This window comes from Oncorhynchus keta, chromosome 32 (genome assembly GCF_023373465.1).
Source record: "Oncorhynchus keta strain PuntledgeMale-10-30-2019 chromosome 32, Oket_V2, whole genome shotgun sequence".
NCBI lineage: Eukaryota > Metazoa > Chordata > Actinopteri > Salmoniformes > Salmonidae > Oncorhynchus > Oncorhynchus keta.
The window spans coordinates 28524231-28594736 of NC_068452.1; the positions used below are offsets into that span (position 1 = coordinate 28524231).

At 44.5% G+C, this 70506-nt stretch overlaps 3 protein-coding genes across 11 annotated transcripts; 2 read left to right on the top strand and 1 right to left on the bottom strand.

Moving 5' to 3' along the window:
* Positions 1 to 1805: 1805 nt before the first annotated feature.
* LOC118364653 (serine/threonine-protein kinase N1-like) lies at positions 1806 to 42804 on the top strand. 2 transcript variants are annotated; one of them, XM_052491258.1, is made up of 23 exons: positions 1806 to 2565; positions 26616 to 26737; positions 26857 to 27038; positions 27215 to 27357; positions 27578 to 27698; positions 30281 to 30426; positions 30579 to 30792; positions 32276 to 32467; positions 32569 to 32678; positions 32878 to 33021; positions 35772 to 35847; positions 36426 to 36558; positions 36674 to 36761; positions 37517 to 37602; positions 37933 to 38005; positions 38104 to 38195; positions 38755 to 38931; positions 39256 to 39318; positions 39432 to 39508; positions 39773 to 39915; positions 41011 to 41118; positions 41367 to 41447; positions 41692 to 42804. In XM_052491258.1, the coding sequence occupies exons 1-23, from the start codon at positions 2542 to 2544 to the stop codon at positions 41893 to 41895; spliced, it is 2799 nt and encodes a 932-aa protein (XP_052347218.1). In that variant the 5' UTR covers positions 1806 to 2541; the 3' UTR covers positions 41896 to 42804. The 2 variants fall into 2 exon arrangements, with proteins under 2 accessions (XP_052347218.1, XP_052347217.1); XM_052491257.1 differs by lacking the exon at positions 1806 to 2565 and adding an exon at positions 22510 to 22841.
* An 8453-nt stretch (positions 42805 to 51257) lies between these two features.
* Positions 51258 to 62769, top strand: LOC118364654 (transforming growth factor beta receptor type 3). 5 transcript variants are annotated; one of them, XR_008088680.1, is made up of 18 exons: positions 51258 to 51708; positions 53437 to 53549; positions 54485 to 54654; positions 54748 to 54885; positions 55145 to 55319; positions 55422 to 55587; positions 55740 to 55884; positions 56270 to 56462; positions 56665 to 56837; positions 57033 to 57188; positions 58004 to 58078; positions 58231 to 58416; positions 58809 to 59348; positions 59474 to 59552; positions 59677 to 59736; positions 60643 to 60744; positions 61165 to 61298; positions 61448 to 62769. XR_008088680.1 is itself a non-coding variant. In XM_052491260.1 (18 exons), the coding sequence occupies exons 2-17, from the start codon at positions 53486 to 53488 to the stop codon at positions 61245 to 61247; spliced, it is 2505 nt and encodes an 834-aa protein (XP_052347220.1). In that variant the 5' UTR covers positions 51258 to 51708; positions 53437 to 53485; the 3' UTR covers positions 61248 to 61261; positions 61448 to 62769. The 5 variants fall into 5 exon arrangements, 4 of the variants coding, with proteins under 4 accessions (XP_052347220.1, XP_052347219.1, XP_052347222.1 ...); XM_052491260.1 differs by having other exon boundaries at positions 61165 to 61261; XM_052491259.1 differs by having other exon boundaries at positions 61165 to 62769.
* Positions 62770 to 62802: 33 nt separating this feature from the next.
* On the bottom strand, positions 62803 to 67516 carry LOC127914509 (zinc finger protein Gfi-1b-like). Of its 4 annotated transcripts, none has more exons than XM_052491265.1 (6): positions 65965 to 66705; positions 65429 to 65781; positions 65050 to 65222; positions 64554 to 64697; positions 64276 to 64441; positions 62803 to 63800 (listed from the first exon to the last, which is right to left on the bottom strand). In XM_052491265.1, exons 2-6 carry the CDS (start codon positions 65730 to 65732, stop codon positions 63595 to 63597), a joined length of 993 nt encoding a protein of 330 aa, XP_052347225.1. In that variant the 5' UTR covers positions 65733 to 65781; positions 65965 to 66705; the 3' UTR covers positions 62803 to 63594. The 4 variants fall into 4 exon arrangements, with proteins under 4 accessions (XP_052347225.1, XP_052347226.1, XP_052347224.1 ...); XM_052491266.1 differs by lacking the exon at positions 65965 to 66705 and adding an exon at positions 67445 to 67516 and having other exon boundaries at positions 63096 to 63800; XM_052491264.1 differs by lacking the exon at positions 65965 to 66705 and adding an exon at positions 66730 to 66750 and having other exon boundaries at positions 63096 to 63800.
* Positions 67517 to 70506: the final 2990 nt, after the last annotated feature.

The window sequence follows — 70506 nt, forward strand, 5'->3', positions numbered from 1 at the left end:
ATTTTCCCTTATGATGTGAAATGTGAATCTAATTATAATCCGCATAATAATTCACATTTCCTGTTGCCGCAGGATTATTTTCTCAAATGAAGATCCTACATCTGTATAGACATGACTGTCCATCATCAAACATGTATAGTTCAAATAATCACCAGAGGCATACTATTAAGTACATTATAGGCCTAATCAGAGTTTGGAAAATCTAATATTATTTTCCACCTCAGTCATCGACTCTTGATCAATTTTGCTAAAAGGATTTGATTATTAAACTGTTGCTATTTAAGGTGGTTTATATTTGACTAGTGTTTGTAGACTGTGATAGGCCTACTGTATAGTAATTTACTATTTAAGATATTTTTAGGCTTGTGTCTGATACATGTATCATTGTTAAGTACGTTAATATAACCATTTAGAAATAAAATGACTTTCAACTAGCTCTTTCTATTTTTTGCTATTTTGTAACTGGGTTGGCAATGGCAACAAGCACATTGAAATGCTGACAGCATAACCTACTGTGAAAGACCGATGCCGTGTTGTGCTTCTTGTCTAGACAGAGGGTTTTCCTCCACTGAAGTAGGCTATATGTGATCGGTTGCCTCTCACAATGTACCATGTTCAGGTTTCCTCATACTAGAAGTAACATAGTAAACGGAACACTTAAATTAGGGAAAGGGGGATACCTAGTCAATTGTACAACTGAATGCCTTCAACTGAAATGTGTCTTCTGTATTTAACCCAACCTCTGAATCAGAGAGGTGCGGGGGGCTGCCTTAATCGACATCCACGTCTTCAGCGCCCGGGGAACAGTGGGTTAACTGCCTTACTCGGGCAGAACAACAGATTTTGCCATTGTCGGCTCTGGGATTCGATCCAGCAACCTTTTGGTTACTGGCCCAACGCTCTAACCACTAGGCTAAAAGTATGATATGTTACATTTGGTATGGTTATATAAGACCGAAGGGTACTAAAGGCAACAATAAAAGGAAGGTGGATCGGTGGGTGTATAATGCAAATGTCTAGCAATCCAAAGGTTGTGAATTCAAATCTCATCACAGACAACTGTAGCATTTTAGCAACTTTGCAACTACTTACTACTTTGCAACTACTTTGTCCTTTAACCTAACTCCTAACCTTAACCCCTAGCCTAGCTAATGTTAGCATTTGCCACCTAGATAACTTTAGTGACAACAAATTGGAATTTGTAACATATCATACATATTTAAAATTTGTAACATATTGGCCAAATTGCAATTCGTAACATAACATACGAATGGTAATTCGTAGCATATCATACGAAATGATAGTAATTTGAGTCACTGATTTTCGTTTACTATGTTACGTCTACCCCTGATTCTAGGTTGCAACCTTTCAGAGACGAAATGTCATGTAGTTTGAGCTACAGTTTGGCCAGCTAACCACTAGGCTTCGCTAGTCTCATTCAGTGATGGCCAGAGTCGGACAAAGATTCGCTTAGCCTAAGCCTACCCTGTACAATATTAAATTCATACCATTAAGTCTTTCTCAATCCATTTAGTTCCATTACAACAAATGAACAATGAATTGTAAGGTAAGCAGACTCGGCCAATATGAATAAGGCGATATCACCGATAAGTCGTTTTTAGATTTGCCAAGTGGTGAAGGAGGGATCGCTCTATGAAATTACTAAAGGCACAAAATTGTGATTTATCGCCAACAAGTTTATTGCAATTATAGTGATCACATGACCAATACGACGCGCGCCCCTCACTTGCGCTCAGCTACCCTCACTGGTTAGTTGCCCCCACGAGCAACGAGCATCAGACCGTTTTTAGACTGTTGATTGACGACCAAGCACGCACAAAAGAGCTCTCAGCAAGGGAGGAGTGGCGTAGGATAGCATTAATTTTTCTCACAGTAACAAAATGTCAGGCATTTTTTTTGTGGTTTATAGATATTTCGCCTGGATTTAAGTAGGCTACGTAAGCGGGAGGCTATGTTATGTAGACATAACGGTTCTTGTTCATAAACCGATTATAGGCTTGACGATGCAATGCGTGGAAATAATAGCCTAATAATAATGTAGATTTTCGAGAGTGAGTGAACAATTGAATTATGTCCATTTAGTATTATTTCTGTAGCTGTCATGTTCTCCAATTACATGGGGTAGAATGTCAGATGAACCAGTCAACGTCAGCGTTCAAACTACACAACATAGTTGAAAGGTGGACACGGTGATACGTAACTTCTTGCTCTTTTGGAACATGGACAAAAAGAAGAGAATGAGAGGCCTACAATGTTTATTTTTGTCGATGCTCTCGCTCACCTGGGCAGCGACAGGCGCCCGTTAACTCTCCGTACAGTTCACTGTCGTTTTAAAGTGCTGAGGGTATTCGCCAATGTTGGCCTGCTCTTTGACTGCAAATAACTCCAAACGGACAGGAACTGATTTGATGGTGTCGTAGATCACTAAAATGATTTGATAATCAAGAATTCATCAGCTACATTGAAGAAGAATTTGTCATCCCACCGCTGTGGTAGCCTGTGTGATACGCAAGACACCAGATGGCTAACAACGACTCGATGCAAGTAAGTTTTCCAAGTTAGCATTGGACGTTTTTTTTTTATTGATTTAACATATTATATTAGCCTGTGTTTGTCCTATTCGAAGAGATGCGTGCATGTCATATTTGTAGACTATTTCTTCTAATTGGGTTCGTGGTGACGTCTTTGCACGACAGGGACTGATGGTGGACAGGTACTCTACTAGTACATCGGGCCAAAGTTAGACAGCCCACTATAACCGACTGAGCCTGTCGTCCACACCCACACCATCACCTTGAAACGTTAGGTCTGTGTTTTCTGTCCCCCATGTTTGCAATGGTCTAACAGGGCATAATAATGGCAGGTGCTTATTGTTTGTGTTACCAAAGCAGTCTACACCTGCACAAATATGTCCGACAAAAGTAATGACGTATTGATGATGTGTAGACCAACAAATACTGTACACACATATATTTACTTGTTATACCTCACTGGCCATATGGAAGAGACCTGTATGGAGCATTAGAGGGCTGTTTCTTGTGGTACATAGTTGTTCCACTCAGGTGAGTTACAGTGGAGGGTGTCCGAGTCAAGGACCTAATTAAACAGGTCATGTTACCTTATGCTGCTTACACAGGTGTCATCTCAGTTCAGGAAACTGCATAGGAGGGAATTGTTACAAATTAGAGGCCATGTTGAACTCAAGCCAGAACCCAACACATTAATATCTGTCTGCAGCAGCCTTGCAGGTAACCCACCGAGTTTGGTTCAGACCAAAGTCAGTGGTCCAGTACAAAGTTCAAATAATAAGAAATAAAACTACACATTCTATTTTAAGTTAGTGTATTACATGTAATCGACTTTCAGTGTACAGATGTGGTCAAATATACATGTTTACACAGGCAGCCCAATTCTGACATTTTTCCACAAATTGTTCTTTTGACCAATCACTTCAGATCTTTTCATATCAACTCGTTTTCAGACCTGATCTGATTGGTCAAACAACTAATTAATGACCAAAATATCAAAATTGGGCTGCCTGTGTAGATGCAGCCTCTTTTCTTCTAAAATAAGTTGAAATAGAAAAAAACTTTAGAGATACCTTCCTGCAATTTCAGAAATGTTGCCATGGGGTGCAGAGAAAATGTTGCAGTTTTAAAGCAAGTTTGCATGCATTTTTGACATTTTGCCATGGAGAGGAGAGAACATTTGGCAATTTTCTAACAAATTTCCTGCAATTCTACTAATTTGCCTTGGGGCGGAGGGGAAAATTTGCAGTTTTACAGCTCATTTCTTGATATTCAATTGTTTTTTGCAATAGGGTGGAAGGACATTTTGCAGTTTTAAAGCTAATATCCTGCAATTCTGCACATTTTTCATGACTTATACCATGTTGATATGATATCTGAGTGAGAGTGACTAATAAAATCAATGGGGTCCCCCAGGAGGTCAGGGCCCCTGGGCACGTGCCCTTTGTGCCTGGTCTATAATTTGACCATGATTACTACAAGTTTAGATAGCTGGCTAGACATGGGCTAATTGAGTGACCGTCAGTGATTGACATAACAAGAGAAACTACTGATGCACAACAATATTTCTAAATTGCACCATGTGAATTCTACTATTCTAACTCTCAACAATAAGCTGAATTCCCTATCGGCTGGAGGCCCTAAGCGACCAATTATGTTGCTTATGCCCAGGGCGGGCCAGTGTAACATCATTTAAAGTCTGACCTACTGAACACTGGGTCCGGAAGTAGCCTAAGCCTATATCACTAGGTGTCAGTGTCAGGTAAGCATCCGGTATCAAGGACACATGTAGGCTACATGTAAGTTCCTTCAAGTGGTGCCACTGTCAGATTTCTTCCCCGAGGAATTTTCGTTTGTTTTCGTTTGTCAATCATTTGTTTCAAATGTACTCAATAAAATGGCATGTACATAATAATGCTTATGACTATAAAATTGGGTGTGGCCTCTTGACTGACGTAAAGTTAGTGTTTCCATGAAAGAGAAGGTTTCCTGATTCCTGGAATGCTAGCACTGTGACTGTGGGCAACACACATCAGAGGAGGGTAACAGGGCCTAAATGTTCGTTGTTCATGTTTTGTAATTCTCTTGTTCTACCTCTAGGCCTAGGTTCTTCACTCTTCTTTTTCAGTTATGTTTTGCTCGTTTTGCAATGAGAGAGAAAATATTGCTTTGGATGGAAAAGATAAATGCATTGACTTTGTGGAAATAATAATAGGCCCTGCAGGACTTTCATATCTTTCAGGGATCTTTACTGCCCTTTCAGCTTATTTATACACACCCAGCGCACACAGGCATTTCAATGGGGTTTAATGTATCCAGAAAACAATCCCCAATTTCTGTTTTTACACTGGTCAAAAATATTAACGCAACATTCAACAATTTGAAAGATTTGACTGAGTTACAGTTCATACAAGGAAATCAGTCAATTGGGGGAAAAAATGCATTAGGCCCTAATCTATGGATTTCACATGACTGGCAATACATACATCTGTTGGTCACAGATACCTTTAAAAAAAGTAGGGGCGTGGATCAGAAAACCAGTAAGTATCTGGTGTGACCACCATTTGCCCCATGCAGCGCGACACATTTCATTGGCATTGAGTTGATCAGGCTGTTGATTGTGGCCTGTGGAATGTTGTCCCACTCCTCTTCAATGGCTGTGGGAAGTGGCTGGATATTGGCGGGAACTGGAAAACGCTGTTGCAAACATGCTCAATGGGTGACATGTCTGGTGAGTATGCAGGCCATAGAAGAACTGTGACATTTTAAGCTTCCAGGAATTGTGTACAGATCCTTGCGACATGAGGTGATTGCGGCAGATGAATGGCACAACAATGAGACTCTGGATCTCGTCACGGTGTGTCTGTGCATTCAAATTGTCATCGATAAAATGCAATTGTGTTCATTGTCCGTAGCTTATGCCTGCCCATACCATAACCCCACTGCCACCATGGGGAACTCAGTTCACAACGTTGAAATCAGCAAACCGCTCCCACACAACGTCATGTCTGCCATCTGCCCGGTACAGTTGAAACCGGGATTCATCTGTGAAGAGCACACTTTTCCAGCGTGCCAGTGGCCATAAAAAGATGACAATTTGCCCGTGTTACGATGCTGAACTGCAATCAGGTCAAGACCCTGGTGAGGACGACAAGTACGCAGATGAGCTTCCCTGAGATGTTTTCTAACAGTTTGTGCAGAAATTCTTCGGTTGTGCAAACCCACAGTTTCATCAGCTGTCCTGGTGGCTGGTCTCAGATGATCCCGCAGGTGAAGAAGCCGGATGTGGAGGTCCTGGGCTGGCGCGGTTACACGTGGTCTACGGTTGTGAGGCAGGTTGAATGTACTGCCAAATTATCTAAAACAACATTGGAGGCGGCATATGGTAGAAAAATTAACATTAAATTATCTGGCAACAGCTCTGGTGGACATTCCTGCAGTCGACATGCCAATTGCATGCTCCCTCAAAACTGGAGACATCTGTGGTATTGTGTTGTGTGACAAAACTGCACATTTGTAATGATCATGCTGTTTAATTAGCTTCTTGATAAGTCGAACCTGTCAGATGGATGGATTATCTTGGCGAAGGAGAAATGCTCACTAACCAGGACGTTAACAAATTAGTGCACAAAATTTGAGAGAAATAAGCTTTTTGTGCGCATGGAACATTTGTGGGATCTTTTATTTCAGCTCATGAAACATGGGACCAACACTTCACATGTTGCATTTATATTTTTGTTCAGTGTAGATTTTAGCATGGATAAGAATGTTATCTCCAGGAGCAGTAGATTGGCTACACATAGATACTGAAAGATTGCTGATTGAGATCAAGCAGGCACGTTGGCAATGATCGACGTCCCTGTCGGAGCAGACCTATACTCTGCATAGTGATTGGGCTTGATTGTTCTATTTCCCCTCAATACCTCAACAAGGCTTTACTGGAGGGCAGAATGTTTTTTTTGGAAGGGATGGGGGTCACAAATGAGCAGAGCTACAGCACATTACTCAGTCCTTATAAGACCTCTCCCTTTCTTTCAGTCCATAAGACTGATCTCACTCTTTCTCTTTCCCTCAGTTTCCCCCTCTCACACATTATCCATATTATCCAGTGCATATAGCAGGGCTTAGTCCATCAGGGTGTATTGGTCCCCCCACTTAGTCGTTCTCTCTCTCTCTCTCTCTCTCTCTCTCTCTCTCTCTCTCTCTCTCTCTCTCTCTCTCTCTCTCTCTCTCTCTCTCTCTCTCTCTCTCTAGTCGTCCTCCGTCTCTCTCTCTCTCTCTCTCTCTTAGTCTCTCTCTCTCTCTCTCTCTCTCTCTCTCTCTCTCTCTCCTCTCTCTCTCTCTCTCTCTCTCTCTCTCTCTCTCTCTCTCTCTCTCTCTCTCTCTCTCTCTCTCTCTCTCTCTCTCTCTCTCTCTCTCTCTCTCTCTCTCTCTCTCTCTCTCTCTCTCTCTCTCTCTCATGTATTGATTTGATGTTTGTTTATTTGCTTACTCCCTGCTCCCCAGACAGCTTCACTGAGTGTAAAGCAGGAATCCCCCTGGGTATTTGGGTCTTGTGCAATGAAACCAACCACCCTTATAGACTTACATTGCAGCCATCCTCTCATGCATTTTTTATATATTTTGGTTTTCTGCTGTCCTTATCAATGCTCAAGAAGATCTCTGTGAACTCTCTGTGAGGTTGCAGCCAGCTGGTCATTATGTATGTTCAATGATTCTCTGCCTTTTTTTTGCTTTTTACCAAATGGCTTTTTATTGATCGCGCAGGAGAGTGGAAACATTTCCTCTGTCAGTACATTTCTTTAATGGCATCAAAGACGTCCTCCACACTCAGGCCGACTAAGCCCCAGACACCTGTTGCGCTGTATATTAAGAAGAGAAGGTTCTTCTTTAGACGGGCTCCTCATCACGCAAACAAAAACTGTTTTGTCTCCAGCTGTCGTTGCTGATAGCTCCATTGATAATAGGATTAGGAGAACCTGGACATTTCTGTCCTGACCCACTCCCATGGTGGCATTACACCCAAAACCCACCCTCACCCCCAGTCCCAGCCCTTCACTCCAGTATTAAACTGGCTCTTTGGAAATATATCCTATCCTCCCTTAGACCTGGCTGCACTCTGCCCAGCTGTAGAGATGGAGTGCACAATTTTTTTCTGAATCAAAATCGGGCTTAGGTGGTGGGCGTGGTCAATGGCACGATCTCCGACTGAACATTTTAGAGGCTCTCTTGACTGCAGAGACATCATTTTGTCATGGGGTGGAGAGCCATTTTTACCAGTTTAAAGCGAGTTTCCTGCATTTCTTCACATTTTGTCATGGCGTATGCTGTGTTCCTAGGCTATCTGAGTGACTCAAACATTATAACAAAATCAATGGGGGCCCAATGCCATGACATTTTAGGAAATTCCAACTGTCTAGTTTTTCATTTAGATTATTGTTAGTTCTCAAAGATGACCTTATTTAAGATATATAGGTCCATTATCTTTTTTACAGACATTATATCTGGTTTTAGTCATTGAATTTTACACTGAAAATGTTTTACCATCCCGAAAAGTATTATTTTGTATAAATACTGAACAAAAATATAAACGCAACATTCAACAATTTCAACGATTTTACTGAGTTACAGTTCATATAAGGATATCAGACCATTTAAATAAATTCATCAGCCCCTAATCTATGTATTTCACATGACTGGGCAAGGGCGCATGACTGGGCAGACATGCATGGGCCTGGGAGGGCATAGGCCCACCCACTGGGGAGCCAGGCCCAGCCAAGCAGAATTTGTTTTCTCCCACAAAAGGGCTTTATTACAGACAGAAATACTCTTCATTTTCATCAGCTATTCAGGTGGCTGGTCTCAGACGAACCCGCAGTTGAAGAAGCCGGATGTGCAGGTCCTGGGCTGGCGTGGCTACACTTTGTCAGCGGTTGTGAGGACGGTTGGACGTACTGCCAAATTCTTTAAAACGATGTTGGAGGCGGCTTATGGTAGAGAATTAAACATTAAATTCTCTGGCAACCTCTCTGGTGGACATTCCTGCAGTCAGCATGCCAATTGCATGCTCCCTTAAAACTTCAGACATCTGTGGCATTGTGCAACAAAACTTCACATTTTAGATTGGCCTTTTATTGTCCCTAGCCCAAGGTGCACCTGTGTAAAAATCATGCTATTAAATCAGCTTCTTGATATGTCACATCTGTCAGGTGGATAGATTATCTTGGAAAATGAGAAATGCTCATTAACAGGGTTGTTAACAAATTTGTGAATAGAATTTGAGAGAAATAAGCTTTGTGTGCGTATGCAACATTTCTGGGATCTTTTATTTCAGCTCATGAAACATGGGACCAACACTTTACATGTTGCGTTTATATTTTTGTTCAGTATATATATATATATACTTTGACTGTTTGGACTTAGGCGGTCCATTAAAAAAACCCTGAAGTGGTTATGTTAAGCTAGTATACATGATCCCAACCCATGTCCCCATGGGCATTTCACAAAGCCAAACCTACCTTGCCCATCCAGTCAGTCTTAACAAGAGCTGTTCCTTTGTCAGTCCAGCTATAGTTCTGCTCTGTTCTGCCATGCTGGCTAAATGCCCACTGGCTTGCCTCACGGGATTAGTTATGATTACTGCCAACCCACCCTGATCATGGATGGATCATGAAAGACTGTCCTCCACGGTGGCATGGGGCAGCCAGACCTGTTGTTTGTGACTATACTGCTCAGTGGAGTTGTGATGGATGTTGTGTAAATTATTGTGAGTGACGTTTTGAGGCCTGGGGTCTCATGGGCTTGTGGTGGTGTTATAGGATTGAGGATTTTTTATATTTTTTACTTCACCTTTATTTAACCAGGTAGGCAAGTTGAGAACAAGTTCTCATTTACATTTGCGACCTGGCCAAGATAAAGCAAAGCAGTTCGCCACATACAACAACACAGAGTTACACATGGAGTAAAACAAACATACAGTCATGTGGAATGTGTTACAACAAAGAAATGCCTGAAACAATGTTATGTGGGGGCACCATATTTTACTCCAATTGGCCAAGCATAATCACCATTTTAGAGTGAGTAGGAAATGAGGTTGCTGATTGGAGTCGTGAAGGAGCCAATGTTTTATCTCTGTATAAATGGGTAGTAATCAGTGTCTTTGTAATCACAGTCAGAGACAGCATTCTGACTGACTGGCCCAGCTGTGGTGCTGAAATCGCAAACGGATAGCTTTCATAATTCAGTAATACTTTATTTTAGTAAATACAAGGTCAAAGATATTGCTTTTTGACTTACCTTGGAAGTTTTCCATGGGTCATGGGGCACTACCAAACTACAAAAATGCTTCCATTATTTGGGTACAGCTGCCACAGGCTGTTACAGATCAACCCCAAATAATGTCGCTAAAGGACTTTGTTTGAATTTAGTTGATTTTGACATTCAATACTTAAAGATGGAATCTGCAGTAGGGGGAAACAGCGCCCCTGGCTGCCCCACCACCGTTGTTATTGATTTTGTTTGCGAACTGAGGAGAGTTGCCCAGCATGGTAAAACATGCAGTACATATTGTGCTCTTCTGGGAAAACAGTTTGCAGGAATGTCTTTGTTGTTGTAATATCGCAAACGGAGGTGGCTGCTTCACTATTAAGGAGTCCAGCTTTAAGTGGAAGCTATGCTGAGCAGCATTGTTTTGGTGTGCTCTTTAGCTGGGAGAGAGGCACCATTTTCAGGTGTGAAGGTGAGACATTCCCCAGTGCTGTGACCACTGGGACCTGTGAGCAAGTCAGTCTGTTCTAGGAAGATAAGATCAAGGCCAGGCATTGCCCATGCAGTGACCTGATTGTGGTTACCCAGGGTAATGGTGATGAGGTAGCCTCCCAGTGAGGTCATGTGATAGCGTCTGCTCTGTGGGAATGGTGTAGGGGTGTAAGAGGAGGACAGACGCGGTGCTTGATGGGTGCAGCGACGGTCCTGCCATACCAACAGTGGGCTGTCTGTTCTGTCTGCCCAGGGGCCATTAATGTGAGCCGAGGAAAAACGTCTATTATCAGTCTCGGTCTAAAAGTAGAGAGAGAGAGAGACGTGACCTGGCTGTAAAAACAACAGAAGAGCACAAGACCAACTGTAACTCTCATAATTCTCTTAAAACACAGACTTTCAGACTGGGTCAGGTAGAAATGCAGTAGTCCTTTTCACATGCCTTGAAACATGGTGCTTAGAATAAGTCACTGCCTGGAGAGACAGAGAGAGAGAGAAAGTAGAGAGAGGTGAAATACATGAAAGATGGAGGGGAGGGTACCGTAAATGACTGTTTGGTTGTGAGTTAGAGTCCTAATTGAGCTGACGTTGCAACGTCATCTTGATAATTGCTGTGATTTCCCATCGTTGGTATGGCAGTTGTAACCACCCTCCAGCTCTCCTTCCTGCTGCTCCTGTGGGGTCTCAACCACACTATAGCTCTGTATAAGTCGGTCTACTCCTTCACTTATTTTAGCTCCTTAATTGTACCCCACCCTGCATTAAACACGCTAGGGGAACTTAGGGTATTTGGAAGTGGTGTTCCTGTTCCCACTGTTGACTAGGCATCCGTCTTAGTGTACTGCGAGTAAGGAATGATGCACTTTGCTATACTTGACTGTTTTATTGTTTGAACACACAACAGTACTGTGCTCATTAGTCAGTTGGGAACATTAGTCAACAACATACAGCTACACATATTGGTGCTGTCTTTGCCTTCCTGTTTGCGGACGCCTGCCGTTATCGTCAACAGAACTAAAGATGGATAATCATCAGCTTTATAGGACGTGCTCTTATCCCCTCTGCCATAATCATTTTTAATCTGCTCTCGGTTTCTATTAAAATCTGTTTCCAATTCATTCTTTTTTCAGAGCTTTCGGTGCAGTGTGCAGCGTCTTTCCCTGACCCCTCTAGGCGAGGAAGCTGTAGCATTAAGCGCCTATAAAGCATGTCAGTGAAGCCCTTATCGGTGGAGTCAGGAGCCAGGCAGAGAGACAGGGAGATGACTGAGGGCTGGATATAGAGAGAACCAATACTGTTGCTGCTCAGACCTTAGACCAACAAAGTGTTCAAAGAAGATTTGCCACAACACAAAAATCTAAGTAGATCTTAGCGCTGCATTGCTTCTCAAACATAGATTTTGAGTTATTTCCGTGGTATTCGGGCGCAGTCACAGGCAGACGCCCTGAGTGGGGCATTAGTCACGGCTGAGCTGTGGCAGATTTGAATCGGTCTGCTGGAAAATCACTCCCTTCTCTGTTTTTTTTTCATGCACCACTGTCCTGAGGCTGTGTTTGTGGAGTGGAGTTCACAGTCTAACACAGCATGGCTCTCAGTCAGTCATTCAGACCTCCTTTCTCTCTCTCTCTCTCTCTCTCTCTCTCTCTCTCTCTCTCTCTCTCTCGCACTTGCTCTCTCTTTCTCTCTCTTTCTCTCTCCATCTCTCTCTCCCTACCCCCCACTGGGCCTTAGTGAGTGGGAGGATGTAGCTATCGACCCTGGACAGGCTCGCTGCGGAAATCCCCACGCCAGACCATCTGAGTCAGAGCCAGGAGTCACACAGCTTGGAGCCCCAATTTCCCTGGAGTCAAAGCACAGAGACATACACAACCCCATGGGCCAGGAGTTTCTCTCTGTCTCGGTGTCTCTCTGTCTCTGTGTCTCTTGCTGCCTGTCTCTGTCTCTGTCTCTGTGTCTCTCGCTCTCTGTCTCTGTCTCTCACTCTCTGTCTATGTCTTTGTCTCTGTGTCTCTCACTCTCTGTCTCTGTCTCTCTTGCTTCCTGTCTCTGTCTCTATGTCTCTCGCTCTGTTTATGTCTCTGTGTCTCTTGCTTCCTGTCTCTGTCTCTCACTCTCTGTCTCTGTCTCTGTCTCTGTGTCTTTCACCATGTTCTAAGCTGCTGACAATATAAGATCAAAGGAATGGCATCAGTTAACATGGCCGTGGATCTATCGTCCCATAAAGAACCTCAGTAATTCTCCCTCTGCTCTGTGTCATGACCATATTCAGGATGACTGTTGTAGGTCACCAACTGTGTTTGCAATGTGCTGCTTTGTGCAGGTGGGTTCAGTAGAGCATTGATAACAAAGTAGTCTACTTTAATAAATGATTCCCTGGTAACATCAGAATTCTCCATCCACTGCTCTACATGAGTGGGACACAGAGAGACACATTTGTACTTCCCTTTGGATGTTGTTTGGAAATGCAGTCTTCAACCCTCTGAGGCCTGAACACAGAGACTGATTGTGGTGGTGCTCACAATGGACAGAGTCAGCAACACAAACACATTTGCATTTATTGAAGTCTCTTGAGAAGATGGACCCCTCCACAATGCTGCTTTTCATGGGGATAGACTCTTCCCCAGCTGTTGACCCGGCACTCCTGGCATACACACACACACACAGTCTTGTACAACTAACCTTGTGGGGACACAAAATTCAATCCCATTCAAAATCCTATTTTCCCTAACCTCTAACTCTTACTCTAACCTTAACCCTAACCTTAACCCCAAAACCTAACCTTAACCATAACTCTAAACCTAACCCTAGCTCTTAACCCTAAACCTAATTGTAACCCTCACACTAATTGTAACCTCAACACTAAACCCCATAGAAATAGCACTTGACCTAGTGGGGACTAACAAAATGTCCCCAGTTGGTTAGCATTTTGTTCGTTTACTATACTTGTAGGGACTTCTGGTCCCCATAAGTATAGTTAAACATGCCCACACTTACACACACATAATCCCGCCATACTTACAGGTTAAAGTTGACTATTTATTGACTTTATTGAGTTTGGACATCCTCTATTATACAGTATTATAAATACAAAGCACACAGAAAAATTCCAAAATATAAAAAGTTCAAAGTTCAATTTGCTGATTTGGAGGCTTAATTATACAATCTCACCTAAACCTTCCAATCAAATCAACTGAAATGTTATTAGTCACATGCGCCGAATAGAACTGCTTACTTACGAGTCCCTAACCAACAATGCAGTAAAAAAATACAATACGGATAAGAATAAGAAATAAAATAACAAGTAATTAAAGAGCAGTAGTAAAATAACAATAGCGAGACTATATACAGGGTGTCCTGGTACGGTAATGTGCAGGGGCACCGGTTAGTTGAGGTAATATGTACATGTAGGTAGAGTTATTAAAGTGACTATGCATAGATGATAACAACAGAGAGTAGCAGAGGTGTAAAAGAGGGGGGCAATGCAAATAGTCTGGATAGACATTTGATTTGATGTACAGGAGTCTTATGGCTTGGGGGTAGAAGCCTCTTGGACCTAGACTTGGTGCTCCGGAAACAATTGCCGTGCTGTAGCAAAGAGAACAGTCTATGACTAGGGTGGCTGGAGTCTTGGACAATTTCTTAGGGCAACTTTCCACTGGTATATGGTATTGTAGGATTAGGAGGCCACTGGGCCACGCCCTTTCATAAATACAGTGCACTAGCATAGCCTTTCTGTACACTACAGCAATGACACCCCTCTAACTGTTTTGTACACTGTGCTCCAACTCCGCCACTGGGAGCGTTGATTCTCCACCCTCAGCCTCACTACTCTCTACGTTTCCACTGACATGGACTTCCATGCTGTTGTATTCACAACTCTTCAGTTGGTGTGTATATTCATTATCTGAGTGGTAGCTCTCTTAATGTGATGTGTTTGTCTGCTGTTAACAGTGGTTAAGCAGCACATCAAGGGGAGGAGGGAGGAGGGAGGAGGGGAGTGAGTGGTAATTGGAATTCACTGTTGCTCCCCACCAGGCCCTCTTAACCCAAATCCCAGCCACTGCATGCCTGCTGCCTGCTGAATGGGGCTGTGTGGAGATGAGAGGATGTGAGGGGAATTCAGACAACCTCACATATCTCTCCTGTTTCCCTGGATCCTTTCGTTCTCTGTCTCTCTCTGTCTCTCTCTCTCTCTCTCTCTCTCTCTCTCTCTCTCTCTCTCTCTCTCTCGCTCCCTCATTCTGTCACTGTCTGGGTCTCTAGATGACGCTCCCTCATTCAATCACTGTCTGGGTCTCTAGATGACGCTCCCTCATTCTGTCTCTGTCTGGGTCTCTAGAGGACGCTCCCTCATTCTGTCTATGTTTGGGTCTCTAGATGACGCTCCCTCATTCTGTCACTGTCTGGGTCTCTAGATGACGCTCCCTCATTCTGTCACTGTCTGGGTCTCTAGATGACGCTCCCTCATTCTGTCACTGTCTGGGTCTCTAGATGACGCTCCCTCATTCTGTCACTGTCTGGGTCTCTAGATGACGCTCCCTCATTCTGTCTCTGTCTGGGTCTCTAGATGACTCTCCCTCATTCTGTCTCTGTCTGGGTCTCCAGATGACGCTCCCTCATTCTGTCACTGTCTGGGTCTCTAGATGACGCTCCCTCATTCTGTCACTGTCTGGGTCTCTAGATGACGCTCCCTCATTCTGTCTCTGTCTGGGTCTCTAGATGACGCTCCCTCATTCTGTCACTGTCTGGGTCTCTAGATGACGCTCCCTCATTCTGTCACTGTCTGGGTCTCTAGATGACGCTCCCTCATTCTGTCACTGTCTGGGTCTCTAGATGACGCTCCCTCATTCTGTCCCTGTCTGGGTCTCCAGATGACGCTCCCTCATTCTGTCACTGTCTGGGTCTCTAGATGACGCTCCCTCATTCTGTCACTGTCTGGGTCTCTAGATGACGCTCCCTCATTCTGTCTCTGTCTGGGTCTCTAGATGACGCTCCCTCATTCTGTCTCTGTCTGGGTCTCTAGATGACGCTCCCTCATTCTGTCACTGTCTGGGTCTCTAGATGACGCTCCCTCATTCTGTCACTGTCTGGGTCTCTAGATGACGCTCCCTCATTCTGTCTCTGTCTGGGTCTCTAGATGACGCTCCCTCATTCTGTCACTGTGGGTCTCTAGATGACGCTCCCTCATTCTGTCTCTGTCTGGGTCTCTAGATGACGCTCCCTCATTCTGTCCCTGTCTGGGTCTCCAGATGACGCTCCCTCATTCTGTCACTGTCTGGGTCTCTAGATGACGCTCCCTCATTCTGTCACTGTCTGGGTCTCTAGATGACGCTCCCTCATTCTGTCTCTGTCTGGGTCTCTAGATGACGCTCCCTCATTCTGTCTCTGTCTGGGTCTCTAGATGACGCTCCCTCATTCTGTCACTGTCTGGGTCTCTAGATGACGCTCCCTCATTCTGTCACTGTCTGGGTCTCTAGATGACGCTCCCTCATTCTGTCTCTGTCTGGGTCTCTAGATGACGCTCCCTCATTCTGTCTCTGTCTGGGTCTCTAGATGACGCTCCCTCATTCTGTCTCTGTCTGGGTCTCTAGATGACGCTCCCTCATTCTGTCACTGTGGGTCTCTAGATGACGCTCCCTCATTCTGTCTCTGTCTGGGTCTCTAGATGACGCTCCCTCATTCTGTCACTGTCTGGGTCTCTAGATGACTCTCCCTCATTCTGTCTCTGTCTGGGTCTCTAGATGATGCTCCCTCATTCTGTCACTGTCTGGGTCTCTGGATGACGCTCCCTCATTCTGTCACTGTCTGGGTCTCTAGATGACGCTCCCTCATTCTGTCTCTGTCTGGGTCTCTAGATGACGCTCCCTCATTCTGTCACTGTCTGGGTCTCTAGATGACGCTCCCTCATTCTGTCTCTGTCTGGGTCTCTAGATGACGCTCCCTCATTCTGTCTCTGTCTGGGTCTCTAGATGACGCTCCCACATTCTGTCACTGTCTGGGTCTCTAGATGACGCTCCCTCATTCTGTCTCTGTCTGGGTCTCTCGATGACGCTCCCTCATTCTGTCTCTGTCTGGGTCTCTAGATGACGCTCCCACATTCTGTCTCTGTCTGGGTCTCTAGATGACGCTCCCTCATTCTGTCACTGTCTGGGTCTCTAGATGACGCTCCCTCATTCTGTCTCTGTCTGGGTCTCTAGATGACGCTCCCTCGTTCTGTCACTGTCTGTGTCTCTAGATGACGCTCCCTCATTCTGTCTCTGTCTGGGTCTCTGGATGACGCTCCCTCATTCTGTCTCTGTCTGGGTCTCTAGATGACGCTCCCTCATTCTGTCACTGTCTGGGTCTCTAGATGACGCTCCCTCATTCTGTCACTGTCTGGGTCTCTAGATGACGCTCCCTCATTCTGTCTCTGTCTGGGTCTCTAGATGACGCTCCCTCATTCTGTCTCTGTCTGGGTCTCTAGATGACGCTCCCTCATTCTGTCACTGTCTGGGTCTCTAGATGACGCTCCCTCATTCTGTCTCTGTCTGGGTCTCTAGATGACGCTCCCTCATTCTGTCACTGTCTGGGTCTCTAGATGACGCTCCCTCATTCTGTCTCTGTCTGGGTCTCTAGATGACGCTCCCTCATTCTGTCTCTGTCTGGGTCTCTAGATGACGCTCCCTCATTCGGTCTCTGTCTGGGTCTCTAGATGACGCTCCCTCATTCTGTCACTGTCTGGGTCTCTAGATGACGCTCCCTCATTCTGTCTCTGTCTGGGTCTCTAGATGACGCTCCCACATTCTGTCTCTGTCTGGGTCTTGTGATTACACGACAGAGTGTAGTCACTAGCCATGAAATTGATGGATAATAGTGATATTGAGAGAGTTCTGTCCTGTTTTAAACACTCGTTCTCTCCTCACCTTTACTTTCTCGCTATCTCTTTCACTTCGTTTTTTAGGAACTTGTGGTGATGTTCATGAGTGCCAATGTTCTCTGCTGACCCCAGAGGTCATTGTTTCTCATCCTCTGACACTTATAGCACAACACCATGTTCATTCTCTCTCCCTCAGGGGCAATCACTATGACCCTTGTGGCACACCTCTCTGTGCTTTTGACAGCTTTCTCTAGGAAGACCTTGATGGGTCATCTACAGGTCACTGTCTGTCACCTGTCTGAACATCCACTCCCACACAGTGGCTTCACATTGCTTCTAGGTTAATCCATGGCCCCAACTCCAAAACATGTCATTGCCATCCTCCAGCTTGTTCCTGGAACTGCCAATCCCCCAGCAGTTCCCCCGTCCCTCATTTCTCTTCCCCCAAAATATCCCATCAGAGCACACATGACTGAGCCGGAAAGGACATTGTTATTAAATGATAATGACTTATACATTAGTGCCTCATAGCCTATCAGTTAAGCAGCAGCACTCTGCTTTCTCATTCCCCTGTCATTGTCATTATTGATATTTGCTTATGCATCACCAAGCATCACAGGTGTGAGGGAGGGAGTTGGGAGGGAAGTGGCACAGATAGACAAGAGTGCTTCCCTTAAAGTCAATGAGATGGGCTTTATGTTTATTTATAGAGGCAGGCGAGGCAACCCCGGCAGTCAGGCCATTAACTTCATCAAAGGGATGGCTTTCAGTCAATGGCTACATCGAGCTGAGAGGAGCTACTACTCACTGGGACCCAGCCACAGCATGGCAGATAGACTGACTGAGGGATGACGGGAGAGAGGAAGAGGGTGAGAGAGAAGAGGGAGAGGGATGAGGGTGACTCCCATTTTCTTGTTTCTTTCTCTCTATGGCTGTCTTGTGTGTTGCATGTCACATACAGACACACACACACACACACACACACACACACACACACACACACACACACACACACACACACACACACACACACACACACACACACACACACACACACACACACACACACACATACATACATACATACATACATACATACATACATACATACATACATACATACATACATACATACATACATACACACATGCCTTCTCTATAGGAAGTCATTCTATGGGACACGTTCACTTCCTCTGAGTAGGCTGTCGTGTGAGTGCATGTGTTCTAAGGTGCGAAGAATCAGAGCAGGTCCAGTTCAAGTGTTCAACAGTCTGATGGCATGTAGATAGAAACTGTCTCTGAGCCTGTTGGTATCAGATCTCATGCTCCGGTACCGTCTGCCAAACGGTAAGGGAGTGAACAGCTCATGACTGGGGTGTGTGGGGACCTTGATGATGCTGCGGGCTTTCCTCAGGCACTGTTTCGAGTAGATATCCTCGAGTGTGTGTGTGTGTGTCAAGGGTGTGTGTGCCTACCTGTATGTGTGTGTACATCTGTGTGTTTATGAGAGAGACAGTGTTTTGACAGTGTGTGCCTGGTCTGACATGGCTGTGAGCCATTCTGGTGACCTAGGGTAGCCTCTGAGTCAGAGCTTCAGACTGACACAACCTCACTGAATCAGTCACTGACAGGAGGCTGGAGGCAACATGGACGCTCAGGCTGTTCTGCTGGGTCACCCCTCTCACTGCTGTTTGTCTATAAACTTTACCTGTTTGTGATGGTTATTCATCCTCCCCAGTAGGACTGGAGAATATATCAAATCTATTTTATTCATTCAAATGTATGTTTTTGCACGATATTCCAAATGCCTGTATCTCAATAATGTTTTTTTGTATTTTTCGTTTTTATGAGTGTTTAAGTCCGCTTGTTCTCATGTTGTGTTTTTGATCTTGTCTCCTTTGCGCCTTCTGTGCTGTGTGCACCTTCCCATTAACACGCATTGGGTTTATTTTGGACAGATTTAGCCAAGAGTGAAACCTCTCGCATCGCCTCTTCCTCTCTGTTTACACACACCAAGCCCCTCCCCCTCCCCCTGCCACTCACACCAACAAAGTTAAGAGATCACTTCTTCCTCTCTGTTTACACACACCAAGCCCCTCCCCTGCCCCTCACACCAACAAAGTTGAGAGATCACTTCTTTCTCTCTGTTTACACACACCAAGCCCCTCCCCCTGCCCCTCACACCAACAAAGTTGAGAGATCACTTCTTTCTCTCTGTTTACACACACCAAGCCCCTCCCCCTGCCCCTGCCCCTCACACCAACAAAGTTGAGAGATCACTTCTTCCTCTCTGTTTACACACACCAAGCCCCTGCCCCTGCCCCTCACACCAACAAAGTTGAGAGATCACTTCTTCCTCTCTGTTTACACACACCAAGCCCCTCCCCCTGCCCCTGCCCCTCACACCAACAAAGTTGAGAGATCACTTCTTCCTCTCTGACAAGCGGTTTCAACTCGCTATTTGCATTTGAGGTTTGGTCCAACAGATTTGGTCATATGGACACATTGAGACATTATTTGATTGTAAAAGTGTATAAGTTAACCTTTAACGACACCATTTTTATGTCTCATCTATTCAAATTGTGATTCTGAAAAATTCATGCTCAATTTGTCATTACCACGTACTGCTAGCAGCGTTTTAGCCAAATACTGTTATACTAGCTAGTCTGTGTTTTATAAATGTGCAATAATCATAAAACACAATTATATAAGCAATTGGACAAAAATTTAGATATGATTTCTAGCCCATATCGCCCAGCCTTACTCCCTAGGGTTGCAAAATTCCAGGAACTTTCAATAAATTCCCTGGTTTTCCAGAAATCCTGTTTGGAGGATTCTGGATTTCCTGCTTATTCCCTCCTGATTACAGAATCCTCTAACTGGGATTTCATGAAAACCAGGACATTCATTGTAAGTTCCCATTTTGCAACCCTAATCCTCCCTCCCTCTCACTCTCATGATACAAAGACTGTGACATAGTTTAGTTCCACTTCCTGTTCCCTGTTCTGTGAAGCAGCTGTGCCTCTGTTTCTCTCCATGGGTGTTCTTCTCCATGTGGCCTGATGCTATTCATGAACAACATGCTTCTGTTGTAACATGATACATACAACGACTGCTGTGCATCAATGTTTCCCTGTTTAGGACAAAAGGCAAGAATAGCTAATGATTCCTTTAGCTTTTATTATTAGGTGTAATTAACTATGTATGACTGCTTTTTCAGTGACTGATTTGAAAGCTTTTTGTGGTTTCCTGGTTGTGATATCTTGGCCTTTGACCGTTTTCACTCAGCTGTGCTCTCTACATCCTCCTGTGCCTCTCACCTCTCCCCAAATGAACACACACACCGGTTGCATCACGGCCTGTTATGGGAAATACTCCATCCATGACTGCAAGATGGCCCAGTACTGTGCATTCGGAAAGTATTCAGAACCCTTGACTTTCTACACATTTTGTTATGTTACAGTCGTATTCCCTCATCAATCTACACACATTACCCCATAATGACAAAGCAAAAGCAGGTTTTTAGAAGTGTTTGCAAATGTATTACAAATAAAAAACGGAAATATTACATTCACGTAAGTATTCAGACCATTTACTCAGTACTTTGTTGAAGCACCTTTGGCAGCGACTACAGCCTCGAGTCTTCTTGGCTATGACGCTACAAGCTTGGCACACCTGTATTTGGGGAGTTTCTCCCATTCTTCTCTGCAGATTCTCTCAAGCTCTGTCAGGTTGGATGGGGAGCATCGCTGCACAGCTATTTTCAGGTCTCTCCTGAGATAGCTTGATTGGGTTCAAGTCCGGGCTCTGGCTGGGCCACTCAAGGACATTCAGAGACTCGAAGCCACTCCTGTGTTGTCTTGGCTGTGTGCTAAGGGTCATTGTCCTGTTGGGAGGTGAACCTTCGCCCCAGTCTGAGATCCTGAACGCTCTGGAGCTGGTTTTCATCAAGCATTTCTCTGTACTTTGTGCCATTCATCCTTCCCTCGATTCTGACTAGTCTACCAGTCCCTGCCACTGAGAAACATCCCCACGGCATGCTGCTGCCACCACCATGCTTCACCGTAGGGATGGTGTCAGGTTTCCTCCAGACGTGCTGCGTGGCGTTCAGGCCAAAGAGTTCAATCTTGGTTTCATCAGACCAGAGAATCTTATTTCTCATGGTCAGAGTCCTTTAGGTGACTTTTGGCACCAGTGACTTCCGTCTGGCCACTCTACCATAAAGGCCTGATTGGTGGAGGGCTGCAGAGATGGTTGTCCTTCTGGAAGGTTCTCCCATCTCCACAGAGAAACACCTCCCTGTCCAAGGCCCTTCTTCCCCAATTGCTCTCATTCTTGGTGGTTCCAAACTTCTTTATTTTAGAATGACGGAGGCCACTGTGTTCTTGGGGACCTTCAATGCAGAAATGCAGAAATGTTTTGTTACCCTTCCCCAGATCTGTGCCTCGACACAATTCTGTCTTGGAGTTCTACGGACAAATCCTTTGACCTCATCAAGTTGTAGAAACATCTCAAGTAGGAGAAATGGAAACAGGATGCACCTGAGCTCTATTTCGAGTCTCATAGAGTCTCAAAGGGTCTGAATACTTAAGGTGTCAAAAAAAATCTAAAAACCTGTTTTTGTGTTGTCATTATGGGGTATTGTGTGTAGATTGATGAGGGACAAAATACATGTAATCCATTTTAGAATAAGGCTGTAAGGTAACAAAATGTGGAAAAGGTCAAGGGGTCTGAATACTTTCCGAATGCGCTGTACATCACCGTGCTCCCACCCATCCAGGATATCTACTCCAAACAGTGCACACACACACATATATATACATTCATTCTACACACACATCACAACTGCTTCTACCAGACTCTTGTTATGATTGCCAAATACTGCACAATTTAAACACTTGCCCCTGAATCCTCCCTTCCCCAAAACACGTGTAAATATTGGACTCTGAATTGTACCTTCCTGTATTATACTTATACTAAAATGTTTATTCTATTCTACTGAGCCATTTACTTTATGTTCCTGTTCTTATCATTTCTTATTTCTTATTGTTATTGTTGTATTGTCCAGAAGGAACCTGCAGGTAACAATTTCTTTGGACTGTGTATAACAGGTATAGCCTGTACATATGACTAATGAAACTTGAAACACACACAGCATCTGGCAGTGTGTTTGATGTGATCAGTGTCTATCACAGCAGCCTGTCGCTATGCTAAGAGCAGCCAACAGCAGGAAGCAAAGTGGCATTGCTCACTCGCTTACAAAACCACACCACTCTCCTCTGTGTGTGTGTTTCTGTAGTGTTACTGTTAGTCTTTCGCTCTCTCTCTCTGGGCTAGAGAGCAGAACAGGAAGCAGTGGGGTGGGGCTGTCTCTCTCTCTCTCTCTCTTCCTACCTCTTCCTTGCTCACTCGCTTCAGATTGAGTCTCTTTTGATTATTCCTGGCGGGAAGGAAGCACATCCCGGATTTGAGGAGGCAAGAATAGCTCTCTGTACTTTCAGTGGCGGTTCTGGTGTGAGAGTGTATAACAGGGCAAAGGGGAGAGGTTGGGCAACACAGAGAGAGAGCCAGGGTGGGCCATGGCCAGCGAGGGAGCTTTGGCGGACTGCCCAGGGGAGCACACTGCTGCAGACCTCCCCACTCACACTGAACAGGACCAGGGGGACGCCGAGTCTTCGGTAGGCACACTCTGTCTGGGCACCATACAACATGGCTGCCTTCCACACTACAGTGTGTTTGTGAGTTTCCTCTCCGCTTTCTGCTTCATGTTCACTTCCTTCTCAGTCCATGCCATCTCTGATGACTCATGTCGGGGCTGCTTTTAGTATTGTCGCATTGTTTTCAGACCCATCTGAGTGGAGAACGGCCTCTATTCAATTTCTCGGTATTGTTCCGCTGGAGGGCATTGCTAAATGGCTATAAATGTATAGCCGTGAGTCACATGGTTAATGTTCCGGCCCTTTCCTCCTTCCTCTTCTCTCCTCTGTGCCGCTGTTGCTCACGTCCTGCCTCAGTATTAGTGGCTGTTCATTGTAAGACGAGTGTGTGTGTCAAACTAGTGTGTTGTGTGTGTCTCAGCTCTGCTCAACAAGTGGGTGTTCTTCCTGTCTTAGTCCTACCAAGGCTCTATTCCTCCCTCATCTTTCTCTCTCCTTGTATGTTCTCTACCTCCATCTCTAGGTGATTTTAGTGTAGAGAAGGACAGGGCTGGGAGCACAATGAAGCTACAGCCTTGGTGTGTTGTTTGGACAGTAACACCACGCTCCAGCTAACTGGGCCATTTGCCCCACAATTTGTGATCGCGTTGATACCAACAGTACTATTTCACCTGTATATCTAACGCTGTGTTCCTTCACAACAAATAGCCAAGCATTTAGTGAGCCGTTTGACACAACATTAGGCCATCAGGTCCGCTATGAGAAATATTCCCAGATTACCATGACTACTCTGCACTGTTGTTGTGGAAGTTTTCCTGTTTAATAGCCTGTGTAAGTAGCACTCGAAGGCTCAGTAGCTGGGCTTGGCCACGAGGGCTGGCTTGCCTGCAGCCTGCTGTATTGTATTGGAGATGGATTATGGTTCTAATGAGAGTCTGCCTGGTAGGAGCCGGGCTCTGCTCTGTTATGCCTGGCGTGGTGCTGAACAGGCCAATAGGGATTCTGCTGTAATCAGATCTGCAGGCTGGAGCCAGGGCCGGGTCTCTGAGTGGCCTACAGCAGTCAGTCAGTCGTTATGAGAGGGGAGGGACTGGGACTGCTCTGTCTGTCTCAATGTTGTAGGATCTGGGCTCTGTTCAACTCAAATAATGGTGCTGTCTCTGTTTGATTGTTGCTGATGTCTGCTGTTGGGGATTTACTGTGATAGTGTTGCATGCCGGTGTGTGTGTGTGTGTGTGTGTGTGTGTGTGTGTGTGTGTGTGTGTGTGTGTGTGTGTGTGTGTGTGTGTGTGTGTGTGTGTGTGTGTGTGTGTGTGTGTGTGTGTGTGTGTGTGTGTGTGTGTGTGTGTGTGTGTGTGTGTGTGCTTATATGCATGCAATGCCGTTACATGCATGTACAGTGGGGAGAACAAGTATTTGATACACTGCCGATTTTGCAGGTTTTACTACTTACAAAGCATGTAGAGGTCTGTAATTTTTTATCATAGGTACACTTCAACTGTGAGAGATGGAATTTAAAACAAAAATCCAGAAAATCACATTGTATGATTTTTAAGTAATTCATTTGCATTTCATTGCATGACATAAGTATATCATACATCAGAAAAGCAGAACTTAATATTTGGTACAGAAACCTCTGTTTGCAATTACAGAGATCATACGTTTCCTGTAGTTCTTGACCAGGTTTGCACACACTGCAGCAGGGATTTTGGCCCACTCCTCCATACAGACCTTCTCCAGATCCTTCAGGTTTCGGGGCTGTCGCTGGGCAATACGGACTTTCAGCTCCCTCCAAAGATTTTCTATTGGGTTCAGGTCTGGAGACTTCACGGTTGGGATGGTGTTCTTGGGGTTGTACTCATCCTTCTTCTTCCTCCAAACACGGCGAGTGGAGTTTAGACCAAAAAGCTCTATTTTTGTCTCATCAGACCACATGACCTTCTCCCATTCCTCCTCTGGATCATCCAGATGGTCATTGGCAAACTTCAGACTGGCCTGGACATGCGCTGGCTTGAGCAGGGGGACCTTGCGTGCACTGCAGGATTTTAATCCATGACGGCGTAGTGTGTTACTAATGGCTTTCTTTGAGACTGTGGTCCCAGCGCTCTTCAGGTCATTGACCAGGTACTGCCGTGTAGTTCTGGGCTGATCCCTCACCTTCCTCATGATCATTGATGCCCCACGAGGTGAGATCTTGCATGGAGCCCCAGACCGAGGGTGATGCGCAAAGAGGTGAGATCTTGCATGGAGCCCCAGACCGAGGGTGATTGACCGTCATCTTGAACTTTTTCCATTTTCTAATAATTGTGCCAACAGTTGTTGCCTTCTCACCAAGCTGCTTGCCTATTGTCCTGTAGCCCATCCCAGCCTTGTGCAGGTCTACAATTTTATCCCTGATGTCCTTACACAGCTCTCTGGTCTTGGCCATTGTGGAGAGGTTTGAGTGTGTGGACAGGTGTCTTTTATACAGGTAACGAGTTCAAACAGGTGCAGTTAATACAGGTAATGAGTGGAGAACAGGAGGGATTCTTAAAGAAAAACTAACAGGTCTGTGAGAGCCGGAATTCTTACTGGTTGGTAGGTGATCAAATATTTATGTCATGCAATAAAAAGCAAATGAATTACTTAAAAATCATACAATGTGATTTTCTGGACTTTTGTTTTAGATTCTGTCTCTCACAGTTGAAGTGTACCTATGATAAAAATTACATGCTTTGTAAGTAGGAAAATCAGCTAAATCGGCAGTGTATCTCCCCACTGTATGTCTGTATTTGTGCCTAATGTCTATCACACTGTCATGTGTGTTTGTGTGCTGTATCTGTTTCTGTGTGGCTGGCTGGCGTGCTGACAGCGTGTCTGTGTGTATCAGTGGCTCTGAGCAGGAACAAGCCCTGATAGATTTGAGTCTCTATTAATGCTGCCCTAATCTGCTCTGATCTGGTTACCATCAGGAGGGTATGTGAGCACTCAGGCCTTGACTCATTTAACGTCTCAGTCCCACTCTGCTGCTCTTAGACTCAGTTCTCTGTTCTCTGCACTCACCTAATATTTTTAAAGTCCCTGACTCCGTCTGTCCCTTTCTGTTGCTGTCTTGGCCTCTGTTACATCTACTCTAGCCATGGATCTACAGTACTTTTACTCTTTGCTGTGCTGCAGTCACACAGGATGAGCTGAAAGGTTGGGCTCTTTGGTTTGGGCACCTGCCTCTGGGACCCATTGGAAACACATTAGCCTGCTCTCTCTCTCTCTCTCTCTCTCTCTCTCTCTCACTCTCTCACTCTCTCACTCTCTCACTCTCTGTCTGTCTCTCTCTCTCTCTCTCTGTCTCTGTCTCTGTCTCTGTCTCTGTCTCTGTCTCTCTCTCTCGTTCTCTCTCTCTCCTCTCTCTCTCTCTCTCGTATTAGTGTAATGTAGTATCTTACTCTTTCCAGTTCTACAGTGAAGGTCTGGTCTCTCTCTCTCTCTCTCCTTTCCCTGTACAGATAAATGCTCCTCTCTCTCCTAATATTTGCTGCCAGTTTAGTGCTGCTCAGTTAAACCTTCTGACCTACAGGGCTGTGTGGGAGACATCTGATGTCAAAGGTGAACACAACCTAGTCCCCTGCAGCTCCACTCCTCCAAAACCCCTAATTAGGCCCTTTTCCCTGAGAGTGGAAATACGGCAGACCTTGGTTTATCGTCTCTCTGCTATCACCCCAGTATCATCTTGGCACAATACATGTCGCAATGTATTTGACTGATGCTAATCTATTATCCATTCTCTCTCCCCCTCTCCTCTTCCTCTCCCCCTGTCAGAGTGACCCAGGTGGGCTGTCACTGCTGGAGCAGCTGGGTCTGGACCAGAGCTCAGACTTCTCTGACTCCAGCATTCAGCAGCGGCTGGACGGAGCGAGGGACCACATCCGCCGGGAGATCAGGTTAGCATTACTACTTAATTACTCATTTACTATTCAATCATTTCTATGATGTATTGATTAACTACTCATTGTGTGATGCTACAAACTTATGAAAAGTCCCTGTGATTTGACTGGATCAGGAAGGAGCTGAAGATCAAGGAAGGAGCAGATAACCTGAGGAGAGCCACCACAGACAAGAAGAATGCCCAGCAGGTGGACAGCCAGCTCCGCAGCTCCAACCGCAGACTGGACAGCCTGCACTCTAAGTTACAGGAGCTGGATGCTTACATTGTGGTCAAAGGAGGGGACGACAACAACACAGGTATCACTGACGGGGATGGAACTATGAAGCGAATGGCGTGTAGCCTTATACCATTGGATGGATTCAACCAAAAGTTGTCATTTATTTTTTATTTTACCTTTATTGTGTAGAAACATGTTGGCCATTGTTCATGATTATAATAACTGTCAGTTAAAACCATGACCTTTGACCCTCAGATGCCCCCAAGTCTCCCGGGGCGCGCAGCCGCTCGGCCAATCAGGACCGGATCACGGCTCTGGAGCGCCAGCTCAACATCGAACTCAAGTGCAAACAGGGAGCAGAAAACATGATCCCCATTTATGCCAATGGAGTCACCAAGGTACTGGACCACCTAACCCCTCTAATATATACATCTACTGTAGCCTATGTACAATACAACCAGTCCCTCCACAATCTCTCTTTCTCACTCTTCTGAGTTCATGTCTCTAGTCAGATCATCTCCCAGCCTGATTCTTTTCTGAGTAGTGAAGGTTAGCTAGGATGTGTATTTGTGAGCTGTCTGCTATTTCACTGTCCTCACTGTACGGTGTCGCTTGTAGGACAAGAAGATGCATCAGACGGCCCAGCAGATGCTGCAGGACAGCAAGACCAAGATCGACATCATCCGCATGCAGATCCGCAAGGCCATGCAGGCCACTGAGCAGACTGAAGATATCCAGGGTAAATATCTGTCTGTCTCTGCCTGCCTGCCTGCCTACTTGCCTGCCTGCTTGTCTGACTGTCTGTCTGACTGTCTGTCTCTTCATCCCCCTTTGTCTCTCTGTCTCTAATCTGTACATCTATCGTTAAATGTTATATGAAGTGTGGGTAACAGATCAATGCCCTCCTCAGAAGTGCAGAGTGGACATTATTATAACCTACTCCACTCCATACAATCACACTCACACACACACAGCCGGGCTCACTTCCACACAGAGCGCAGGTTAAGGCCTTAATGATGTTCCTGCATCCCCATGATGTTGCCCAACAGCAAAAAGTCCTGCTTCATTTACCCGAGGTTAGAGACAGAGGGAAAAGGGGAGAGAGAGAAAGACAAGGAAACAAATAGTAAGATATGGAAAGAGGGGAGAGAGAACGAGAAAGAGAGTGAGAAGATGGGAAAAGCACAGGAAATAAAGAGGCAGATTTAGGCCCATATCTTTAGATGAATTGCTGTGTCTATTTCCCTCTCGGTACCTTCTTTTCTCTACCTTCCTCCCTCCTTTAGTTTAAGAATAGATCAGAGCTGCAGGGCGTTTAACCTCATAAGTCATGAACCATCCCTAACTTAGGACACATACAGACGCACACAAATCCATCAAAAACCCCACCAAAACCTCACATTAGCTTGATTTTGATTTTCAGTACAGATTACTTTGTCATATTATGAAAGATAACTGTATACAGTGCATTCGGAAAGTATTCAGACCCCATTACTTTTCCCAAATGTTGTTATGTTAAAGCCTTATTCTAAAATATATTGTTTGTTTTATGTCTCATCAATCTACACAATACCCCATAATGACAAGACGAAAACAGGTTTATTACAAATATTACAAGACGAAAACAAATTTATTACAAATAAAAAACAGAAATACCTTATTTACGTAAGTATTCAGACCCTTTGCTATGAGACTCCAAATTGAGCTCAGGTCCATCCTGTTTCCATTGATCATCCTTGAGATGTTTCTACAACTTGATTGGAGTCCACCGTGGTAAATTTAATTGATTGGACATGATTTGGAAAGGCACATGGTCCACAGTTGACAGTGGATGTCAGAGCAGAAACCAAGCCATGAGGTCAAAGGAATTGTCCGTAGAGCTCCGAGACAGGATTGTAATCGAGGCACAGATCTGGGGAAGGGTACCAAAACATTTCTGCAGCATTGAAGGTACACCATTCCAGTGTTTTACTTGCTATATTGTATTTACTTTGCCACCATGGCCTTTTTTGCCTTTACCTCCCTTCTCACCTCATTTGCTCACATTGTATATAGACTTGTTTATACTGTATTATTGACTGTATGTTTGTTTTACTCCATGTGTAACTCTGTGTCGTTGTATCTGTCGAACTGCTTTGCTTTATCTTGGCCAGGTCGCAATTGTAAATGAGAACTTGTTCTCAACTTGCCTACCTGGTTAAATAAAGGTGAAATAAATAAAAAGGTCCCTAAGAACACAGTGGCCTCCGTCATTCTAAAATGGAAGAAGTTTGGAACCACCAAGACTATTTCCAGAGCTGGCGCCCGGCCAAACTGATAAATCAGGGGAGAAGGGACTTTGTCAGGGACATGACCAAGATCCCGATGGTCACTCTGACAGAGCTCCAGAGTTTCAATTTGGAGATGGGAGAACCTTCCAGAAGGACTACCATCTCTGCAGCACTCCACCAATCAGGCCTCTATGGTAGAGTGGCCAGACCGATGCCCCTCCTCAGTAAAAGGCACATGACAAAACGCTTGGAGTTTGCCAAAAGGCACCTAAAGGACTAACAGACCATGAGAAACAAGATTCTCTAGTCTGATGAAACCAAGATTGAACATTTGGCCTGAATGGCAAGCGTCACATCTGGAGGAAACCTGGCACCATCGCTATGGGGAAGCATGGCGGTGACAGCATCATACTGTGGGGATGTTTTTCAATGGCAGGGACTGGGAGACTAGTCAGGATCGAGGGAAAGATGAATGGAGCAAAGTACAGAGAGATCCTTGATGAAAACCTTCTCCAGAGCACTCAGGACCTCAGACTGGGGCGAAGGTTTCACCTTCCAACAGGACAACAACCCCAAGCACACAGCCAAGACAATGGAGGAGTGGCTTCGGGACACGTCTCTGAATGACTTTGAGTGGCCCAGCCAGAGCCCGGACTTGAACCTGATTGAACATGTCTGGAGAGACCTGAAAATAGCTGTGCAGCGACGCTCCCCATCCAAACAGAGCTTGAAAGGATCTGCAGAGAATGGGAGAAACTTTCCAAATCCAGGTGTGGCAAACTTGTAGCGTCATACCCAAGAAGACAAAAGGATGTAATCACTGCCGCAGGTGCTTCAACAAAGTACTGAGTCTGAATACTTATGTAAATGTCATGTTTAATTATTATTCATTTTTTTACATTTGCAAAAATGTCTTAAACCTGCTCTTGCTTTGTCATTATGGTGTATTATGTGTAGATTGAATTTAATCCATTTTAGAATAAGGCTGTAACATAACAAAATGTAGAAAAAGTCAAAGGGTCAGTAAATGGTTTGTTATCGTTCTCCCCAGGTAAGCCAGACACGTGTGGGGTGGAGCTGCGTGTGGAGGAGCTGTGGCATCATTACCGTGTGGAGCACGCCATGGCTGAGGGAGCCAAGAACATGCTGAGGCTGCTGGGAGTAGGGAAGGTCCAGGACAAGAAGGCCATGTCAGAGGTCAGAGTTCGCACACAAGACCACTGTCTGGATCTCACACATGAACACACATTTAATGCACACATACACACAAACACACACAAAAACACACACACCATTTAGGGCACATTTAAATGCACACACACACCATTGTAACCCCTCTCTCCTCCCAGGCCCAGTGTGGTCTGAGTGAGTCGTCACAGCGCTGTGACCTGCTGAGAGGCTCTCTGGAGCAGCGTTTGCTGGAGCTGACGGATGACCACCCCAAGGCCTGCCTCATCAAGGAAGAGCTGGTGCTGGCATCCTCCTCAGCCTTCAGCTCCAGACACGGAACCCCCTATGTACACAACCAGTACAGCACCCTCTGCAAGCCCTCCCCACTCACTGGTACATACACTCATAGTCTATCACTGACTCTTACAGCCTCTCTAAACCCTATCACTGACTCTTACAGCCTCTCTAAACCCTATCACTGACTCTTACAGCCTCTCTAAACCCTATCACTGTCTCTTACAGCCTCTCTATACCCTATAACTGACTCTTACAGCCTCTCTAAACCCTATCACTGACTCTTACAGCCTCTCTATACCCTATCACTGACTCTTACAGCCTCTCTAAACCCTATCACTGACTCTTACAGCCTCTCTAAACCCTATCACTGACTCTTACAGCCTCTCTAAACCCTATCACTGACTCTTACAGCCTCTCTAAACCCTATCACTGACTCTTACAGCCTCTCTAAACCCTATCACTGACTCTTACAGCCTCTCTAAACCCTATCACTGACTCTTACAGCCTCTCTAAACCCTATCACTGACTCTTACAGCCTCTCTAAACCCTATCACTGACTCTTACAGCCTCTCTAAACCCTATCACTGACTCTTACAGCCTCTCTATACCCTATAACTGTCTCTTACAGCCTCTCTATACCCTATAACTGTCTCTCACAGCCCCTCTATACCCTATAACTGTCTCTCACAGCCCCTCTATACCCTATAACTCTCTCACAGCCCCTCTATACCCTATAACTGTCTCTCACAGCCCCTCTATACCCTATAACTGACTCTTACAGCCTCTCTATACCCTATCACTGACTCTTACAGCCTCTCTAAACCCTATCACTGACTCTTACAGCCTCTCTATACCTTATCACTGACTCTTAGTCTCTCTATACCCTATCACTGACTCTTACAGTCTCTCTATACCCTATCACTGTCTCTTACAGCCTCTCTATACCCTATCACCGACTGTTACAGCTTCTCTATAATGTATCACTAACTCTTACAGCCTCTCTATAGTCTCTCACTACCTCTCTGTCTATACCTAACTGAAGGCTCTAATTCATCAGAAACTCATGGATTCAGTTGAATATCTCTCCCATATCCAGTGGCTGAAGTTATAAACCCTTTGAACCAGGTATGATACTCTCACTTCTACTCAAACATCTCATATCAACACTCTCTCTCTCTCTCTCTCTCTCTCTCTCTCTCTCTCTCTCTCTCTCTCTCTCTCTCTCTCTCTCTCTCTCTCTCTCTCTCTCTCTCTCTCTCTCTCTCTCTCTCTCTCTCTCTCTCTCTCTCTCTCTCTATTTCTATTTCTATTTCTCTCTATTTCTATTTCTCTCTATTTCTATTTCTATTTCTCTCTATTTCTCTCTATTTCTATTTCTCTCTATTTCTATGTCTCTCTATTTCTATTTCTCTCTATTTCTATTTCTCTCTATTTCTATTTCTCTCTCTCTATTTCTCTCTCTCTATTTCTCTCTCTCTCTCTATTTCTCTCTCTCTATTTCTCTCTCTCTATTTCTCTCTCTCTCTCTATTTCTCTCTCTCTATTTCTCTCTCTCTCTCTCTCTCTCTCTCTCTCCTAGGTACCCTACAGGTGCGTTTGCTGGGCTGTGTGGGGGTGTTGGAGGTGGTCCCGGGGCGCAGTAGAGGAACCCCGGTGGTCTTGCCTTGCTACATCCCAGGGGACGGACGCTCCTTCAAACTCAGTGGTCTCTACAGCCGCAGCACCAGCAGCATGAGCCTCAGGATCCCCGGCAAGACCGACGAACTCTCCTGTAAGTGTGTGTGTGTGTGTGTGTGGAGGGGGTTCACATATCTGTCCATTTCTGTTGTGTAGTGAGTTTCTAAACATGTGTTATGGTACTGTGTTGAACAGCGGAGGTGAGTGCGGTGTTGAAGCTGGAGAACACAGTGGTGGGACAGACGTGCTGGAAGACAGTGGGAGAGCAGGCCTGGGACCAGACCTTCACTGTAGAACTGGAAAGAGTAAGATACTACATTACACTAACACGAGAGAGCGTGTGTGTGCATGTTCACATGAGTGAGTGAGTGAGTGAGTGAGTGAGTGAGTGAGTGAGTGAGTGAGTGAGTGAGTGAGTGAGTGAGTGAGTGAGTGAAGGTGAAAAGAAGTGTATGTGCACCTGTGGTTGAAACAGTTTGTGTGTTGACCTGTGTTTCGGCGCAGTCCAGGGAGATGGAGATAGCAGTGTACTGGAGGGACTACCGCTCCCTGTGTGCTCTCAAGTACCTGAAGCTGGAGGACTTCCTGGACAACCAGAGACACAAAGTTCAGCTGGAGCTAGAGCCTCAGGGCCTGCTGCTGGCAGAGGTACACACACCCCGCCCTGAATACACACGTGTATGCACACACATACACACATGCACGCATACACAGACAGAGACATGTGAACATGCACACACACGCACCAACACATACCTCCCTCCTCAATACTTAACTATACTATACAGTACCAGTCAAAAGTTTGGACACACCTACTCATTCAAGGGTATTTCTTTCTTTTTACTATTTTCTACATTGTAGAATAATAATGAAGACATCAAATCTATGAAATAACACATATGGAATCATGTAGTAACCAAAAAAGGGTTCAACAAATCAACATCAAGCGTTATGATAAGACTGGCTCTTATGAGGACCGCCACAGGAAAGGAAGACCCAGAGTTACCTCTGATGCAGAGGATATGTTCATTAGAGTTACCAGCCTCAGAAATTGCAGCCCAAATAAATGCTTAACAGAGTTCAAGTAACAGACACATCTCAACATCAACTGTTCAGAGGACACTGTGTGAATCAGGCCTTCGTGGTTTAATTGCTGCAAAGAAACCACTATTAAAGGACACCAATAAGAAGAAGAGACTTGCTTGGGCCAAGAAACACGAGCAATGGACATTAGACCGGTGGAAATGTGTCCTTTGGTCTGGAGTCCAAATAGTTCCAACCGCCGTGTCTTTGTGAGACTCGGTGTTGGTGAACGGATGATCTCATGTGTATTTCCCACCGTAAAGCAGGAAGGAGGTTTTATGGTGTGGGGGTGCTTTGCTGGTGACACTGTCAGTGATCTATGTATAAAACACACTTAACCAGTATGGCTACCAAGCAATCTGCAGTGATACGCCATCCCATCTGGTTTGGGCTTAGTGGGACTATCATTTGTTTTTCAACAGGACAATGACCCACACACCTCCAGGCGGTGTAAGGGCTATTTTACCAAGAAGAGTGTGATGGAGTGCTGCATCAGATGACTTGGCCTCCACAAATCCCCCGACCTCGACCCAATTGAGATGGTTTGGGATGAGTCGGACCGCAGAGTGAAGAAAAGCAGCCAACAAGTGCTCAGCATGTGTGAGAACTCCTTCAAGACTGTTGGAAAAGCATTCCAGATCAAGCTGGTTGAGAGAATGCCAAGAGTGTGCAAAGCTGTCCTCAAGGCAAAGGTGGCTACTTTGAAGAATCTAAAATATATTTTGATTTTGTTTAACACTTTTTTGGTTACTACATGATTCCATATGTGTTATTTCATAGTTTTGATGTCTTCACTATTATTCTACAATGTAGAAAATAACAAAAATAAAGAAAAACCCTTGAATGAGTAGGTGTGTCCAAACTTCTGACTGGTACTGTATGTGTCATTGGCGGTCAGTGCTATTTAAGATGAGGGAGGACGCAAATGGTTTTTTATGAGCATGGCCTTATTTCAATTACAGCATATTGGAGGACTGTCATTCATATTCCATTCACCCAGCTCAATGTAACGTCGATAGGTTTTGGCTACTACATGATTCTCAAATGTTCCTTATATCCATCATAAGATTTCTACAACCTAGCCTATGAATGAAAGTTTACAATGTAGGTGCACAGGTCGAGATACATTTAAGTAATCAAGGTGACAGACAGTGACACATTCAATACCGCTTTGCACACTCTTACCAGCATCTAGCTGATCTAGGGTGTAATCATTAGTTCAACAGTTGCAAACGAGTTTCTATTGGACAAATTCAAATATGTTTATCCCCATTTTGTTCCGTCTAAGAATGCTTTTCAACAGAATCGGCGGAATGAATGCACCCCTGATCACACGCAAACACAGGTCACTTTCATAGCAGCCACATATAAACAGTGTGAATAATTTGATTGTTGTAGCTATAATTCCTTCTTGCATCCACGTGCTCTCCTCCTCTCACCCTTTCCCTTCGCTTGTGGACTTCAGTGTACAACAAACACATCAGCTGTCTGTGACCAGGCGAAAAAATCTTTCTAAGCCAAACCTTCATATCATAACCGCCACACACACCCTACATCATTGTCACCATTATTAACTAACGTCAGAGTCAGCATAGCTACTAAAACGAACGTGTTAGTAAACCCACTACAATCATGCAGTACAGTATAGTCAGCAAGCAGTTTAGCAGTTGCACAGGTGGTAGTAAATGAATAACACCAAAAGCTTACCTTGACTTAGAAGAGTTCCAGTGTTGGTTCGCCATAGCCAGCTAGCGAACATAGTGTCCCTCTCTGGTTGGTGTCTGCCGGGTGTTTAAGTAGGCTAAACTAGCTAGCTGCATTCACTAGCTAAGTAAGTGAAAGTGAAAAATATATGAAATATCTCTTCTAGGTAGCTTCTTCATTTTTTAAGAAATGTATTTGTTTAAAAAAATTAGGCACTGCAGTGCTAGCTAGCTGTAGTTTATGCTTTTCTAGCTTAATTCTCTTGCAGTTAATGCTGCAAGAGCTCGGATAGGTTGGAGGACGTCCTCCGGATGTTGTCATAGTTACTGTGTAAGTCTATGGAATGGGGTTAGAACAATGAGCCTCCTAGGTTTTGTATTGAAGTCAACTACCAGCTAGACGATGGTGGTACCCATCGTTGAAGCTACTGTAGACCTTCATTGCAAAGCAGTGTGTTTTAATCAATTATGTGGTTACGTGAATATATTTTGTATAGTTTTCTCGAAAAAGGATAACTTTTTTTCGAATTTTCACTATTTTTATGAAATTCACTGAGGAGGATGGTCCTCCCCTTTCTCCTCTGAGTCTCCACTGATATGTGTGTATTTCAGGTAATGTTCTTCAACCCAGTCATAGAGAGAGGCCCAAGACTTCAGAGACAAAAGAAGGTTTTCTCCAAACAGCATGGTAAGATAGGTTTTTCTCAGAACAGTGTGTTGTGTTAGTATGTGTAACGTCTTAGATAAAGCCTCATTTTGTTCTGTATGTTGTCAGCAGCTGCCAAGCCTGGCTCCATGTATCCCAGCATCCCTATAGGGCTCACACCTGCTTCACAACTGAGTAGCATGGAGTTGCCCCCTAGACACTGATCTACAGTCAGTAATGGGTCGCATTAGGATTGGGGGGGGGGGTCCTAGATATGTGACTACATGCAACCTCCACCCAGAACCCACTTTGTACCTCTCTGTGCTCTGTATTGCCATCTAGTGTTGGAATTAGCAGTGCTGTGGGTTCATCTGGTGGGTTGAGGTGGTTTTATTGCTTTGGAGTATGACAACTTGAGTGTGTCAGGGTTGAAGCTTCTTCGGTGCAATCTGAACAATCCTAATGGATTGAGTAAACCATGTTAAAATTTGCTGCGTGAACAGGATAGATTGCATTTCAAGGGGGTTTGTGTTTATCAGTATATCTTATTGCCTTGTATTTATGTTGTGTTGTGTGTGTGTGTTGCGGTTACTGCCATGTGTGTGTTGGGTATGTTGCAGGTAAAGCGTTCCTGCGTGCTCGTCAGATGAATGTTGACATCGCCACCTGGGTCCGCCTACTGAGGAACGCCATCCCTACTGGAAACAACATTCCCAGCTACACCCCACACTCACACTCACGCTCACATTCTGGGTACTGTACACACACACAGATAGCCTTTCTCATACCTCTTTAATGCTTCAGACAGCAAGCACAACATATACTGTACATGGGAAACTGTTGACTGGTGTTTCTATGTGTGTCGTAGGGAGATCTCAGTGGAGAAGCTGACTCTGGAGAGCGACTCTCCTCCGAGACCTGAGATCAGGAGAGACGTTGTTGACACACCCCACCTGGTGAGAAGAAGAGAAGGGAGGGATGAAGAGAGGGATGAGGGATGGGAGGATGGGGTAGGGAGGGATTGGAGGGAGGGTGCGGCGATGGAGTGATAATCATCTGATAGCCATCTCTGTAGTATCACATTCCCTTTGGCCTTTCCCTCCAGAAAGCCTTTGACTAGAAAACAGTGGTTCAGTCATATTGGACTATTAGACTAGGATGAATCTGGAGCGATACAGAGCAGGGCCTGGGAGGAAGGAGAGGAGAGAGGTAACAATAAGAGGGGAAAGGGAGAAATCCACACTAATTAGACCAAATTGGATCGAGGGAGCTTTAATTAGATCAAAGCCCAATCTGTGTTAGATTCCCAGTGTGTAAAACATGATTGGCACGAGAGGACAGAGAGAGAGGGACCGAGGGAGTGAGGGAGGGAGAGGGACAGAGGGAGTGAGGGAGGGAGAGGGAGAGAGATGCGGAGGAAGGGAGGGCCTTGGTAACAGATGGTATGGTCAGTGGGGCTGAGGGATTACTGGATTAGTTACTCTGGTGTTTTTAGAGAACTAATTAACAGTAATGAGGGAACGAGGAAGAGAGGAGAGGGGTTTGAGCAGCCAGCCAGCAGGGAACTGGCTACTAATAATGATGAGGGACAGAATTACTGTTGCCCTGTCTGTCTGTTTTTCCTTCTCACCTTCTTCCTCATTCTCTCTATCTATCCCTCTCTCCTCTTTCTATCTTTCTATCTCTGTCTCTCTTTTTCTCTTACACTCAGGAACAGCCTGTGATCGAGCCCTTGTCCCCTCCAGACCTCGCCCAAGGGCGGCCAACCAGAACCCTATCCACGAGTTCCTTGCGCAGGTACAGCACCATGCAGAGTTGGCACAGTGTGTCCTCACACTCACACCTGAGTACATCCTCTCACAATATGGCCCCCACAGTATGATGCTGGAGAAACACGCCCACTCACAATATGGTCACATGACCTTGACCTCCTCCACAACACGGTACTGTAGCCACAGAGACATATATCACAGCAACATGCTCTCTATAGAAGTGCTAGGTAGGCACAAAACACCAGATAATACTGCATCCTGTTTCTTCAGCTAGCAGATGACCATTCAACATGGTAAAGTAAAGGCTATTTCAGTGATTGTGATGATGATTATTTTCTTTGTGTCCTGGTATTAGACAGAGCAAAGGCCCTCTGTGTCTGCAGGACTTCAAGCTGATCGCTGTGCTGGGCAGGGGACACTTTGGCAAAGTATGTGTCCTCACATTTGAAATATCCTCCCTTTGTTTGGAAGTTCTCCATCCAGAGGATTCAGGTTGAGATTCACATGAACCGCTGGTGTTTTCCAGGTGTTGTTGTCGGAGTACAAGAGGACAGGTAGTGTGTACGCTATCAAAGCCCTGAAGAAGGGAGACATTGTGGCGCGGGACGAAGTGGACAGGTATGGATCTACACTAGAATGCAACACAGGCCAAGACAGAACACAGGCCAACTATATCATGCCTCTGTCTGACAATATATATGACCTCCATCATGGTGAAATGACTTGTCTAGTTTTATATACAGTGTGCCACAAAATTGTCAACACAAAACTGATCAGCAACAAACCATGGCGAAAATATACACTGTACAAGTTAACTGTGTGTTTACATACTGTACTTGACAGACAGTTCTTTCTTTCCTGTTTTCTATCATTCTCTCTCCTCTCTCCCTCTCCTCTCTTCCTCTCTCCCTCTCCTCTCTCCCTCTCCTCTCTCCCTCTCCTCTCTCCCTCTCCTTTCTCCTCTCTCTTCTCTCCTCTCCCTCTCCTTTCTCTCTCCTCTCTCCTCTCCTTTCTCCTCTCTCCCTCTCCTCTCTCCTTTCTCCTCTCTCCCTCTCCTCTCTCTCTCCTCTCTCCTTTCTCCTTTCTCCTCTCTCCCTCTCCTCTCTCTCTCCTCTCTCCTTTCTCCTCTCTCCTCTCTCCTCTCTCCCTCTCCTCTCTCCTCTCTCCCTCTCCTCAGTCTGATGTGTGAGAAGCGTATTTTTGAGACGGTGAACAGCTCCCACCATCCCTTCCTGGTCAACCTGTTTGCATGTTTCCAGACCCCAGAACACGTGTGCTTCGTCATGGAGTACACGGCTGGGGGTGACCTCATGATGCACATCCACGCAGACGTCTTTACAGAGCCCCGAGCCGTGTGGGTACCGCTGTGTATTTCTGTGTTTTCTGTGTTCTACTGAATGTGTAACGGAACATGGGGGAGGAGCAGGCATGCTTTGTGATATGTATATTTGTGTTCATATGGTTGTACACTGTATGCGTACTCATATCCATCCACGGTCTGCTGTTACTGGTGTGTGTGTGTGTGTGTGTGTGTGTGTGTGTGTGTGTGTGTGTGTGTGTGTGTGTGTGTGTGTGTGTGTGTGTGTGTGTGTGTGTGTGTGTGTGTGTGTGTGTGTGTGTGTGTGTGTGTGTGTCTTGACTATTTGTGTGTGCGCGTGTCTGTCTGTCTGTCCTGCAGGTTCTACGCAGCCTGTGTGGTTTTGGGCCTGCAGTTTCTTCATGACCATAAGATTGTGTACCGGTGAGTACTCTGGGTAGACATGAAACACAGCACACATGACCCTCTCATCCTCCTACCCCTTCATCCTCAGAGTACCCATCAATTTTGAATTAGTCTTCATCCCTCCTCCTCAGGGACCTTAAACTCGATAACTTGTTGCTGGATACACAGGGCTATGTGAAGATCGCAGACTTCGGGCTCTGCAAAGAGGGTATGTTCTCTATAACTTATTCATCATGTCTCCAGAGCTCTGTAAGGATGCAAGGTCATAGCGGTTGTAGTTTGGAGTACTTTTTAGTCTTTTTTTATTGAGGCCTCTTTTTGCTAATGAGCTCATGTTTTTCTATATTTGTGACTCAGTTTGTGTCTCTCTCGCTCTCCTTCCTCTCTCCGTTTGTCTCTCACAACAACCTCTCTCTCACTGCTTCTCTTTTCTTCCCTTCGTCTCATTCCTGATCTCTCTCTACTTCCCCAGGTATGGGCTATGGGGACAGGACCAGTACGTTCTGTGGTACTCCTGAGTTCCTGGCTCCAGAGGTTCTGACAGACACCTCCTACACCAGGGCAGTGGACTGGTGGGGCCTGGGAGTACTGGTGTATGAGATGCTGGTGGGAGAGGTAAGAGACTTGACTCTAAAAACCTCTTCAGAGAATTATATAAATATGACGCCATACATATCTAGCCTTATTATTTAGATATTCTCTGGAACTTTGGCGACTACTAAAGTATTTTTTAAACCTCCCGCTTTGTGCTGGATGTGTCAATGTGTAGTTCATACATCATTAATTAGGAGAATTACTGTCTTACCTCAATTAGACACGAAGCTGTGCTGCACCATTTTCCCTCAAGTGGTACAGCCCCCTAGCAATTCGAGTTCAACCAATGAGCTTCAGCCCCTCGCCATATGAGTGACAGCTAGCAAGATGCACATGATGCACCGACAGCAGAGCGAGAGAGAGGAAATTTCAGGGGCCCACTTTCAGAACTACTGGCTAAAAAGTACACAAAAGTACCGGAGAATCCCTTTAATGAGTTAAGCCCTCACCTTTAAAGTAATTTATACTTTAAGCCGTTTTGGTAATACAGCACTTTAGTCTATATTACATAAAGTGATGTGTGTTTGAGCCATATGTTACATAAATTAATATAGTGTAACAACTCACTAGGCGTGGCTGGCAATGATGAGTAATAATGACAGAAGTCCAACACACAGAGGCACAACTTAAGCCAAGGCAGCATATTTATTCAAGATAAAAGGGTCACAAAGATAGTTCTCAAACTGTAACCGAAAACACTCTCCCACACAGGGCTTAACTGAACTTAAAGTTACACTGAACTTAAAACTAGCTGGGCTGCTACCCAGCTTACCAGCTTCACAATGTCCATGTGCTTCAAACAAATGTCTATAGAGCTCAGCCTTCGGCATCCAGCCAGGAGCTTTTCCCAAATGTCTGTAATGCTCAGCCTGCAGCATTCAGCCAGTAGCTCCTCTTCTCATGCTGAACTGAACTTGCACCTTATATGCCCCAGGTCTATTGCAGCCTAACGAAGCTGAGTGGCTTCAGGTGTGGGGCTTGGCACTGCAGCCTAAAAATGCTGGTTGTGGGGTGTGGCTTACACGCCAAACAGTGGCATTCCCCGGCCACATCACCTGGGCACCACAATAGGTTGAGTGGCTGTGAGCGTGACAGTGTGGTCTATGTGTGTGTCAGTCTCCATTCCCAGGTGATGATGAAGAGGAGGTGTTTGACAGCATAGTGAATGACGAGGTGCGCTACCCTCGCTTCCTCTCCACAGAGGCCATCGGCATCATGAGACGGGTAAGCTCCTCCCCCAACATTCACATCCCACCAATCACCAGTGGAGCACGAGAGAATCACATTGATTGACATGGTCAGTTTGGTCACTGTAAAGGTGGAGCCATTTTGCTTCTAGTTTCAGTGGGTTTTCTGTGAAAGTGTTTCTGATGTTTTTATCAGTTGTTTGCCATCTGTGTGTGTTGCTAGCTGGTGATTGGTCTGTGAGTTGTTATGTCTGGGTTGAGGTGTTTGTTGTTTTCTGTTGCCAGTTGTTGAGGAGGAACCCGGATCGGCGCCTAGGCTCTGGTGAGAAAGATGCTGATGATGTCAAGAAACAGCCTTTCTTTAGGGTGAGTCTTTCTCGCTCTTTTTCTCCCTCCCTCAAACACAGACACACATGTCATTAGTTAACATTCCTTATAAACCACTGATTAAACTCTTGCTATGTAATCAATGAGCCTGTTAAATAGTTCCAGCATCTGCTCCAACTCTATGTGGTACTGTAACGTCATGGGTTGCTGTTTTCAGTTGCATAGATTATTTAATTCACCTGGATTCTATGAACCAATCCGGTCTCTCTGTTCGCCCTCTCAGGGTGTGGACTGGGAAGCGCTGCTGCAGAGGCGGCTCCCGCCCCCGTTCGTCCCCAACATCAGGGGGAGAGAGGACGTCAGCAACTTTGACGAGGAGTTCACCGCTGAGACCCCCGCCCTCACACCGCCCCGCGAACGCCGTACCCTCTCCCGCAAGGACCAGGACTGCTTCAAAGACTTTGACTACGTCTCTGACCTCTGCTAAGGGTCAAGGTCAGACTCTCCCTTTAGACTATAAGAGGAGCTGACGAGGGACTCTGCACTGCGAGAGGGATGTTACCAGGAGAGGCTTACTGCTGTTCTGTCTGAACTGTGAAGAGGCAGAAGAAAGTTACGCGAGGATGTGAATGCTGCTGCGGAGAAACATTGTCAGGGATCTACTGACCTCTAATGGATTTCTGGAGGGCCTTTTTATAGGATGATACATGAAGATAATCCGAATGATGTAATGCTCAGTGGATGAGTGCTGGGGCACAGTGTCTGTGCAGCATAGCAACATTGGAACAGAGTGAAGTTTATTTCCCTATAGAAAGTAATGGAGCCCACTTAAAAGATTAAATGGATATTCTCTGTAGAAGACAATACAGTTCAAATGGACCTCTCTCTATTGCCTCTCTATTGCCTCTCTGCCTGCTATCTTTCCTCTCCCTTTATCGTTTGAGGCTGTTTACTGTTTCTGTGTGTAAATTCCGATCCTGCCTCAGTCTGTTCCCATTGCTGTCATCTGGAGTCCTGCACCTCTCATAAATCACCACATGGGGGAGCCATAGGAAAGGTCAAAAGTGTTCCAGAGAAATTGAGGAGATGTCCAAGTGGGGTGCAGATTCAGTGTGTGACGAATGCCAAGGGATGCTAGTGAGGATGATGAGGGTGGAAGGATGAGCGTTGAGGTGTTTTTCTGTATTTGGGCTGGGTCCTCACCATGTCATGTTACCCCTCGTCTTCAAATGGGATACTCCTCTACTCTCCCCGCTCTGTACGAGTTTTATCCTCAATCATTTAGAATAATTTTTCAAATAGTTTTCTGTGATTTTAGTTTATTTTTGGTGTTTTGATTTGTCAATCATGCCGATGTTATGTTTGGAATTGTGACTTAGTAAAAATGTGAACCCAATGGACTGACTCACAGCTTTGTGACTTTTCAGCCCAATTACCATTCAGCCAGCTATATTAGCAGGAATTCTTTGAACTTATTTATTTCAATATTGTGATATAAAACCTACAATATGAGTACAGTAGTGTATATTGTTTAAGGATTGTCTCACACAATCCAAACTACTGTAACTAAAGTTGTTTGTCATCCAGGATTGTCTGAACTCCTTTAAAAGCAATGTTATGTTCATTATGTTGAGTAACAGAGCAGAGTGTGCTGCACATCACCAGACACCATTAGCAGTAGTGGGTACACCATGAAGACACTCCGTCCTAATGGGCCAAACATGTCTGCAGCAGGGCCTTTTCTTTTGTGTGTGTGTGTGTGTGTGTGTTCTCTCCAGGTCAGAAACACACTGGAATTTGGAGTCTCTCTGCTGTAGATTCACATAAACAACGAATGGGCCTAAGGTCAACGTAATGCAATATAATAAAATGGATGAGAATGAAACAGTCAGCAGAGCAGGGCCTAAGGCAATGCTAGAGGCGTCACGACAGACCCGGGTTCGTTCCCAGGCTGTGTCACAATCGGCCGTGATCGGGAGTACCATTGGGCGACGCACAATTGGCCCAGCGTCGTCCAGGTTAGGGGAGGGTTGGGCTTTACTTGGCTCATCGCGCTTTAGCAACACTCTAGCACCCTGAGGAGAACAGAGCTGAGTCTGATACTGTACAGCAGGAGAGGATCGTAATTATTCAACGTGCTAATGACAATACTGTGCCCTGGAGGAGAGGAGCAGGAGAATGAAAGACAGAGAGGCAATAATGTGTCAGATTTTCATTTTGATCCAGGTAAGGAAAAAAGAGAGACCAGGAACATCATTGTAGATTTTCAAAAAAGGGAGAAAAGATGTGGAGGGGGTGGGGTTAGATGAGGAGAGATGAACGTGTTGATGGTGTGTGTTGAGAGGGGGGGTCAGGGTGTTCCTGGAACACACTTCTCTCCTCCCTCGTTCTGTCCTTCTTTCCCTCACTCCTTCCTTGCCTCCCATCTTCACTGGAGCCTAGTTTAAAAGGAGACTGCGGTTTTATTTTATCCTGCACTTTTCTGGTCAAAGCCAATATAAGAAACCATTACCAGGAAGAGACAGGAGTCTCCCATTCTCTCTCTCTCTGTGTGTGTGTAGGACACACTGTAGCAGTCTAGGACACCATGGGCGGTGAAGACCAACAGCCTTACAAGGAACAGAGACCAACAATAACTGCATTATTGTCATTGTTAGAACCAGGTTGGATGTTTGAATGTGGAAAAACATGTGAATGTCACCGATCCAGAAAATATGCTAAGCGCAATGACAAACAGGTGTAGCTAAAGAGCATCAGGTTGCTACACATCAATGTCACCAACTTGGCCTGCTGAAGGCTCTACGGCTCAAATGCCCCTGCTACATGTTCTTCAGTCTGTTTATCCAGTCTGCCCGTCCAATGTACTCTGATCTCTTTACTTAAGAGACCAGGACAGATAAGTGGTTGTTGGAGCAATAGTGGGCCTTTCAGTAGCAACAGGGCGTAGAGAGACTAATGTATGCAATTATAGATATCTTCCCTGGCTTGGTCTGCCTCAGAGCACCACTCACATTAACCATCCGCATTTCCACTCTTTCCTGGTTGTCTCAACATCTTTGCGCTGTGTTCATTAGTGGTAAAGCAAACCTTTTTAAATATGTCTTGCAGTACCTGAGTACCTCTTGACCGAAACATCCGTCGTCACTCAAAACATTTAGGACCATTTAATGAACAAATATTAGCTTTTAGCAGAGAATTCTGATTTAGGATTGGACAATCTGGCCTGTAACTCTGTTCACTTTTCAGAAACCACCCACTCACAAAATTACACTTTTAAGTAGGGTTTTGGGCCAATAGCTTCAATCCGCAATGTAGAAGTAGACCTGCACAGTAAATCAAGGAGAGATGAAATGTAGAATTAGATTTACTCTACTGAAGTTATCTTAACCCTCAACGGAGTGATACGTTCCCTGGAGTTAGTGCCCATGAAGGAGTTAATTGGGACTGTATATTTTGAACTCCTTTAAGAGTAACCAGAGACAGGGAGTTAAAACTACGGAGTATCTACAGATGTCATATTTCTCAGCATGCTCTGTTACAGGTCCATTTTTTTTTTTTTTTACAAATGTTTTGTTTCAATATGTGTTTCGCGTGTACATTGATTGGTTCTGATCTAATGCTACTCAATGATATGTAACATGCATTTTCCTAAACTAATCTGTAAGTGTTTGACTTTATGGCAACCGTTACTGAGAAGGCTGTTTCAGAATACATGATGTAGGTTGTCTCTAGCAACATTACACTCTGCCTTGCTCTGACATAGATTCTGAATGTAAGTTGTAGGTGATGTAACATTTCTGGACATCCTCCCTCTGAAATGGATACCACTAGAGATTGGATGTCACATTGCAAGACACCATAATGTGACACATGAAGAAATATGCAAATTAGACTTTACACCCTTATACCTCAAATGGAACCATATAAACCCCAAAATAGTGTTGTTTGACTACATAGGAGTTTAATTAACTCTTGCGATTGTATTGAGAGCAAACATTACTCTAAATAATTAACTCTAGAATACTGAACAACACTAGAGATTAAAAAGAAGTATTTTGAATTAATACTGTACAGAGTGAAACCCAATGAAGCAGAGTTAAATATCAACACTAAATTGACACAACTCTAAAAGTCTCTATTGCCAGAGTACGTTTTACTCCGGAGCATTATTTTCTGGTCAAATCCCAAAACCCTGAGTCTACTTAGGAAATAGAGGCGTTGTTGAACTCTGCAGCAGACACTCTACTTGGACCTTCCAGTTCAGTACATTGTCCATGTGTCCACCCAGCTTCCTGTATGAACTAAGCTATGCTGTGTTAGCATTGTGGACAACCACAGGCACGTGGTTTAGCCAACAGATTTGGGGTCAAACACCAGCTCCTCTGTTTTCTTTACATTGAGGATAAGATGGTGTTCATCACACCACTTGACAAACCTTTGCATTTCTGACCTGTACACGGTAGTATCAGCATCTTTACACATCACACCAAGGACGGTGGTATCATCAGAAAACTTGACAATATAGTTTTCAGGATTACTGCTAGTGTATTCATGTGTGTACAGTATGAATAAGATGTGTGTTGTTTGGGTATGCCTTTTGTCTTTTGGGGTATCAGAGTCAACACAGAAATGATGTAGTCTGTGACATCCTCTGCTGACTTGTGCATGTCTAACTCGTGAAAAATGTCCCAGTCTGGACACAGAAAACATCCCTTGTGATTCTATACTATCCTCATTCCAGGCATTCACAGATTTCACAAGGGGTTTACTGCTCTTGAGAGGTGTACGGTAGGTGGGTATGAGCTGGACAGTGTTGTGATCAAGTTAGACAGGGGTGGTTTGGCTTTAGCTGTGTAAAGGAGATTGAGGATGTACTGAGAGCTCCAAGTGAACAGAGAACCTAGCCGACAAGAAAAGGACAGCTAAGGAAGGAAAAATAAATGTTCTATTCATAGAAAGGTGGAAATTAAAGAAGGCCTGACTGAGACTGAAAAGTGAGTTGGTTAGGACGAAAACAAGTCAGCAAGGGTGTTTTCCCTCTGTGGAAAGGGTTCTACGTGGATCCTAAAAGGGTTCTACCTGGAACCAAAAAGGGTTCTTCAAAGCGTTCTCCTATCGGGACAGCCGAAGAACCCTTTTAGGTTCTACAGTACGTAGTGTATGTTCACATAAATTGCAGACAAGACTGGAATTTTAATTTAATTTCCGTGGCCATATTTCTTTTCATAGATAGATTGCATGTCTGCTCGTTTAATTCTCAAGCTACCAACATAATATTTGACAGACATCATTTACCAACTGGGGTCATTTTGACCCCAAGAAGAAACTATTGGAAAAAGCATCAATCACAGCAAAATATCAACATACGTTTTATCAAAATGTCATAAAAATTTGATACACATGTTATCTGAAATAAAAGATGACCAGAATAGACGTTATTTTAGCAAAATTACAGTTAATCAGCATGTTCTGTCAAACATATATGCATTTTTCCTTTATAGAATGTGCAGCTTTTTCCACAAGTACAATCCACATTAGTTCTAAAAAACAAATTTACCGTAATTTAATTATAGTATCATTTAGTTTCTGAATTTTTAAGTAAATATTAATTGTGTAGTATTTATGTGGTCAAAATTATCATATTTTAAAGGGGCACTACACCAACATTTGAAATATAAAACATTTTATTGACAAAAAGGATTCAATTCACTTCAAAAAGTGATTCTGAGAGACAATGACCAAAACTATTGCAAAAAGCATGCCCACATCTAAGTCACTACAAACCAAAGTATATAGCACCAAAATATACTTCCAAGTTGCACATATAGAATATTGGTGGATATTATAGGAATTCTGCAATTTATATCACATTTTCAGTAGAATAAGTATTTTTCGGAGAGTACACACCAATACAACACTATGTGTACATTTAGAGGGCAGCTGGTTTATGTATTATAGTTTTACCAAGTATTCATACCACTGACAGACTTTTATCAGCTGTTTTGACAACAACTAAGCATGTATGTGGTCTTACCTAGTTATAACCAGATAACTAGATTCAGAACCTATCTGAGTTCTGTATTTCAGTTCTATCAAGTATTGATACCATTGCCAGATCTTATTTACCTTTGGCAAATTTTTTATATAAAAAACAAGGTAATTGTGGTTTTGAACACGGTCATATGATGCGTGGTGTAGAAAAGTTACATCTTAGGAGAGTACATGGGGAGCTCTGCAGATGATCTGTCTATCTGGTTGAAATCACTGATACATGTCCCCCTCCACCCTCTGGTGGTGTGGATAACTTGTTATTATGTCTCCAGAGAAACCTAGATTCAAATAAAGGTCATATTTATCCATTTACTATAGGCAGAAGTATATGTTTTTGGCTGAGGTCTGTCAGGCTGTAGGTAACTGGTGCATGGAATCAGGCGCAGGAGAGCAGAGATGAGTGTACAAGGTAATTAATTCCACAAACAGCACCAGTATAAAACAAATACTAAAGGTGCAGGAAATTACCGGTCACTCGTAAATAACAGGCGTAATAACGAACCCGGCAAACAATACCAGCCAACAAGTAACGACCTGAACATTATATACAAACACGCACACAAACATGGTGGAAACTGAACATGTAATTGGGGAATAGAAACCAGGTGTGTAGAAAAATACATAACAAATGGAAAATGAAAAGTGGATCTGACAGAAACCTACCCACATCCTGATTCACTCTCTCCACCTGCCCATTACTCTAGGGGTGAAAACCCGAGGTAAGGCTGACTGAGACTCCCAGACGTTCCATGAACGCCTTCCAGACCCTTGACGTGAACTGGGGACCTCGATCAGATACTATGTCCTCCGGCACCCCGTAGTGCCGGAAGACGTGTGTAAACAGGGCCTCCGCAGTCTGTAAGGCCGTAGGGAGACTGGGCAAAGGGAGGAGACGACAGAACTTAGAAAACTGATCTAGGCCCCTCCCAGCTCCATGGACGTCACAGCGGTGGTGCTGGGGGATGGAATCGTCAGACCCCGATCTGGACGTCCGCGGGTAGCCAGCAGGTTATCCAACCTTATGGACATGTCCACCAGCTGGTCGAAGTTGTGTCCCTACAGGCCAACTCCCGACAGACGTCCTCAAGCAAACTACAACGGTAGTGAACGTTCCACCCCGCACCGGTGGCCAGGGTCCGGAAGTCCAATGCGAACTCCTGTGCGCTCCTCGTCCCCTGCCTCAGGTGCACAAGATGTTCAAATCCTTGAATTGGTCCAGCACCGCTCCTCCTTCCTCCCATACGGCATTGGCCCAATCCAGGGCTTTCCCTGAGAGACAGGAGACGAGGGCGGACACGCTCTCGCGCCCCGAAGGAGCCGGGTGCACGGTCGCCAGGTAGAGCTCCAGTTGGAATAGGAAACCCTGACATCCCGCTGCCTTCCCATCGTACTCCCTCTGAAGGGAGAGCCGAATCCCAATGGAACCGGGTGAAGGAAGGGTGATCAGTGGTGTCCTTGGTGGTGCTGGGGGAGGCTCTGGAGGAACTCCTCTTCTCTCCCAGCGCTCCATCGTCTGTAGGACGCAATCCATGGCGGTGCCGAGATGCAGTATCGCCTCATGCTGCTGGACGTGCTCCTCAACCCCTAGTACCGGGGTAACTGCTCCTGCTGACTCCATTTGTGGTGCATGTTTCTGTCAGGCTGTGAATAACTGGTGCATGGAATCAGGCGCAGGAGACTAGAGATGAGTGTACAAGGTAATTTATTACATAAACAGCACCAGTATAAAACAAATATTAAAGGTGCGTGAAATTACCTGTCACTCGTAAATAACGGGCGTGATAACGAACCCGGCAAACAATACCAGCCAACAAGTAATGACCTGAACATTATATACAAACACGCACACAAACATGGTGGAAACTGAACATGTAATTGGGGAATAGAAACCAGGTGTGTAGAAAACAAAGACAAAACAAATGGAAAATGAAAAGTGGATCGGCGATGGCTAGAAAGTCGGTGACATCAACCGCCGAACGCCGCCCGAACAAGGAGAAGGACCAACTTCGGCGGAAGTCGTGACAAGGTCAAAATTATCCCAAATTACTTACATTTTTAAATAGTCCATATTGATACAGAAACACTAAACAATTATTTAGATTTGTTAAGAACAAGTTGATTGACAAAGTCATAAAACATTTGAAGAATTTAATAAACAAACTTTGGGCTGTTATGACAAAAATATGCCCCTGGGGTCAAAATGGCCCCAGTTGGTAGTTTAAGAGTTAAAAGGCTGATCTATTCTCAGACCGGTCTGGAGAGAGTAGAGTGCAACTTGACCAAAGAAAAACAACATTAGAAATTGTTGTCCACAGACCAAACATACTGATTTCCCCATGATACATTTAAATTTAGATTGAATATGAAATACTGTACTGGACATTGTTATTTATTTCAGATAAAAAATGTAACATTTTAAAATGACATTTTAACAAAATGGTGGTCTGGGCCAAGACTGATGAGCTCAACTAACCATTAAAAAGAATATTGTAAGAAGATAATAGTTTCAGTCAATGTAAGGTCAATGCAAACACACAATATAAAATGTTTATTTATCTGGGACATAAATCAACCAGAAAACATATCAGTAATAACATATCCAACAACAATTTCATGGCATGAAATAAGAGTTTCCCTGTGAAACAGAATTGAGCAAAGAGGACCTAAAAATGTGTATTAAACACAATCATTACATTATGCATCTTGAGTACTTTCTGAATTATTTCTGAACTTTCTCAATTTGGATAAAAATCTGTGTAATTTCACCCACACTTCAGAGAAAATATATGTTTGCCTACGGAGTAAAAAAAAAATACAAAAAAAAATAAAGCCAGAAGGACAAGAAATGTAGCTAATTGGTGAACATTGGTTCACTCAACAATCTTTGCTCACAGTGATATGAATGTATCAAAACTTGTTGAGTCGAATTAATAATTAGTGTGCCTTTGGAAGGCAACACTGTATATTGGTTCAGCTATATGCCCAAATGTTGAGAAAACACACAATCCTATTGCAGCCTTACAGTTGTATGGTGAATCAACAAACTCTGCTCAAAGTGAGCTGAATTTGAACAAGTTTGTTGAGTAAAATTACAAATGTATGTTTGCTCAAAACTACTCAAAACCATTTCCCAGCATGCTTTATCGCAGGTTGATTTTCAGAATTGTTTGTTTTCAATACCTGTGTTTTTGCATTGATTGGTTGATTAATCGTATAATCTTTTGCTACACAAACATAAATAACATACATTTTTCTAAACTAATCCAAGCTGTTAGTAGTCTCAATAATTAATCTTCCATACACCTACCCTGGCCATCATTCTCAATGCAGTTTGAGGGTGAATAAATGTTCCAATTGTTGAATATCCTCACTCTGGCTGGATTCTAAAAGAGATTAAACAACATTTTGCACGCCAGAATGTGACTTGCAGGCTTAATACAGCCTATAAACCAGGAGTTTCAGACCACTGTGTTTAGGGTGTAACTAGGCCCTCGAAGAAAAGCCTTATGATATATGTAATGTATTGTCTTAAAGAGTTTAATTTTACACTGGGAAATATGCAAACAATTGTATGTTGAATCAACAGGAATGCTATTTTGTAGAGCAAACTCACAATCATGTTGCAGCTGGAAGCCTCATGCAAAAATAATTACAGTGTACTTTATGGTCTAATTATTTTTCTCCATCTCTCATTAATCTATCTTTCCTTTCCCTCCTCCCTCTGTATTCCTCTCACTTTACCTCTGCCTCTCCAACTTCTCAAGTCCAACCTTCCGTTCCTATTTATTTACCCTCCCACCATCCCTCCTCTTCCCCTTTACGCTTCGTCCTCTCTCACTCTCTTCTTCCTGTTGCCTTCTACGTTTTTAGAACCTGTTCTCTTTTCTCTCTCCCGTCTATCGCACAATTCCTTGCCCCTCCTCTGGCTTTTATACTATTTCGCGGGAATCTCTTTAAATTCCGTATCCCACCTCTACAAAAAATAAGCTGTTTTAACTTTTGATTTCTTTGGTTTATCGGAAATGATGATGTCAAGGCAATACTCCATCTGAAATGCCACCCAGTGCGTCTCTGGACGCCTGAAGCAGCACATAGATTTGGTAAAGGCAATTTTCTGTTATTTTCTCTACTATTGAAAGAGGGTGTGTAAGTCCGCTGTGATATACGCCAATACAGTCCTTTAACCGGAGAATCACTAGTTGATCTACAGTCTGTTTTCAACGTCCAGCTCCACGGGAATCTGTCACAGGTGAGTTACGACTTTTATTATAGCCTGTATTCAGAAGTCAGGAGAGATCTTCGAAGTGCTGTGAGTTGTGGTCCGTTTAAATTGAATCATTGTAGGTTTATTTCCTTTTTTAAAAATTATTATTTCTAGTGAATTCTGACTGGGCCAATGCATTTTTCTTCGAGTGAAGTTCTAAATATTTGTCATGAATTTGCCAAGGGATTCAGCAACACGAGACAAATAATATAAAAACTGTTTTGAATGACACTGTTGGAGAAAAATCTATAGTTTATTCCTCTGCATCCTCATAATGCCCATCAAGGCCAATCAATTGTTAAATTTTTGTTTCCGGTCCCATTAGCAGTTATTTTGCAGTTCGTGGTGAGTTCTTTCTGGGCAAGTTTGAGTAGAAGAGATTAGCGTTTTGCGCGCCAGTTAATGACTTGTCATTATTTCAATGAGTAGGTAGGTGTGTGTTGTCTGGACGTCTTCTGATCCTTTTTGTATTTATTTAACGAGGCAAGTCAGTTAAGAACAAATCATTATTTACAATGACTGCCTACCCTGGCCAAACCCTAACCCAGACGACGCTGGGCCAATTGTGCGCTGCCCTATGGGACTCTCAATCACAGGCGGTTGTAATACAGCCTGGGAATCGAACCAGGTCTGTAGTGACGCCTCTATCAATGAGATGCAGTGCCTTAGACCGCTGTGCTACTCGGGAGCCCACTTAAGGACAATAAACTGGTCAACCGATGCAGAGCAATGACCTCCAATTATGTCTCACAACATTATATGATGTTAATAAAGATAGGCACGTGACAACTATGAGATAAGTGGGTATATGACCTTTGATAATATTGCATTGTGTACTCAACAAGGCTAAGGAAAGATGTACAGACCTATTTGTATTCTATATAAACAAACAATAGAGTCAAAATATGTTTAATACTATCATGTCAATCTCACTGAATGTCAGACCTGATTGCATGGTATCCAAAGCTCCTATCAATTTGAGAGTGCTTACTTTTCTGCAGCCCCGTCACTCATTTTATCAGTCAGGCGTTTTGAAATCACAGATTTAGCCTTTAAAGCATATTATTGACAAATGTTTGAGAGTTGCAATTGGCAGAACACAGATAAACATTTCACCAAGAATCTGATACTGTCCAGAATGGGAGAAGAATGAGGAAGTTGTGATAATGCAGTGATAATGAGAACCCAGTGGGAGAGATGACTTTATGTTGTTTGTTCCCTGGGTAAACTCTGTCCTTGCTCTAGTGTTTGTTCCCTGGGTAAACTCTGTCCTTGCTCTAGTGTTTGTTCCCTGGGTAAACTCTGTCCTTGCTCTAGTGTTTGTTCCCTGGGTAAACTCTGTCCTTGCTCTAGTGTTTGTTCCCTGGGTAAACTCTGTCCTTGCTCTAGTGTTTGTTCCCTGGGTAAACTCTGTCCTTGCTCTAGTGTTTGTTCCCTGGGTAAACTCTGTCCTTGCTCTAGTGTTTGTTCCCTGGGTAAACTCTGTCCTTGCTCTAGTGTTTGTTCCCTGGGTAAACTCTGTCCTTGCTCTAGTGTTTGTTCCCTGGGTAAACTCTGTCCTTGCTCTAGTGTTTGTTCCTCCTCTATTTGGATACATATTATCCATCTGTTCTCTCAGCCTGTCCAATATAACATTATGCACACGGAGAACTTGGTCTCTTGTTAAAGACTCTGTCTAGACCACTGTATTAATCACTCTCTTTTCCCCCTCAGGATGTCGCAAGAGGGACTCTCCCATTGAATTCACCCCTGGAGAATAGTCATGATGGTTTCAGGGACGAGGTGGATTCTCTTCTGCCTCTTTCTACTGAGGGAGAGAACAGGACGTAAGAGAAACAAGACATTTACATGGACATTTTAGTCATTTAGCAGACGCTCTTATCCAGATTGACTTACAATTAGTAGTATCATCTTAAGATGGCTATGTCGGACAACCACATATCGCAGTCATAGTAAGTACCTTTTCCTCAATAAAGTAGCTGCCAGCAAAGTCAGTGCTAGTGGGGGGGGGGTCAAGTGCGAGTTCATGAAAGGCCATTTTTATTTATAATTTAAAAAAATGGGGGGGTGCTGTGGGATTCTTTAAGATATTTTTTGAAGAAGTAGGAGACAGTTATAGAGGTACTGTTAATTCTACAGGATGTTTCCATACTGAATAGTACAACTTTAATAATTTCTCTCAAAAGTACCTCCCAGAGTGACTCTGCTTTCAAGGAGCTATGTGTCAAAGGTCAGATTTTGGTTTAGCAAAGTGAAAGTGGAATATTCAGAGATGTAAAAAAAACAACTTTGAAAGTTCAGTCAGGGGGCACTCCCCAGTTAGCTCTGTTCAGTCTGAGAACAACAAGCTGTCTTTTAGTCATAGTGGGCTAACAGCCACTGACTGGAAGAAGAGAGCATGAACCAGAGACTGAGACGTAGACAGAGAGGCTGAGTGAGAGGGCTTGTCTGAGACCAGAGCAGTTGAGTGGAGCACTAGTGTGTTTATGTGGCGGATTGACAGAGACTTGTTTCTCCTGTTTGTCAGTGAGAGCAGAGAGTCTGCTGGTTACCCCGTCCATCCTGCCTATTACCAAACCTCACACCAAGTCCACATGGTCTCTGTTGTCTTTTTCAGGGACATCAAGTGTTTTATTTCTCATTTTATCTCTCCCACCAGAGACCCAATCTATATTAGTTTGTCCTCAATGTTCCCTGTAAACAGAGTATACAGCCTTAGCGCCATCTTGAGTGACATCTGGTTGTCTTTACAATTCTGCAGTTGACTGTGGGGAACTGCAGTGCTCTCTGTCTACAGCGGGGGAGCTTCACCCTGTGCAGGGGCTGTTGGAGCGCTTTGAGGCCGGCCCGGGCTGTGCAGCCAGAGAGAGTGGAGAGAAAGAGACCCATGTGATCGCTGTGGGGAGAGGAACACGCAGCCCTGACAAACAGGTGCTCCCTCTCTGTTTCTCACAGTAGAACACACCCACAATCACTCCCAATACATTGTGCCTCCTTACCCTGACCCCCTCTCTTCCCTTCTAGGTGACTGTGCTCCTGAGACCCCTGTCTCTGTCTCATCCTCCCCGTCAAACCCTCATCCTGGTACTGAGCTCCAAGCAACCAGTGCGCTGGTGGCTGGAGGCTGTGAGACTACCCCCGGATCTGCCTGTATTGGTGCAGGTCAGTCTGTGTGTGGTGTGTGGGTGTACCTCTTTTAGTCATTCATCTGTCATTCAATCCAACAACAAAAACAGTTTTGATGAGAGTATTTACTTCCTCCCGTGAGGAACTGATGAAAGTACTGACCCCTCCAGTGTGTTTGTGTGTATGCCTGTGCAAGTGTGTTGTTTTAGAAACATAGGCCCCCACAAATAAATGTTTCTATTACTATGTGTTATCATGTCTCTCTATGTAACCACCGTGTCCCCCTTTGCCCCAGGTCTCTCCTAACTCTACAGTGCAGCCCTCCAGTCTGGCAGTGCAGGTGCAGCCTATGCCCTCTCTGCCTTTCCGTCCGCGGGCTTTGCTACACTGGGCAATGCATCGGCATGGCTCCTTGTCCTCCCTCACACACACAGCCAGTGCCAACCGCGTCTACGTCCGCGTGGGCGAGGGTGAGCCCGCCCCACACACATACAACTAATACACGCTGCTAATACCTGCTCTTTCTGACCTTCTCTCTTCCTCTCCAACCAAGTCTCCCCTCTGCCCTCCAGATACCACCATGCCCAGCGTGTGCCAGCTGCAGTCTCTGTTCCTGTCACACAACTACCTGACCTCTGACCTGCAGCCACAGGAAGTACAGGGCTGTTCTCCAGTTGGCGGAGGCAACTCAGAAGTGCATGTCATCAAGCTCCGTTCAGCAGGGTCAGGGCTTTGTGGGTAAGTTTAGGACGTCTCCTGCATGTGGAGAATATCAATCTCTGAAGCTGTTCAATTAATACAATGTTGAGCTATTGAGTTATCCCTTAATCATTTTATATGCATTTTCTCCCTCTATGCCTTTCAGTGACCGGTCTCTCCCTCTATCCCAGCTCTCTGCAGGTGGAGGTGACTATTTCGCTGGTGCCCCCAGTGGCCAATGCTGGGTGGCACAAGTTGGTGCTGATCCTCAGTAGTGCCGTTCCAGTCAACTGGGCTCTCACAGTGCCAGGGCTCCGGGGACACATCTCTGTCTATGTGAGGACCCTATCCAGTAAAACTGGACACATTATGGTATTTCTCCTATCATGTGGGCTAGAATGGGTCCTTCACCTGTTCTGGAGTTTGGTATGAAAATCATAAAAGGGTTATAAGTGAAAAATAATGATGAAATGGACAAAATAGCTAAAGAAATTAAATGAGCAATACAATCATTGAGTGAAGGCCAAGCTAAACAACAGTTCAAAACCTCAACGTGAGTTCAAAATATCAGTGGACATATCTCTCAGGTTATTTTGTTTTTAAATAAACACATTCAACTTGGCTTTGCCAGGGCTTGCCATGTTGTCTTGTAACACAAACATCCCATTTATGCATTTTTTCCCCCAACCATTTCTCTATCTACCTTGTTCTTTCCACTCAGTCCTCCAACAGCGTGTCCCCACTCTACCCTCCAGAGCCTGACCTGACACTGACTAGCATGCTCACCTCTGACCTCTCTACCACCCATGACCTTTTGAGCTGGGCCAATCAGAGTGGCTTTCCCAAAGTGGCCTCATACACAGAGGCTGACCTGGCCAATCACTTTGTGATCAGACTGGCTGGGGGAGGGACAGGTCAGGACCTGTGTGTGTCTTGTGTCCCTCATTGTGTGAGTGAACTGGATGGTTTATTTTGTGTTTCCTAACCGTGTGTTTGTGTTGGTGTTTCTCCTGATTAATTATGTTGTCTCTCTATATTGAAGGTCATGTTATCCCTAAAAAGGTGCTGTTCTGTGTGTTAGCACACCTCTCTCTCTCTTTCTCTCCCTCCCCACAGAAGGTGGCCCCCCTGTGCGTATGCTGGATGGCAGGCCCCCTTGGGTCCAGGAGCACAGGCTGAGGCAGTGGCTGAGTGAGGGAGGTGGAAGGACCAGTGGGGGCTGGGAGGCCGTCAGTGTGCAGTGTCAGGACGGACGACTCAACGTGGCCGTGGACAGACACATTCTGCAGGTCACTTTCAATGTGTGGTTGTACTTGTAGTTTAGCGTGTTAGCAAGGTTATGGTTGTACTGGTAGTTTAGCGTGTTAGCCTGTTAGCGAGGTTATGTCATACAAATAGCAATATACTGCATGTAGACCTACAGTGTATTGTAGGTTCTTATGATGGTACTTAGTGTCGCTTTTGTGATGCTCTCTTTCACACAGACCCTGTCTCTCCCGGTGTCGGAGGTGACACTGCGGGATCCTCAGTGCCTGGCCCAGTCTAACAGCAGCCATTTCTTGTTGGCATTCCCGGTCATTTCCTGTGGGACTGAAGGGCTGCTGCAGGGAGAGCCCAGAGGGGTGCAGTACAAAAATGCGGTAAGACAGAGAGGTGGTTTTAAGGGGTAAAATATTTTAACATGTTTTGTGAAATGTTTCTGCAATGTTTGTGTCTCCACATATTTTGCAATGTTTTTGTCTCACCAAAATGGAGTCCAAAATGGTAATGGAGCCATGCTTCTGGGTGCAGCTGTTGACAACTGATTCTGTGCTAAACTCAGCAGAAAGAGAAAGAGCTGTGCAATTGGGATGTCCAGCAGCCTCATCAGAGAGGCAGATCTGATGGGGAGATAGAGCAGGGATGGGCTTCCCTTAGGTGGGGAGAGGGACATGGAGGTCACTATGGAGCCCCTCACTGTGTGTGTGTGTCTCTGTCTCTGTGTATCTGTGTGTGAGATTGAGATAGATGGCGAGAGACGCACAGTAGAAAGGCAGAGGACGAGAGAAGAGAGTAGAAGAGCAGGGCTTTAATTGTGTTGTTGTTGGTTAGTGTGATCTGAAGGGCCCCTGCGGTTGTGTAAGTAGTCGGTCTTATCTCCCCCAGGCGCCACATGGGTGACCTAGGTCAGAGTGTCCGGAACACTGCTGATCAGCCTGAGTGTAGCTAGGCCTGGGGACAGGAGTGTGGGAGCAGGGGGCTGGGTAGTAGGAGTGGTGGAGGTCTGGGAGGAGAGGGAGCAGGAGAGGAGGGAGGCAGTGAGACAGACATGTAGCATGTGAATGAACTAGGATCTACTAATATATCTACTGATCTCTACTGATCTCTCACTGACCTCTCACTGACCTATCTGCTCTAGTGTTTAAACTCTTACAGTACATGACTTGCCATGTTTTATGTCTATCCATCCTCTCAGGTGTTGCTATGGAGAAACAAGCCTCTGGTTGCCGTGGGCAATGAGACAGACGAGTGGACTCCACTGGTCATACATGTGAGATGATACAGGTTGTGTGTTTGTGTGTGGTCCAATTTCACTTCATATTAGTGTGTGTGTGTTTGTTGTGTGTGTGTGTGTGAGAGAGAGACTTGTATATCTTGTCCTTATCATTTCATACATCTCCCTCTTTTCCATTGTCCTCTTAGTTCAGCTGTTTGGCTGCAGTCCCCAGTGTCCCAAGCCTTCCTGTGGAGCAGCCCACTCTGCAGGGGCCAGGGCCTCTCCCAAGGGCCGGCCCACTGGTCTCACTGCAGCTGTTTGTTACAGAGGGCTATGAGCAGAGGCAGACCGGTCCTTGTGCCATCACTGCTGACAACCGTGTCTATGTGGAGGTCAGTTTGCCTAGCTATGTGTGTGTGTTTTAATTGTGTGTCTGTCTGCCTATCTGTGTGTCTGCTGATGTAGCTCCTACTGCAAGTGCTACTTGTGTTTCTCCCTCTTAGTCTTCTACAGTATCAGCTGCCTCAAGTCCAGAGCAGACTTCCTCCAGAAGGCTATTATAATCACATCTAGATATGTCACAATAAGTCCTTTCTATAAGAACTCTGTAGCCCTGCTATTACATCAATAGAGCACACCAGGTTGAAACAGAGACCTACAAATTACAATTAGTACTAGTGTAATTACACTACTTATTACACTCTACTTACAAAATATCAACTCAGTAATAAGACCACGGTAAAGTAATGTGTTACCCATATTGTCTCTGACTGTTTTTGCTAAGCTTTCCGCCAACGGAGCCCTCGGTGGGGGTGTGGAGGTGCGGTCCTGCATGGTGTCTCCCCTATCAGACCCCCGTGTGTCCCCTGGCTGGTCAGTCATTAGAGACGGCTGCTCCGCTGACTCCTCACTGACACTCAGCAACATGACACATGGCCAAGAGGACGAAGAGGAGGAATATTATGAAGAGGAAGAGGAGGTACCTAGACTCCTATCATTCAGGCATCCAGGAAGGGTTTGGAGGAACAAGGCAGGATTGAGAAAAAGAGAACACGTTGGGAAGAGGGGACGAGGAGAACGAGCCAAAAGGAAGGAGAGCGATGGAGGAATGGGAGGAGAGGAGGACCAGATACACAGACTGAGGTTCAGTTTTGTCCTTCGGCCCATCTACAACAACTCTGTCCAGTTCCTGCACTGTCGCATCCGTCTCTGTGGCCCTGAGTCAGTGACCCAGGGGCCTCCAACGGCCACAATACAGAGTGGCTGTCCAAATCCCTGGGGCCTCCGTATCCCTGCCCTCGTATCCAAACTACCCAGCCAACAGGTACAGTACATGTTCTATATTCATAATGACTAGTAGTATTAATGACTAAAAGTAATGACTGGCTGCCCATGTTGCCTATACCTAAATCTGCCACTGCGTATCCTTCTCTCTCTTCTCTCTGTCAGTGTGAGTACAGAAACTTCTCCAGACCCATGCTAGTCTATCAGCCTGTTGGTGTGGCCAGACAGCAGGCGCCACCTGCTGGTGAGTAGTAGATGGTCATTGGTGGTGTGGTCCACCTCATGACATGGGCCTGAAGTAATTCACTTTCACTCTGTGTAAAATGGTGTTTCTCTCTTCTTATCCAACTCTCTCTTTCTCTCTCTAGGTCAGAGAGGTCAAATGCCCAGTGTGTCTCAGCTGCCCAAGCCTATCCCAGCCCACAGCAGTAAGTAACTGTAACTTTAACCCGAGCCTCAACCCTAACCCTACCTTCAGGTCCACACCCTGGTTAAACCCTAACCCTAGCCTCATCGCTAACCCTAGCCTCAACCCTAACCCTAGCCTCAACCCTAACCCTAGCCTCAACCCTAACCCTAGCTTCATGTCCACACCCTGGTCCAACCCTAACCCTCAACCCTAACCTTAGCGGTTCAACCCTAACGCTAGCCTCAACGCTAACCCTAGTGGTTCAACCCTAACCCTAGCCTCAATGCTAACCCTAGCAGTTCAACCCTAACCCTAGCCTCAACGCTAACCCTTGTTTCATGTCCACACCCCGGTTCAACCCTGACCCTAGTGGTTCAACCCTGACCCTAGTGGTTCAACCCTGACCCTAGTGGTTCAACCCTGACCCTAGTGGTTCAACCCTGACCCTAGTGGTTCAACCCTGACCCTCAACCCTAACCCTAGCTTCATGTCCACACCCTGGTTCAACCCTAACCCTAGCCGCAACACTAACCCTAGTGGTTCAACCCTAACCCTAGCCTCAACGCTAACCCTAGTGGTTCAACCCTAACCCTAGAACCAACGCTAACCCTAGCGGTTCATTCCTAACCCTAGCCTCAATGCTAACCCTAGTGGTTCAACCCTAACCATAGCCTCAACGCTAACCCTAGCAGTTTAACCCTAGCCTCAATGCTAACCCTAGCAGTTCAACCATAGCCTCATCCCTAACCCTTGTTTCATGTCCACACCCTGGTTCAACCCTAACCCTAGTGGTTCAACCCTAACCTTAGCTATAACCATAATATCAACTCCCGGATGTTCCTACATGTGTTAGTTATCACAACTGTGATAGTAACTTGGATTTGGCTTAACTACTACTTTTCCCTCCCATGTTTTTGTCACCCAGGCTCTGGGGTAGACACAGGCTCAGTTTTGGGGATTGTGTTTGTTGCTTTTCTTCTGGGCATCAGCCTGATGGGGGCGCTCTGGTGCATCTACTCTCACACAGGTAACCACACGGGACAGTTCGTAAAGTCTATCCTGGACCAAAGGCCAAAATACTGAGCTATACCACCATATTCACAAATAAACAGAACATTCTATACCTGCTGCTACTTTATTTATAGTTATAAGTACATATCTACCTCGATTACCTCGTACCCCTGCACATCGACTCAGTTCCCCTTATATATATATATAGCCAAGTTATCGTTACTCATTCTATTATTTCTCTATTTTCCTTTCTCTCTGTGTTGTTGGGAAGGGCTGTTAGTCTACATCGAAGGATGTGACGAATAACATTTGATTTGATTTGACCTAGTGTAAGAGAAGATACTATTATAACTTTCTTATGATTTTTGAGAGAAATACTGGGTTTATTCACCATGTATAAATGTTAATGACACACTTGACATGTGATTGGTTGCAGGGGCTCCTCCACCAACCAGAAGAGGGGGCCTGATCGAGAATACTAACCCTGCCTTATTAGACTCTTCCAACACCTCTGTGTAGAGTTGAGATGGAACGTGAGCAACACACACACAGCAGCTGGGGGACCACAAAGTAAAGAGTGTCAAATTTAGACTAGTATTCTATAGACTTATCATGTCACTAGCGCCCTTTGTGAATTAGTCAAGCACCTGCAGATTGCAATAGTGATATCTCATATCATGTGTAAGAAATACAATATTATCTTTCTCTCTCATTTTCAGTGTTTCCTCTGGTAAATCTGAGACCGAGGGTAAAGTGGGGCAGAAGATGAAACACCTGGTGTGTGTCAGACCTGGGTTCAAATACATGCATATTTACGTATTTGTTATTTAAATGCTTATTTTCTGTGTATTTTTGTATTTTCAAATAATGCAGTATTTTAATATTTGTATTTGAAAATACTTGCCTGTGTAGTTGAGAATTTCCAAATTCATTCAAATATTTAAGTACTGAAAATATCCAGATATTTACTTTGAAATGTCTTTGAAAGTAATTGAAATACCCTAAATAGTTTTTGAACCCAGGTCGTGTGTGTGTGTGTGTGTGTGTGTGTGACCACATACACTGAGTATACAAAACATTGAGAACACCTGCTCTTTCCATGACAGACTAACCAGGTGAATCCAGGTGAAAGCTAAGATACCTTATTGATGCCACTTGTTAATTCCACTTCAATCAGTGTAGATGAAGGGGAGGAGAGGTTAAATAATATTTTTTTCCCCCTTGAGACAGTTAAGACATGGATTGTGTCTGTGTACCATTCAGATGGTGAATGGGCAAAACGACATATTTAAGTGCCTTTGAGCAGGGTATGGTAGTAGGTGCCAGGCGCACTGGTTTGAGTCAGGAATTGCAAATTTCACCCTCAGCAGTTTGCTGTGTGTATCAAAAATTGTCCACTACCTAAAGGACACAACTGTCGGAAGCATTGGCGTCAACATGGGCCAGCATCCCTGTGGAACGCTTTCGATACCTTGTACAGTCCATGCCCCAACTAATTGAGGCTGTTCTGAGGGCAAGGGTGTGGGGTGGGGGGGTGCAACTCAATATTAGGAAGGTGTCCATAATGTTTTGTGTACTTGGTGTACACTTCTTGAAGCAATGAGATGTGTAAAGGTCTGAAAGACTGAAACTGCATGAATTTCTACAGGTACATGGCCTCAGCAACTCCTCAAAGTGTTGGACTAGTCAGTGCATTTGATCCATTATACTGTATCTACAATGTCATAACTAGAATGGAATGGTGTGACTACTGGCTATAGGATGAGCATGAATCTGAACCTAGTCTAATGTTACAACAGAAACAAGCACTACAGAGTTTAAAGAGGAACACATGAAGTCAACTATGTCTTGAGTAGAATGTGTGTGAGGGGAATTGCCATTATCCAGATCCTTATTGTATATATCTATGTTGTAATTGTGACCCTTTGTTTGATATTATCTGTGCTATTGCTATTTAAATAAAAAATCTGTGACAGTTTTATCCTAAAAATAAAGTGTGGGTGAGAACAATGAATGACGCCCCAGAAATTCTAAACTTAAACAGAGTATTTCATTTTTTTTGTATCTAAATCCCTTTTTAATATATACTCATGCTGACCAGGCTGTGACACTGAAAATATACAGTCACGTTGTGTCGCCATAGTTGTGGAGCATCATTTCAACATAATCATTGTCTCTCTGCTCGTACTGCAGTCAAAGACATTATTTTTCACATGTTCCACATGGCCTGATTGTATATTATTATTCCCTTGGGTGGGCTGCCACAGTGAAGTGAAAATGGCAGCTTCATTCATACACCAACAATGGGAGCTACAATTGCAACGGCTCTGAGGAAAATGGCCAATTACAGTGGGAAATAGGGCTTGCTTTGTCACTCTTCAAACCACCTGTCTTTAATGTGTCTTTTTAGACATACAGCATAGAGACCAGAGCCTAAAGGGCTGGATTCAATCCGTAGCGTTAAAGTGTGACTGACATTTAAAGGCAATGTTTCCATGTTGGCGGAGACAGCATTCGTGGTAAATGTTGCATATGTCGGCTCAATGGAAAATTACCTTTACATTTCAACCGGCTACAACACTGAGCTATGGACGGAATCTAGCTCGCACAATATATATATGACATTGCTAGAGATGTTAAAGTGATCAGGTCCCCTCAAGCACTATCCAAACGGTTAACCTGAAAAGCTGTGAGTGAAAGCAAATCCACAAAAACAAATGCCCAAATAACCTGAACACAATGTGCTTAGCCTCAGTCACTGATCAAAGTACCATATAAAAACGGAACAGCAAATACCGGTCAACAATCTCTATACAAAGCACTCATTCTTGTGCTACATACAGTACTTGTGTAATACAAATCTCCATTATACCCATGGCCTCTGTGTGTACACGCTGCTATGAAAACATTGTGTCTCCTGGTGGCGCTGTAGGTCCAGTCTGCGCTGGAATCTGCTTTGGCAGTGCGTGCAGCTGAAGGGCCAGTAGCTGCTGTGTTTACGGCTGTGGGTGATGAGGTTGGAGCTCTGGCTGAAGGCCTTGCCACACACCTGGCACACATGGGGCTTCTCACCTGAGACAGACAGCAGGACATGACATGGAATTCAAGAAGAGAGATACTCTGTGACAGCAGCCAGTGTGCAGGGCAGATTCCTAACTTAAGATGTAAGCGACCATTGCACAATGTGTATGTCAGTTGTACTGTGTTGTACACACACCAGCTGACCTATGTTCAACACACACTATGCTCATTTGTGTATGTGTGCTTACAGTGTACCTCCCCGCACATCAAATCAAATACATTTGTATTGGTCACATACACATGGTAATCAGATATTAATGCGAGTGTAGCGAAAGGCTTGTGCTTCTAGTTCCAACAGTGCAGTAATATCTAACAAATAATCTAACAATTCCCCAACAACTACCTAATGCACACAAATCTAAAGGGATGGAATAAGAATATGTACATATAAACATATGGATGAGCGATGGCCGAGCGGCATAGGCAAGATGCAATAGATGGTATAAGATAAAGTATATACATATACCTGTGTGTATGAAGGTGTGTTTCTTCATGTCTGACTTCTGGTGGAACCTCTTGCCACAGTACTGGCAGGGGTAGGGCCTGGTGTCAGAGTGGATGAGCAGGTGGGTGGACAGGGTGGAGGAGCGCTTGAATACCTTCCCACACTCCTTACAGCTATAGCTACGCTCCTGGAACACACACATTCACAGAGATGTGGTGAGGATTTTGCCATGGGTATTTTTATATAGTTTGTGTTGGGAAGTGGAGAGAACTCCACCAATGTACTTCTGCCAGATATACCTTTGGTCTTCCGTACGTGCCCAGAGCTTGTTTGAACTCGTAGGGGTGCTCTGGGGCTTTGGCTGATGTGGCCAATGGGACTGCATGCACGCATGTACGGGACCTGAGTAAATGAGTCTTCAGTACAGCTCCTGAGGACAAGACCTGAGAAAAGAGAAAGCTAAGAGTAACAGGAGATGTAGCTCATACTCCCATAGATGTCAACCATATTCAACACAATTACCCATCACAGCCTCAATTCTCACACCAAACAAATCTGCTGTTATGTCATTTTCTGACATGTCACAGAGCCCTGTTGAGTACAATTTCCACCACTCTACTGTCACTCTTGTCTCAGGTCACAAACACCAAACAGTATCTCATTTATTCTATTTTAGTCATGCCTGAAGGGGTTTGCATGGTTTGGAACCATACACTTTTGGTTGATACACCCTATAAGGGTAGATGTGCTGTTCTGATTATATTGTAATTCCTGACCCTTGCTGGTTCTTCTTACCTTTTCACAGAGGGGGCATGGGCTGGTGGAGTTGAGGTCCATATGTGGCCTGTGGCTCAGTAAGACATGGACCAGTTTCTCCAGCTCCCTCTCTCTGTCAGGGCCCCGGGGCCAGTGTAGGGACCAGGGCAGGGCAGACTCGGAAGGCTCCACACCATCGTACCCTCCGGTTTCTGTGGAGTAAGTGGCATACTAGTAGATTGAGTTTGAAATAATAACAAATATTTTTTATTTGATAAAGATAGTTATGACAATCAAATTGAGGCAACTTGAAGTGTTTAACGCGATGGAATACAAATATAACAAATATCTACATCTACTTATTTATTATTTACAATAAATAGAGTGTAGAGCCATAAAGTCAGGATCCGTCGGATACCTGCAGACCAGCTGGTCCAGAGGTCAGCTGGCGAGGTGCTGTGTGGTCTGGTTGCCATGCCGTCCCAGCTAGGGCAGGGGTATTCCAGGGTGTCCTTGACCTCTGACCCTGAGCACAGGTTGCCCTGGTCCTCTTGGAAGGGGCTCCGATGTGGGGACCTTACTTCCCACCACGCCCTGTTCTGCCTGTCGTGATAGTTTGTATGAGGTTGTGGCTGGTCAGGGTTTGTGTGTCTGGTGCCTTTAGAGAAGCAAGGAGGGTGAGACCCTGGTCTCTTACTCTTGACCAGGAATGAGCGAGGCATGACAGAGCTGAGGCAAGGGTAAGGTGGCGAGAGTGAGAGAGATAAATACCTACAGAACAGACAAGAGACAAGGAGTCATTCGAAATTCACTTAATGACAGATTCTTTGACAAAGTGTTCCTCTGTATTAAAGAACAACAACGAACTAATATTATTTATAGATTTTTCATTTCATTTTTCTACAAATACCAATGCCCTATACATACATTGAGTATACCAAACAATAAGAGCACCTTCCTAATATTGAGTTGCACTCAATTCATCGGGGCATGGACTCTTTAAGGTGTAGAAAGCGTTCCACAGTTTCGCTGGCCCATGTTGACTCCAATGCTTCCCACAGTTGTGTCCTTTAGGTATTGGACCATTATTGATACACACGGGAAACTGTTGAGTGTGAAAAACCCAGTAGCCTTGCAGTACTTTACACAACCGGTGCACCGGTCACCTACTACCATACCCCTACTACCATACGCACTTAAATGTTTTGTCTTGTCCATTCACCCTCTGAATGGCACATATAAACCATCCATGTCTCAATTATCTCATGGCTTCTTTAAACTGTCTCCTCCCCTTCATCTACACTGATTGAAGTGACATCGTTAAGGGATCATAGCTTTCACCTGGATTTACCTGGTCACTCTATTGCGTGTCATGAAAAAATAACATGTTCCTAATGTTTTGTACACTCAGTATATTTATCCACAGAATCATTCACCTCCCTTACTGAATTTCTGGAGAATGTGAAATGTGTTGGGTTCGTAATGATATTTTTCTGCAATTAAGTAATGGACATAAAATAGTTTTGATATATAAATATGTGTTTCTACTGTAAGAGAGTGCGAAATTAGAGATAATACATTTTTTGATAACATTAACTTTCATTAATGAATTTTCCACGTAATGTAACGTAGTCATTCATCAAATTTTTGAAAAATGTATTATCACTAAAAATTGCTCTGTGAAAATGTACAATTACAGATTGGCACACATTTACACACATCACACTTATAGTAAGCTGTAATGTCACTCATGTTGCTCTGCGTTAGTATTCCTTATCTTCGTATGTCAATGTGAAACACACACACCTGTTGATAAATAATCAGTTAAAATGCCAAAGCCTGTGGTTTGGGTAAGAAATGCATCATGGCCACCTGCACACTGTTTAAAAAAAAAAAAAACATTTCAAAAGCAGGTCTTTCTCTGAGGACTACCCTACTCCGTCAAGCAATTCAAACTGAAATCTCACGATCTGTTGTGAAAAATACATTTTGAGCTTTTACTAAATAGATCTATGTCTCTATAAGTTTATAAAAGTTTCTAAATATGACATATGTAACCAAATCATTCATAAAATAGCATACAATACTACCATACATTGCAATCAAATTACAAATGCAACATATTTCCTTTGCAATTCTCCTAATGATATTCACAATTCTACACATTATCAGAATATATTTTTTTACCATTGATCACATATACATAAACAACACAGACTTTTGTAAAAACAATAACCTATTTTTGTCAGTTTTCAGTCAAGCTCAATCCTAAAAATATCGAATATGTTTTATTGCTCGTCAGTTAAATGTATTAAAATGATTCATATCTGTACTGAATTAATCCTCAAATTCAATAAATATTATGCAAAACATTAAACACCAATCTCATATTATAAAGTTGAAATCTGGAGAGAGGCTGAATTCTGTAACTTACCACTTGCACAGTTGAATCTGAAGTGGTTGCTATCTCTTTGGTGTCGCTAACATCCCCTTTTCTTTACCCTCGCACCCATTGACTGATGACATGACAGAAAACAATTGATTTGGTTTGATTTTGAAGCAGTTGCTGAACAATGGATTGTGGGAAATCTCAACAAAAAACCCACCAGCCAACCTTTACAGTGCATTCAAAGTCTATACCTCAGCGTACAATTCAAAGCATTTACCTAAAGGCTAGAAATGAAAAATGTTAATCTGTTAAACTCATACTGTAACATTAATTTGACTCTTACACACATAATTACAGTATGTGACAATGATGCATAACATTGGTTATTTTTCAAGATTTATTCTAATCTACACCAGAGATTTTCTAATCAGAAATAGTCTATCAGCTAGATAAACTGTTTTTCTTTGTTTTAGTTTTTGATTGAATAAAACAAATCTGATATTCCCAGTTGTTAACCAACTTCTGTAATGGAAACATGTGCTCGGTGTTCATCTTGTTGTTCGCATCCTGCCTGTTGTCTTACCTCTAGAGACGACTGATCCTGCTACCGTACACTAGAAAGGACCAAGCACACATCCAAACCTGTCCATCTTGGTCTGAGAGTCAATGTTCTATGCTACTGAGTCACAGGTAACTTGGAGATACTGGTAGCAACAGTCATACTGAGGGTAGGAAATGTGTACATTAAGGTCACTTGATTGTGTTTAAATATCAAAGTCTCACGTAAAAACAGGGACCTTACTTTAACCATATAATCTTGCTACGGGAGGTTATTGACACACACATCACTGGTGTCTATGCAGTGTGGAATGTGTATAATACACAACCCACACAACTCTCTTCCTGTGACTGAGGTAATTTAAGTGATCTCCACCACAGAAATAGAAACACTCTCCCACACTAGAACAATGATGAAAAGAGCTGCTAGAAGATGACAGGATTTTACTAAACAAGTGAAGTAAAGAAGTAAGATTGCAAAGATAACTGTATTATAGTTGATGTCCATTGAATTACAGTGAAAACTACATTGGAGATCACTGTATGACTCAGCACACGACATCTTAGATTGAAACAAGTCAGAGGCCCTCAGAACAGACTCAATTAATCTGGGCATGGACTCTACAAGGTGTCAAAGCGTTTCACAGGGATGCTGGCCCATGTTGACTCTCATGTGAACCATTCTTGATACACATGAGAAACTGCTTCAAAAACCCAGCAGCATTGCACTTCGTGACGGAAACCGGTGTGCCTGGCACCTACTACCATACCCCATTCAAAGGCACGTAAATATTTAGCCTTGCCCATTCACTCTCTGAATTTCACACATACACAATCCATGTGTCACTTGTCTCTAGACTTAAAGGTACTTCTTTAACCTGTCTCCTCCTCTTCATCTACGCTGATTGAAGTGGATTTAACAAGTGACATCAATAATGGATCATAGCTTTCATCTGGATTCACCTGGTCAGTCTATGTCATTGAAAGAGCAGGTGTTCTTAATGTTTTGCACACTCATTGTTTTGTATCCTGTGAGCAGCAGACAGTGGAGTTGAGTGTGCCACTGCCTTGATGTTCTGGAGTGGAGCTTGGCAGAGCGCTGTGGTTACTGTGGCGGGGGGCTGGCAGCCTTCTCCCCAGGGTTTCAGGGAGTGCAGGCGAGGGGGGGGCAGGTTGTTGAGACGGGGTGGTAGGCTCGGTGGGTTTGTGTCTCGTCTCTGATGGGGGGGGTTCAGGGGCTTCTCTTCCTACATCCGTCCCTCTGCTCCCCTGCTGCTGCTCCTGTCTTTCTAGGAACCTGAATCTTGGGGTCTGGGGTGGAGGGGTTTAGGGAGGGGGAGGGGGTTATGGCTGGTTGGCATTTAGTGTACTTTTCCTTTCTTTGTTTTTGTCTCACCTGTTCTGCTTTCCACTGTGATATGTTCCCTTGCGTTCAAGTATGCTCCTGGCTCTGAGCTCCAAAGAATAAGGCTTTGGTTATGAAACCAGCATCACAAGCACGAATGGAGCGACAGGTGAGGATGCAAACACAAGACTCTCTGGTCAGAGAGCGACCTGGGGTTGGACTCAACTTGTGAATACACGATGTTAGGATGTGGTCTAGGTGCTGTGGTCCCCCTTGTTTATCACAACTGAGCAAATTTTCCATCATGGCTCCCAATCTTGTTGGAAGGACAGGTGCCGAGTAGAGAGTACGTGGCTGAAAACTTGCTGCTCGACTCCCAGTGAGTTATATCTGCTCCTGCCACTCCCTCTACTGCTCATCCTGTGTCTCCTTGACCTGCCGCCACTCCCCCAATGCTCTCTCTCTCTCTCTCTCTCTCTCTCTCTCTCTCTCTCTCTCTCTCTCTCTCTCTCTCTCTCTCTCTCTCTCTCTCTCTCTCTTTCTCTCTCTCACTCTATGTGTGTGATTGTGTGGGCGGAGACAGATGTACTGGAGTCAGAGCAGATCCCGACCAGCTGCAACCTGTTCCATAATCAAGACCTCTACAAATACTCAGCCCTGCCACTTCTATGCTGCCAGATTGTAATCTCTGCTCAGTCAGTCTACGTTTCTAGCCGTTTGTTCCTGTTTAGATCCTGTTGTGCCTGTTTTTCCTTGCCTGACACGGTTTTCCTCTCTGCTACAGTTCTACCCGCTCTGACTCTGGTCCCTGTCTTCAGTCCCACGTCAATTCTGCTACTCTGTCCTGGATGTCCCACTCTACTGCTCCCTTGGATTCCCATCCGGACCTGCTTACCCTGTCTTAACCCCTCTCGCTCCAGCCTCAGCCTCCGCACCTAGTTTCCTGCGACCTGCCCGAACTTCCCCTGGCCTGCACGCCCTCTTCCCCCTGTGTTTCAATAAATATCTTGGTTACCAGTGAATTCAGCCACAAGTCCAGAGAGTGCACGAATGAAAGCAAGTGAACACTTTGCAATGGTGATGGGCACACCTACTTCAACTGTCCACAAGCCTACAGCAACAGAGCAAAGAATGGTGGAAAGGGAGCAGAACCTGAAGCTCAACAACTAACTCAGCCAGCAGACAAGCCCGATGACCCCCAGAT

What these genes read in the sequence shown, in the direction of transcription:
- LOC118364653 (XM_052491257.1), top strand. Translation starts at nt 22,743, where the DNA reads ATGGCCAGCGAGGGAGCTTTGGCGGACTGCCCAGGGGAGCACACTGCT. An exon ending in CAAGCCCTCCCCACTCACTG is followed by an intron (nt 30,793 to 32,275) that starts GTACATACACTC and finishes TCTCTCTCCTAG; the next exon opens with GTACCCTACAGGTGCGTTTG. An exon ending in GGTTTTCTCCAAACAGCATG is followed by an intron (nt 35,848 to 36,425) that starts GTAAGATAGGTT and finishes GGTATGTTGCAG; the next exon opens with GTAAAGCGTTCCTGCGTGCT.
- LOC118364654 (XM_052491259.1), top strand. Translation starts at nt 53,486, where the DNA reads ATGATGGTTTCAGGGACGAGGTGGATTCTCTTCTGCCTCTTTCTACTG. An exon ending in CTACGTCCGCGTGGGCGAGG is followed by an intron (nt 55,320 to 55,421) that starts GTGAGCCCGCCC and finishes TCTGCCCTCCAG; the next exon opens with ATACCACCATGCCCAGCGTG. An exon ending in CCAAACTACCCAGCCAACAG is followed by an intron (nt 59,349 to 59,473) that starts GTACAGTACATG and finishes TCTCTCTGTCAG; the next exon opens with TGTGAGTACAGAAACTTCTC.
- LOC127914509 (XM_052491264.1), bottom strand. An exon ending in GCACGTACGGAAGACCAAAG is followed by an intron (nt 64,442 to 64,553) that starts GTATATCTGGCA and finishes TGTGTGTTCCAG; the next exon opens with GAGCGTAGCTATAGCTGTAA. An exon ending in ACACACCTTCATACACACAG is followed by an intron (nt 63,801 to 64,275) that starts GTATATGTATAT and finishes TGTCTGTCTCAG; the next exon opens with GTGAGAAGCCCCATGTGTGC.